This window comes from Gopherus evgoodei, chromosome 23, assembly GCF_007399415.2.
Source record: "Gopherus evgoodei ecotype Sinaloan lineage chromosome 23, rGopEvg1_v1.p, whole genome shotgun sequence".
NCBI lineage: Eukaryota > Metazoa > Chordata > Testudines > Testudinidae > Gopherus > Gopherus evgoodei.
Genome location: NC_044344.1, coordinates 13482050 through 13551624, shown reverse-complemented (window position 1 = coordinate 13551624; position 69575 = coordinate 13482050). Strand labels below are relative to the sequence as shown.

Here is a 69575-nt window from a genome sequence, read left to right as displayed (position 1 = left end):
CAGCAGCTTCAGGTTCTCAGCTCTCAACCTGTCCAGTTCCAGCTCTAGTTCTCTTACCCTAGCATCCTCCGCGGAGCCCCCCCCATATTTTTTGCTTTCCAGCCTCAGCCTGTTGTTCTCATCTTCCATCCTGGAAAGGCATTTTTCCAGCTCCAGGTACTCCTTGATCAGCTCCTGCTTGCTCATGTTCTGCAGGCTCTCCACATGGTACCTCTCGTAAGTCTCTGAGAAATCCCTCTGGAGAAACTCACTGCCGTCGCCTCCCATCCCGTCGCTGCCCCCGTCCTCGTCTGCTGCCTCCTCCAGGAAATCTTCCTCGCTGGTATCATCTGACTTGGCTGCCGCCTTCTTGGGGTAAAGGCCGGTCTTAAGATCCGGCTCCTCCTGGTCATGATCCTCCATCAGGAACTGGGTGGTGTTGTAAGGCGCCACCGGCTGCCCCTTGGCGAACATCTCCGCCCTGAGCCTGGAAGCCCGCTGGCTTTGCCTCTCGTCGAACAACTTCTTCTCCTCCCAGGTGAGCTTGTAATAGGGCTTCCAGTGCCGCTTCTTCTTGGAGGGGCGCCGCCGGTGCTTCTTCTTGCCCAGCTGCCGCCATTCCTCCTCGCCGCCCCCGGGGGGCCGCTCCCTGTGGCCCCCCGGCCCGGCGTAGCCCTGGCTCTGCGCGGCCGGCTGGGGCCCGGCTCTTTGTCCGTCGGCGGGAGGCGGCCCCTCCCCGGCGGCCCGTTCTCCGCCCCCCTCCGGGCGGCCCTCGCCCTGGCATGCCCCGGCGGGCGGGGACGCCTGACACGCGCTCTGCTCCGCCTGCTGCTGGGCTGCGCTCGCTGGCCACCTCCCGGCCGGCTCCCGGCGCGCCGGGGCGGGCTCCGCGGCCGAGGTTTGGCCGGGCGGCGGCGGGCGCTCGGCGAGGAGGGGGTCAGCCATGGCCGGGCCGCTCCTGCTGCTCCTCGCTCGCCGGGGCTCGGGGCTCAGGGCCGAGCGCTCTCCCCGCGGCGCGCCCGAGCCTGGCGCATCCGGAGCGGGCGGCGCGGGGAGGGAGTCCGCGCCAGGCCCCAAGGGGTTAAAGCGTCCGCGGCCAGCAAGGGGTTAACGCGTCTGGTCCCGCCCCGGAGCGGGCCGCTGCCTGGCTGCTGCGCCGAGACCCGACACACTCATCGCAGGTCCAGCCTCCTCCGCCGCCCAGCCCCGCCTTGCCCCAAGGCTCCGCCTGCCAACACCAGCGCTCCTAGCTCCTAACTGCGGCTCGCAGCCCGCTGCCTCGCCTTATATAGCGGCACCAGACCCCGCCCCACTCCGCGCAAGCGCGCTGCCCATCCCGCGCCCCGGCGTATGCTGGGATTTGTGGTTTCCGGTCCCGATCGATTCCCTGGCCCGCGCCTGCTGGAGCGACTACGGTTCCCAGAGGCGCGGCGGGGCCTCTGCTGCGCCCAATCAGCTAGAGCAGTGGGCGTGGCTAGGCCCACAGTACCACCCATTGGCCTCCGAGGCTTCTTCGGGAAAACCATTGGTCCTTCATCTGCGGCTAGACCAATGAGAGAGTAGGGGTAGCACTTGGTCCCTACCATTGTTTTTCCAGGGGTCTTAAACGTGAACGGTTCCAAGCGACCTTCAAGGGGCTCGCTAAGGACAAAAGTCAGTAGCCGTACGGTCCCCTTTCTCTCAGTGTGTGTGTCGCGGAATGTCCTATCTTCCCTCCCCATGACGAGGAATGGTACGATCCAAAATAGTCCTGGATGGCTTCGTGGGTTGAGCGGATGAGACTGCGGATTGCACCACTTCTCCCCCTCAGTCGCAGCGTGGGGGTAGGAGTTGGGAGGTGAACTCCGACTGGAAACGAGAGGGGCCTAAAAGCGACACACGCGTGGGAGGCGGAAGGACCCCAGGGATTGGGAACTGCGTAAAATGTTCGGTGACTGTGATGAGACCTTGATCGAGCGGAGGAAGATGTAAACAAACCAGAGAGAGAGAAACAAGTCCCATCTTAAAGGGACAGTGTCTCCTCCTCGCAGCCTACCCCTCCCCCACGACTGGCCAAGCTGCTGCAGCAGACACAGAGCTGTGCTAGGAGAGGAGCCCGGACTCCTGGGGTCTCTCTTGGAGGGGCAAGTCCAGTGTTCAGAGCTGGGTTCTGAACCCAGGCTGCTGAGTTCCAGTCCTGGTTCACGTCCCTGCCCTCGCTGGGCCTCAGTTTCCCCATCTGTAAAATGGGGCTAGGGGTTAATGTGTGTAAATCCCACCCCTCACGCACACTGCATGGGGTTAGCCTGTGCCAACTCGTCCCCTAGCACTGTCACGAGCTTCAGCACTGCAGGAGGATAGCTTGTGTTCCCCACTCTCTACCCACACACCGTCCCTGGATGAACAGCAAACCTGCTTTCCCCCATCTCCACTGGAAGCTCTGGCTCCGGGCTCTGAAATGAGTCACGGAGGAAAGATCCGAGTGTGTGTCATCTCAGCACACCGCAGGGATAGAAACGGACCTCTGGAGCTAAACACAGAAGCAGCTTTAACAAACACATCTTTTGTGGATCAGGTGGGGAGCACCTAATATACGCTGACTGGTGGACTACCCATGCACCTAACATGGCTGATCAGACAAATGTGGCCTACACAGACCTGGTCACAAGCATGTGAAATCAAGGTCTCCTAAATCCCATGCAAGCTCAGAACCTCACAACTCTGTGCTGTCTTATTCTGTACTGGGAACTGAGAAAGAGGGAACATCTCAAGATGCAGCAGTACTACGGGGGAGGGAGGGTGGCAGGTCTGCTACTGCTTGGTGTCCTGCAAATCATATGGGGCACAGACCATTGTCTCTTGGAAAGTTTCCAGGGCAGTTGTCAATGTTGCAGAGGCTAAGGTCCAGATCCTCAAAGGTATTTAGGCTCCTAACTTCCATTGCAATCAGAGATCTCGGCCTACATGCCCATTGGATGCTAGCATGTGTAGCGTTAGAATTAAAATGCCAGGCTTATTAATCTGACCTTCCATTAGAAGTACCAGGACTCTTTCCTTCACTCAATCCCCCCTCCATACCCCCCAGAATTAGAGGAACCAGGGATCTTTCACTGATAATGAAAGGGGATTGGGCCTGGGCTTGTCACTTCATTCTGCAAACTGCATGAAGGCATTGGAAGTGTTTCCCCCTCTCTTTCATATATTGCATTTGGGTCTGTTTTGCATCCTGCAAATTTTGGAGGTCAGAGCAGCTGGCTAAATCTCTACATCTTTCTTGGATACCCAGTGGGTTACTCCTGGTATAGTTCCAGGCTGCGAGTACACAAAAATCCCCCTGCCTTTAACAAGCCAGCAATTCTGTTAAAGAAATCCTGAGGAAGAAGTCATGTGCATGGAAGTGCATCTGTGGTGTGTTAAGGAGGCAGTGTTGTCTAGTGGTCAGAGCATGGAATTTGGAGTTCTGGGGTCTAATCTTGACTGCCATTTTCTTACTGTGTAAGCTTACCCTATCTGTACCTCAGTTTCCCCACTGTAAAATGGGGATTGTAATATTTACTTGCCACACAGGGTGAGTTGGGAGGCTCCATAAAGCTCTTTGAGATTCTTGGCTGGAAAGTGCTCGAGAACGGCAAATATTTTTACTATAACACCTTTCAAAACACTTTAACAAAGCTTAATTAACAAGAGGACCACTCTCAGATTAACAATAGGTATTTTAAAAAATTCTTACCCAGGCTATCAATTACATGTTCAATTAATGAATTTGAAAAAAAATGTAATTTTTTTTATTTTTAATCTTTATACAGTTTTTGATGTTTGTTTTGTTTTTCATTTCATTCAAGTCCTGCAGACCTTTATGTATGTGGGACAGCTTTAAAGAAATTATTTCCTTTTCATTTCTCTTACTTGGCAGTTTTATAAAGGCTTGTTTCTACAAAAATCAAACTTTGAGACCTAATTTCAGCTGCCTGTGTTATTTTTGAGCCTCAAAACACCCCTATGAAGGAGGTAAATCTTATTATCCCCCATCTTATCTATTGGGGAAACCGAGGAACAGAGAAGTTACACGATTTTCCCAAGGTTATATAGTGAATCAGTGTCAGAGGTCAGAGCAGAATCATGTCTCCCCGTTTGTCTGCTATGTGTGTACTTACTGGGCTGGTTTAGCAAGCCTTTTGCAAAACACCTTAAAGAAATTGCTTAAAGAAGGTGTAACAAGGTCACTGCTTGTAAAATATCTCTCTGCCTCAAGCCTAAAGCTGCACCTTCAAGTGATAAGCTGAAGAGGGAATATATTCCTTCTCACTTTACAATTGATCTGAAGGGAAAACTCCAGTGCAGCACAAAAGAGACTCTAGTGATTTCATCTCATGACAATGAAGACTCAGCTACTCAGACATTTTCTTCCAGTGTCTTAAAGACAGTAAGAAAAGACTGGACTAGTTCACAATCAGACAAGAAGCTGCCAACTTGTCGATCTGAAGATGAAGTTTACAGCACCGGAAATGCAGCTCAGTATCTGGCTGCAGGAGGAAACAGGAGCCGCTCTCATTCTTTGCAAGGTCCGTCCTAGGGGTTTTAAGAGTGGTTATAACCACAGCAACAGCTCACCAAAGAGGAACCTCCGCTGGGAAGGAAAATGGCAGCTCCCGCGGCAATGGCCCAAGGTCTCGAGTCTGAAAACGGCCAGGCGGCCTCTGACAGTTTCTGCTCACATGATCTCATTTGGTGACTAGTTCGGGTAGGGGGACCGGCTTTGCTGGATGGAAATAAGGGAAAGAACATGAAAAATAAGCGACAACCCTTATTTTAAAGGTCAGTTAGGGAACCGCCATTCCCCTGAGCCTGTCATGTATTTTTCTGTCAAGTGGACGTTTCTGCTGCCCTCATGTACAACGCAACTATCATAAGCATCAACTTAATGTTTAAAATGGTCAAGGGATGTGCCTTAAAATAAGGGACGGTTGCTTGCCCAAAGTTTGGGCCCAGGCCTCTTGGCTGGATCAGATGCAGCTGAGGATCAGATACTTTAGCCCCAAAGAGCCAGGAGACCTGTGTAGCCAGGCCGCGCCTGCTCTGTTTAGCTTGCTTAGCCATGTTCCTAGCCTCAATTCCCATAGGCTCTGAGTCCCCCACAGGCTTCATGCATTTATCCTCACAACTCCGTGGGAGGCAGGGCAGGGCTGTTACCCCATTGTACAGGTGGGGTGGACGAGGCACAGAGAAATGAAGATCAGATCTGCCTCTTTAGGCCCCACCGACATTCTCAAAACTGCCTCTCAGCTGCCACGTAACCCCATGGTGCCTATTTTTCCACTGGTTAATATTAAGCCACTGAACTGACACCACCCCACAGCTAATGGGCAGCTTGGTGCCCTCGCTCGAGCCCTCACTCCAGAAGCCCCAAAGCAGGATTCTTCAGTTAAAACGGGGGAGGCAGGTATTGCCAGCAGGGCCCGATCCTGTTAGCAGCACTTGAATTGTGGGAAGAAATAGGGGGACCCTGAATGTCAAGTAGCTTTAATTTAAACCCCAGTGAGAAGGAAGGGGGCCATCAGGCAGAAGGGAGCTAGCCCCAAACAGTAGTAACCCGCCCCCCATGTTCCCATCGTTCAAGCACTGCTTGTGGGTGTGCTCTGAGCACCCTAACCGCTGAGACCTGTCAGACCCTATAGCAGGCGGGCTGGATCTAGCCCACCCCTAAGTGTGGGGACAGCCCAGCTCCCCACAAGAGACAGCCAGGGCACAGGGAAACACTGAGTGGGAGCAGGAGCGAGAGAAGGTTTGGGCTGCTAGGGCACGGCTAGGACAGGGTTTGTGGCTCAGGATCCAGGGCAGGGGGAGTCCCATTGGCAAGTGCACCAGGTCAGCCGCCTGAGCTCCTCTCCTTGGCATTGTACACCAGGCTAACAGGCAGCTCCCTGCTCAGCTTGCCAGCATCTGAAAAACCCTTCCCAAGGTGCCTGGCTCCCTCCCGGCCTCGTTTGGGGAGCCAGGGCCCTAGCATGGGGCTGGGAGGTACATTTGGCATCACAGCACACACATACTTTGCCATGAGTGGGGGGGCCTGGACTAGATGGCCTCTCAAGGTCTCTTTCAATTCTATGATACGAGCCTAAGGCAGAGGTTCTCAGATTGTAGTCCGTGGACCACCTGTGGTCTGTGAGCTCCATTCAGGTGATCTGCAGATAGTTCCCTCTAAGGTGCATGCCTGGGGGGCTTCACATAAGAGAATGAAGGGCCCCCTACCTAATTAGTGGAGCTGTGCAGGCGTGGCTCCATGAAGTAGGTGCCTGGACCCTGGAGAAGATGCACATGTAAGGTGAGGTGGTGGCTGTGGGGAGAAGAGGGGCAGTGGGGTGAGAAGAGAGGGTAGAGGGAATTTGGGACGTGCAGCTCTGCGTTGGCCAGAGAAGGAGGTGACTTTCTCCAGCTCCAGGGCAGCCAGTCTTGTGTTGAAGACATCAAGAGACAGAGAATCCCCCACTTCCCTTAGTGGTTTGGTCCCTCACTAATCAAAGTGTGTGCCGTATTTCTGACTTCCACTTCTCTGGCTTCAGCGTCCAGCCTTTCTCTGCTAGATTAAAGCCCTGTAGTACCTGGCACTCTCTCCCCAGGAAGGTTCTTATGCTCTCTAGTCAGATCACGTCTCAATCTTCTTCTTGGGGCGCCCCCAGACAGAGCGCTGTGCATCTCTTCTCCAGCTCTCAGATAATGTTTGTGGCTCTTTTCTGCTCTATCCAATTTTAATATCCTTTAAAAAAACAGACACCCAAACTGCATGCAGGATTCCAGGGCCCATCTCAGCGATGTCGTATACGGAGGCAAAATCACCTCCCTTATCTCATCCACGACTCCCCTTTCTACAGCCACGGATCCCATTAACCCGGGTGGCCACAGCATTGCACATGGTCAGTTGTTTGTCCACTACGACCCTCCATCTTTTTCAGAGTCCCTGCACTCCCGGGTAGAGTCCCCCATTCTGCATTCCTTGTACCTAGATGTGTAGTTTTGCATTTGGCCGCATTAAAATGTGTTTTCTGTGAATGAGCCCGGCTTAGCAGGTAGTCCAGATCGCCATGGATAACTGCCCTGTCCTCAGCATTATTTACCACTTCTAATACCCTGCTGGGCAGGGAGCATAGGCTATGCCACACAGCAACGGGATCCCTAGGCTTGCATTGTACCATGGTGCAGAGTGACAGCGCGTGATCATTCAGGAAAGCAGCCTCGCCACAGGGACAGTGATGGCTCTGGGTATTTTTCCCCTCTCTACATGCCCAGAGGAGACACCAGGAGCTTGGGAAGATCCAGTGGAGCCGAAGCCCCTCTCTGCCACGTGATCCTTCTGGCTACGCTGCGGCACGGCTAAGTTCAGCACTTCCAAGCACTGGAGCTGGCATTCATGCCCGTCAGAGCCACGGAGCTCCTGAGAAACACACTTTCCAGTGCAACTTGCCGAGCCTAAGCTGCCTCCCCATTCCCAACCCCCTACTGCTAAGCAAGTGGGGCACCAGGGCTGCAGCCGTCCATGCAGATTGACTTTTCCAGGGCCCCTTTCCCTACAGACCTTTGGGAAAGAATGGATTGGGAATCTGTGTACAGAAGTGGCACTGAAATCCTGGCCTGTCTCCAGCAGGGCCAGGTTCTGCACAGGCGTCCCCAGGCCACTGCAATTCCCTACCCCTCCTGCATTCCCACGCGGGTCCATCCTGCCTCACAGGGCACAGGCTGGGACATTCAGCGCCCGGCTCCCTCCTGGGCCTGAGCAAGATGGCCTGGCACCACGGCCCTGGGGCACAAAGGAGAGGAGGAGCTACCTAAAATGCACACACAGAGACAGAGCAGGAAGCTCATGTGCAAATACACGCACACCGAGCGAGAGGTTCGCATGCAAACGCACACAGATAATATCTCAGACACATGCAGCAGGAGGTTCATGAGCACACACACGCACACTGAGTGACGGGCTCATGTACTGAACGTATTTATGTCAACCCACATGAATCATTACATCCACAAGCCCTAGGTTAAAGGAATGTTGGGGTTGCAAAGTTAAGCACTCACACGGGAGGAAATGCCAGAATTCAGGCTGCCTGTGGAACCTCAATTTGGCCTCCTCCTGCAGGTGCATTATGGGACAGGCTTTACTTACATGATAACATGGGCCAGTGGCAGGGCCACCACAGAGACCTTGGCCACTAGAGTAACGGGGCTGGAGACAGTTTCCATCGAGCGCCATGTGGGGCGGGGAGGCGACGGGGGCAGGGGTGGCTGTATGGAAATAGTGTCTTTGTCAGGAAGGTGCAATTGTCTGTATTTCAGCAGCACCTCTGGCCACGACCTGGGCTCATTGCATTGGGCGCTGCACAGTCCCACAACCAGCGAGGCAGAACCACCCGAATCGCCACAGTGCGCCACCGTCCAGCTGACTTGCCGGGCGGGATTTGCAGCAGTGCTGTGTGGTGGGAGCCGAGCTCTTTTGAAAGCCAGGCCCACGAGTGCCGAGCCCAGGCCTGCCCTTACACGTGCGCCAGAGAGCCAGCCAGGCTGTGCTGCCAACTCTCCTGGTTTTAGTGCAGGTGTCATGACAGTTAGTCTTTTACTTAAAGCCTCAGAGCCTGGAGCCCTGTGGTGCTGCGAGAGGAAAAGGATGTTTTTAGCTCTCACTGTTGTGGAGACCCCGCTGTGACCCCAAAGGCTCCAAGCTGGAAGGCGAAGGAACAGGGCCCACCTGACTATTGGAACCCCATGACGCAGCATGGTGGGAGTGGGGCTGGCACCTGATTGTTGAATGTTTGGGGTTGGCCTGGGGTACAACACACTGAATCGGGGAGTTTTGCCTCTGGGCAGGAGTTCACCCCAAGACGGAGGGAACAAACCCCTGTGGTGAGCAACCAGCAGCAGTCCCTATGGCAGAGCTGCCTCTGTGCCCAACCTCCACACGTGTCACTGGGAAGGGCCCTGTTCTGCCACCCGGGATACAAGCAATGCCCGTGGTGAGGGCAAGCAAGGCACCTTTGGGGAATGCCCAAGGCAAGTCCCCATTTCCTCCTCAGCTCTCCCCACCCCAAGCAGCCAGCGGATTCCCAGCCACAGACATGGGCAGAGCTCTCATCTCGTCCCTGGTGCCAATGCTGGCAGGCCAGGATATGGTCACCGGTGGGGTTCATGGGAGGTCACCTAGGGTGGGGCTGGGAGGAATTGGACACAGACCCAGTGCCCATGGTTACATGGTGCCACGGGGTTCACCTGCCAACTGTCCTCAGGTACCTTCCTCTGCATGACAGGGCAGGGCCCCGCAGGACACGTCAGACTCTGTCAAGCAACACCCAAGACAAAAACAGCAGGAAAGATCTGAGGTGCCTCAGCAGAGCCGGGGGCCCAGGCCTGGGCAAGTAAGGCCTGCTGTGGGTCAGGCCGATCTGGGTAGTGACTGGGGGGCTGTGGGTCAGGATTGAGGAGCACCAGCAGAGCTATGTGTGAAGGGAGCCCTGGGCTGGAAGAGCAGGGGGTTGTGGGTCAGGATTGAGGGGCTTGGCACAGCTATTGGGGGAATCCCAGTGGCAGAATAGCAGAGCTGATGGTCGGGGGGGAGCCCAGGGCTTGGATAGCTCAGAGGCTGCGGGTCAGAGGGGGAGATTGTCCACACTGTACCTGTTGCTGGCCAGCACTGTTGTACCCTCCCTGAATTAAGAGCTGTTCCCTGTTCATAGCTCCTGTTACCCAGAGCAGCCCCCCAGCTCGGGGGCCCTGGCCGGGGAGCGGAAGAGGTCAATCCTTGCATCCAGGCTTTGCCTGGGGCTGTACAAAGTGCCTGTGTGTTCAATAGGTCACCTTGTTTGCACTCCAGGAGAGCAGCCCATGGCTGCGGCGGAGCCAAGGCGCTGCTGGCAGGGCTGTGTGCATGTGATGTCACGCTGGTGCCTCGAACGAGAGCAGTAATCGTGACTGGGCCGAGGCAGAGCTGTGGGCACAGAGGCCCCGTGTTCTCTCCGGGAACAAAGGAGCTGGCAGCTCGCTACAGTCTGGCAGCCTTGACGGGAGATACGGGGACAAGTCACAGCAGAGTTTGAATGGGAAGGAGAAATCAGGGCAGGCTTCACAGGCGGCCTCCCTGCAGCACAGAGGGAGGCAAACCTGGTGCACAGGCCAAGGCGCTGCTGTGGCAGGGGGCTCTGTACCCACCCCAGTCCCAGCTTTGGAGTACGGGCACGAGAAGCATGAGTCCATGGGTGCTGCGGGTGCTCAGTGCTTCTGAAAAGCAGCCACAGAGTCTCAGGCTGGTCTCAAAACACAGTGGCCACTTTTGAAAGTTTGCCTGTAAGTGATTTTACCCAGGGGGGCTCCAGCAGTGCTGGGCAGAGAACCCAGGAGTCCTGACACCCAGGTCCCTGCTCGAATTGCTAGAGCCCCATTCCCCACCTAGATGCTTTCACTAACTCTTGGGGCTCCCAGTGTTTTGTGTAGCTCCATGTGTAATTTGTGATGCAAATTACTTAATGAGCTAATCTGCATATTTGTAAAGACTATATATAACCATAAGCCTCAGCAGTGATTGTGTTGCTGATAAAAGGTCTTGGTCTACATGGTCCCTGGGGAAGGGCTCCCCTGCCAGGAATGGCCGTGGCTTCCCCCTCAGAGCCAGGTGGGGGTCACAAGGAACCCCAGGTCACAGTAGTGGGGAGACATGACCATGTGCAGGGCTGGAGAGTGGTGCTAGGGAGCCAGCTGTGGGCACCAAGCAGTGGACCTCAGACCATCTCTCCAAGGTGGTTATTGACCCAGCCTGTGCTGAGCCCCTCTGAGCTGGCCTCTGTGCCATGACCCCATCTGTGATTACCTGACCATACAGCAGGCATCAAAGAGCACCTGAGGCAGGCAGGGACACCCCGCGCGGGGTCTTGGAGTCAGGAGGATAAAGGCATCTGTGAATCCAGGGCAGGTAGGAAGCAAAGTACAAGTGCAGGGGTGGGAAAAGATCAGAGGAAAGTTCTGTGAAATCAGCAGGGGAAGGAGGCACAAACAAGCCCAGGCCCCTTGGCAGAAAGAAGAACTATAAATGTCTAGATATAACTGCAAGACGCATTTCCCAGGGAAACTCCCCTTCTCAAAGTCCCCTCGCCTTGGTTGAGCCTGTGCCCAGGGACCATTTCGCTCCAGGGCTGTTTGCTACAATGCCAAAGTGGGAAGTCCATTTGTCTCTAACTGGTTTCCCTGTCACCCAGCCAAGCAGATCACAGGCAACCTCAGGGGTGCAAGGTGGGTGAGAAATTTTAGCATGAACATTTTTCAATCTAAAAATGCTGTTTTGCTATAGAAACATTTCTTGGGAACATGTTAAAACCAATGTTTTTCAATGGGAAAAATGGTGTTTTGAGTAATTTCAGTTTTCCTTTTCTATTGCATTGGAAGACTAATTAATATTCTATTTAATAGTATGTACATGTTTGATTATAGCAATAGTTCAAGTTCAAAGTCAAAATACAATGACGCTATTGAAATGAACTGAATCCATGGGCCCTGTAGAGGAGAAGACTCACCCCTGCAGCGCCTCCTGCTGGTGACTCCTGGGAATTAGCTTGTTCCAGCTTTGGAGCACCCTCTGCAGGCTGGTGATCCAGCTGTCCTCTACCCCGCCCCCCATGTCCCTCCCTGGACCTGGTGCCCCTTTTACATGGGGTGCTGCCCCCTGGTCATAACCCCTTTCTCTCAGGGTCTCCCCCTCCCAGGGAAACCCCCACCCACTATGCCCACCTCACCTCAGTAAATGGCTACTGCCAGTCATTGCCTAGCCCCACACCCTGGGGCAGACTGCAGTATCAGCCACTCAGCACTGGCAAGGTTGGGTTTGGACCTGCTGCCTTGGCCTACCCCTGGGCTGCCCTCTGCACCCCCCAGTACCTGTTGGCCTTGTGCTAGGCCACAGCCTGGGCTTTCCAGGCTGGAGCTCCCCAGCTTCTCAGCCTGTCCCCAGCCCTGCTCCACTCAGGTACTTTGTCTCTAGCTCCCTACAGCCAGGCCCTCTACACCAGAGAGAGACTGTTTGGGCTTCTGGCTCACAGCCTCTTATAGTGGCCACCTGGGCCTGACTGGGACCTGGCCACAGCTAGGCCTGCTTTCTCTCAATCAGCCCAGGCTTCTTGCCCCAGCCACAGAGCCCTCCTGGGCTGTTTTCACCCTTCAGGGCAGGAGCAGGGGACCACCCTGCTACAGACCCCAATAGACACTGGTTGGAATGTTTGTTTCACGGGAAGTTCCATTTTCTGTTCCAGATTGAAACAAACAAACCAAAATTCCAGCTGTCGCCTTCCCCGCACAATGGACATGCTGGTTCTTTGGCAGCTGGACCCATCCAGCAATCCTGGACCGTGGGGTCACGTGCTGAGCTTGTCTCGCACCCTGACAGGCCAACGGTCACCTCAGAACTGCTCTGCAACCCTCATTCACCACCAGCCCCCCACGTCTGTCACGGTAAGGGAGCAATGAGGCAGCAACCCCCAACAACGTGAAATCGGGCAACTTCAGCAACCCCCGGATAAACCACTCAAAATAGCACAATGGGACAAGGGTCAGAGACGCCGGTTCTTGACACTCCGCTCAGTTGCTTCCTAGTGCAGCTAGTTCCAGCGAACACAAGAGGGAAACTTATCCCAACTTCCTCCTACCTAACACCGGGGAGTGAATTCAAGAAGGAAGAGGAGCTGAGCCCCTCAGGGTATGTTTACACTGCAATTCAGGCTCAGGCTGGAGCAGGGAGAGTCCCAGAGCTTGGGCTCCAGCCTGAATCCAGATGGCTACACCACAATTCAGTGGACCTGTAGCCCCGAGTCAGCCGGCACAGGCCAGCCGCGGGTGTCTAATCGCAGAGTGGACGTGGCCTCTGTAACGGTGACCACGGTATAATTACATTCCACGTTCTAGCACAGGGGTGGGCAAACTTTTTGGGCCGAGGGCCACATCAGGGTGGGGAAATTGTATGCAGGGCCAGGGCAGGGGGTTGGGGTACAGGAGGGCGTGTGGGGTGTGGAAGGGGGTGCGGTGTGCAGGAAGGGGCTGAGGGCAAGGGATTGGGGCAGAGGAGGGATACAGGCTGTTTGAGAGGGCTGAGGGCAGGGGGTTGGGGTGCAGGAGGGGTGCAGAGTGTATGAGGGGGATCAGGGCAGGGAGTTGGGGTGCACGGGGTGAAGAGTGCAGCAGGGGGCTATGGGAAGGGAGTTGGGGTGCAGGAGGGGACTCAGGGCATGGGGTTGGGGTGCAGACTGCAGGAGGGGACTCAGGGCAGGGGGTTGGGGTGAAGGAGGGGTGCAGAGTGCAGGAGGGGACTCAGGGCAGGGGGTTGGGGTGCAGGAAGGATGTGGAGTGTATGAGAGGGCTCAGGGCAGGGAGTTGGGGTGCAGGAGGGGTGCGGAGTGCAGGAGGGGGCTCAGGGCAGGGGGTTGGGGTGCAGAAGGGGTGTAGGATATATGAGGGGCCTCAGGGAAGGGGGTTGGGATGCAGGAGAGTTGTGAGGTGCAGGCAGGGGGCTTAGGGCAGGGAGTTGGGGTGCAGGAGGGGTTTGGGCTCACTGGGGCCAGGGCAGGCTCCCTGCATGCCTGCCCTGTCCCTGGCCCCATGCCGCTCCAGGAAGCGATGTGGCCGTGGTGGGGCAGCGTGGGGCGGAGGCAGGGCTGGTGCAGGGATATTTTGTGCCCTAGGTGAATCTTCCACCTTGTGGCCCTTCCTTCTCCCGTGCCCAGGGGCTTCTCCCCAAACCAGATTCCCCCTCTCCCCATCTGCTGAACTCCCCTGGAGGGTGCACAGCCCCCCCGTGAACCCTCCCCTCCCCACCCCACCCTGGCTGCCCTCGCCCCGAATCCACTCACTGGCTTTGCCGGGCTTGGGCTGCTGCAGCAGCTTGGCAGGGAGGAGCTGCCTTCTGGGGGCTCCCGCAGCAGATGCATGTGGGCAGAGGCCCCTGTGGGCCCCACCCCCAGCTCTGCAGCTCCCGGGAGTGTGAGCCGGAGCAGGCTCAGGGCCCTGCGCCCCGGCAGTGGCTCATATGCCCAGGAGTCGCAGAGCCTGAGTGTGGTGAGGGGGGAGCTGGGGGGCGCATGGGACCTTCTGGCCGCATGCATCTGCTGCAGCCTGCAGGAGCCCCCCAGGAGGGTGCAAGGCTGCAGCCTGGGCAGGAGGGGTGGGGGGCACAGCTGCTTCCCACTAGTGGCGCTGCCGCCTTTGCAGGGCTCCTGTCCCCCTGCGCCACACTGGCTCCTCCATGGCTGGGGCTCACTGCCCCCACAAACCGATGCTCTGGGTCTCCAGTGCCTCCGGAAGGCTGCTCCGCCCTGCTGAGCCAGGGCACTGCTTTTTGGTGCCCCCAGGGCCATCCTTAGGATTTATGGGGCCCTAGGCAGTATTATTAAACTGGTGCCTCTATGCCTGACGGCAGCCTAAGCTTGCAGCCTGGCGTGGGCGGGGGTGGAGGGACAAGGCAGAAAGAATAACAAGGCACCCGGCCCGCCTCACGGGGGCAGAGAGTCACAGTTCCCCGCAGAGACCCCTGTACCCTCTCCCTCACGCAGAATGGACGTGCAGAAGGTATCTAAGTGAAAGCACTAGACTTGGGAATAAAAAAGGTCAGTCACAGGTTTTTTGATATGCCCTGAAGTTTGTCAGACATTGATTTGCAAAAACTTTGTAGGAAGGGTGAGTCAGCCGTCCTGCCGAATACAACATTCAATATTATGGAATACATGATGCAGCTCTTCTCTGGTTTACATTTTCTTAATCAGTATTTCTAAGCTGATTTTATATTTTAAATGTACTCTTACACCTTCATAAAGTAATCGGTCCAGCTTACTACATATTTAACTCACCGAAACAGACATTATTTTAAATTAATCAGTCACAGAAGTTTAGTGTGTTCATAACAATGGTCGTTGCTTTTAGAAAAGGGGATGCTAATTTACTGTGTGTGATCTCCATAACAATGCACGTTTATGAAATTTCACCAACTTTAAAAATATGTTTCTAAAGATTTTAGGCATAACAAAGGATTGTATATCTTACTAAGGTACGGATTTTGCTTAAGACTAGTTCACCAAATAGTCAGAAGTAAAGAAAGGCAAACTCTTTGTCCAGGTATCTGGAAGCAAAGGGCTGTTGCTTCCTTCAATGGGGAGGTGGGGGGTGATGGTGGGGGGGGATGTATGTGAAGGGAGAAATGGATGGACGGAAAGGACAGGAAGACTTTGGAAGTAAGTTTTTTACTATAGTAATTAAAATGTGTATTTTAGATAAGGTCTTTTGAAGAATTTATTTAAAAAAACATCTGTCTGACAATCCAAGCAGTTAAGGCTAAAGATGGTTGTTCATCTAAAAATCTGTGCAAGGATTTTTTAGAGATGTGATTTTATAATCACCAGCTCACTAATGAAACATTTTTAATGCAAATTTTAAACTAAAGTCCTGTAGACGGACATGTCCGGAGTAAATCTTACAGTCAGTCAGGACTGCTTTTGTCAGGACATTCAAAAACTGACAGGAGATACCTGGGAGTTGGCAAATGCCTGTAAAATGGCTTCATTACCCCTTGACCGGCCCTTTAACAGTTTCACTGTTGAGCTAATAGGGCTGGCAGACTGGGGGCTTTTTCCCTTTTACCTACTAGATCCCCTTCCTTCCTGCAGGCCCTGAGTCTTCCTGGCGTCAGAAGAGGAATGGAAAACCAGGGGGGTGGACACTAAGACCCAGTGGTGCCCCAAATTTTCAGGTGCCCCACGCAGCTGCCTACGCCTGAGGACAGCCCTGGGCGCCCCCACCCATTGCCACCCTAGGCCACTGGCTAGTTTGCCTAGTGGTTGCACTGGCGTGTGCTGCCCTTGCCGCGCCTCCAGGTACCTCCCCCGAAGCTCCCATTGGCCGCGGTTCCCTATTTCCAGCCAATGGGAGCTGCAGAGGCAGTGCCTGGAGGCAAGGGCCTGGGGCCGCAGGGACGTTGGGCCAGACGCTGCTGAGAGCTGCGCCACGGGGGGGCAATCCCATGGGCTGGATCCAAATCCTGAGGGGCCGGATCCAGGCCACAGGGGGAGGGGGGCAATCCCAAGGGCTGGATACAAAGCCCTGAGGGGCCGGATCCAGGCCGCAGGGGGAGGGGGGCAATCCCATGGGCTGGACCCAAAGCCCTGAGGGCCAGATCCGGGCCGCAGGGACATTGGGCTGGGTGCTGGCACCATGGGGGGGTGCAATCCCATGGGCTGGATACAAAGCCCTGAGGGGCCGGATCCAGCCCAGGGGCTGCAGGGACGTTGGGCCGGACGCTGCTGAGAGCTGTGCCACGGGGGGGCAATCCCATGGGCTGGATCCAAATCCTGAGGGGCCTGGATCCGGGCTGCAGGGGGAGGGGGGCAATCTCATGGGCTGGACCCAAAGCCCTGAGGGCCAGATCCGGGCCGCAGGGACATTGGGCTGGATGCTGGCACCATGGGGGGGGGCAATCCCATGGGCTGGATACAAAGCCCTGAGGGGCCGGATCCAGCCCAGGGGCCGCAGGGACGTTGGGCTGGACGCTGCTGAGAGCTGCGCCATGGGGGGCAATCCCACGGGCTGGACCCAAAGCCCTGTGGGGCCAAATCTGGGCTGCAGGGGGAGGGGGGCAATCCCATGGGCTGGATCCAAAACCCTGAGGGGCTGGATCTGAGCTGCAGGGGGAGGGGGGCAATCCCAAGGGCTGGATCCAAAGCCCTGAGGGGCCGGATCCAGCCCAGGGGCCGCAGGAACGTTGGGCCGGATGCTGCTGAGAGCTGCGCCATGGGGGGCAATCCCATGGGCTGGACCCAAAGCCCTGTGGGGCCGAATCCAGACTGCAGGGGGTGGGGGGCAATCCCAAGGGCTGGATACAAAGCCCTGAGGGGCCGGATCCAGGCCGCAGGGGGAGGGGGGCAATCCAAAGGGCTGGATACAAAGCCCTGAGGGGCCGGATCTAGGTCGCAGGGGGAGGGGGGCAATCCCAAGGGCTGGATCCAAAGCCCTGAGGGGCCGGATCCAGCCCAGGGGCCGCAGGGACGTTGGGCCGGACGCTGCTGAGATCAGTGCCACGGGGGGCAATCCCACGGGCTGGACACAAAGCCCTGAGGGGCCGGATCCGGGCCGCAGGGGGAGGGGGGCAATCCCACGGGCTGGACCCAAAGCCCTGAGGGGCTGGATCCGGGCCGCAGGGGCAGGGGGGAAATCCCACGGGCTGGATCCTAAGCCCTGACGGCCGGATCCGGGCCGCAGGGACACTGGGCTGGATGCTGGCACCATGGGGGGGGGGCAGTCCCACGGGCTGGATACAAAGCCCTGAGGGGCCAGATCCGGCCCAGGGGCCGCAGGGACGTTGGGCCGGACACTGCTGAGAGTGGCGCAACCGGGGGGGTGGGTTGCGCAATCCCACGGGCTGAACTCAAAGCCCTGAGGGGCCGGATGCAGCCCGCAGGCTGTAGTTTGCCCACCCCTGTTCTAGCGGGAGGTAAAGTACCAAAAAGGGCGATTCCAGTACAGGAGGGAGCTAGTCAAAAAGGGCCCAAAGCAAAAGGAAAGGAAATAAATACCTTAGACGTGGCATGGGTGGTGCCTAAGAAACCAAAGCAGAGTCCCAGGAGGCTGCAAACCTAGGGGCACAAAGGGAACTGGGGAGGCCAGGAGGGAGCCGTCTGGCTCGCTAGCACGGTGGGGAGGTTCGTCAAGCCTTCACCATGTGGAAATGTAACCAGGGGCGGAGACACACGAGCAGAAGTGGTGGCAGGTGACATGCAAGGGGGATATTGGGAGAGCCAAGGTGGATTTCAGCGAGCAGATAGCTTAAGTGTATCCGAAACAGGAAGCCTGCAAAAGAAGCCCTGGGCCTGCTAGATCATCGGGGTAATGGGAGCAACCAAGGAAGATAAGGACATTGCTGAAAAGCTAAAGGATCCTTTACATTTAGTGTTCACCACAGGGAACGTTCCAGCCCTGCTCCTGCTCTTTGCTGGTGTAACACTAATGCCCCAGCTGGGTTTAAACCTGGGACACTGGAGCTTAATACATGAGGCTCTGCTGCCTGAGCTACAAGGTCTTAGCATGTGCAGCCACCTCCCTAGGATCCAGCCTCTACCAGCTACTGTGTCCCCTGGCCAGGGAAGTGCAGCATGAGCTGCACTAGGTCCCTAGTTCAAGTCCCAGGATTGGCTTTCACTTGTAAGACAGATACCCTGAGCTGGGCTGCCAGCAGCAGGGCTCAAACCCACCTTGCTGGAGCTTAATGCAAATCCGTCACTGCTCGAGCCAAGGCTGCAGTGGCCTCCTGACTCTCTGCATGGCCCAGCCATCTGCTGAGGGGGACGGAGAGCCACATGGTGTGGGTGGGGCTCACACTGGTAATCAAGGGTCGCCGAACGCGCTCCCCGTCAACTCCAGAACTCCACCAGACGAGAGGTGGAAACGGAATTGACGGGGGAGCTGCAGCCATCGAATCCGCACCGTGAGGGCAGGAGGTAAGTCGATCTAAGATACGTCGACTTCAGCTACACTATTCCTGTAGCTGAAGTTGCATATCCTAGATCGATCTCCTCCCTAGTGTAGACCAGGCCCAAGACAGGGAGCTATCAGGACCAGAAGCGTCAGAAGAGGTGCTGAAGGAACTGACAATTTAAAAAGCAGCCAGCGTGCCTAGGCTCAGATGGTCCAGCCAGGCGTTCTGCAAGAGCCTGGGTTTGTCCAGTAAGGTCTACCCAGCACCGCTTCTGCCCAGGGAAAGCGTGTTTTGCTAAACTGCTTTGAACAGGCCAATAAAGCTGTGCAGATAGGAGAACTGGATAGTAAGGTCTACCCAGCACCGCTTCTGCCCAGGGAAAGCGTGTTTTGCTAAACTGCTTTGAACAGGCCAATAAAGCTGTGCAGATAGGAGAACTGGATGACCTTGCAAAAGACCAGTTCTCCTTTACACACTGCTTTATTGACATGTTTGGAGGATTCCCACAAAAGGCTACTGAAAAAAATGTTACTCCTAAGAGCATTCTGTGCCCCAAAATTAAAAATTATGCACCCCAAAATTAAAAGTTCTGCGCACAATATTTTAATATTCTGCAAGATTTATTTGTCAATAAATAAATGCAGAGGGTCTAGCATGGCAGGGGGGAGCACAAGCCACTGGCAGTATGAAGATGGGAGATCACCCTACAGCCTCCCCGCTCCCCACCCTGGGAACATGGACTCAGCGGTGAGGCTGCACCTGACCCTGACACAGCACAAGGTCTGGGCCTGCCTGAGAAATACCCTGAGATCCTGCCCCTCTGCAACAGACACACCAGTTTGGGGCAGGCAGGCTCAACCAGGCAGGATCCAAGTGTGCAGGGGCTCAGTGTGGAGGGATCCAGGTTTGGAGTGAGAGGATTCTGTGTGGGACAATCGGTGCAGGCAGCTCAGTGGGGGTCTAGGTGTGGGGGGATCTGGATGCACAGAGACTCATTGGGGGATGCGTGCACAGCTAGGGAGTGATGCATGACTGATCTTGCAGCTTCCCTGTCAGAAAGTCATTTTTCTGCAGGGAAGCAAATAAATCTGCAGGGGACCTGAATTTTGCGTATGTGTGGTGGTGCAGAATTCCCCCAAGAGTAAACTGTTATGTGGGGTTAGAAGTTTAGGGACACCTGGAGAATAGGGTTGTGTCCCTGACCATGAATTTATCTAATTATTTTTTAAACCCAGTTATACCTTTGGCCTTCACAACATCCCCTGGCAATGAATTCCACACTGACTGTGTGTTGTGTGAAGAAATATTTCCTTATGTTTGTTTTAAACCCGCTGCCTACTAATTTCATTGGGTGACCCCTGGTTCTTGTTTTATGAGAAGGAGTAAATAACACTTACTTTCTCCACACTCGTCATGATTTTATAGACCTCTATCATACCCCCCCTTAGTCGTCTCTTTTCTAAGCTGAACAGTCCCAGTCTTTTAAAATCTCTCCTCATACGGAATTTGTTCCATAACCTTAATCATTTTTGTTGCTCTTCTTTGTACTTTTCCCAATTCTAATGGATCTTTTTTTGTGATGCGGTGACCAGAACTGCACCCAGTATTCCAGGTGTGGGTGGACCGTGGATTTATTTGCTGTTTTATTATCCAATCCTTTCCTAATGATTCCTAACATTCTGTTCTCTTTTTTTGACCGCCGCTGCCCTGTGAGCAGATGTTTTCAGAGAACTCTCCACAATCTCTTTCTTGAGAGACAGCTGCTAATTTAGATGCCATCATTTTGCATGTACGGTTGGGATTATGTTTTCCAGTGTCCATTACTTTGCAGTTATCAGCATTGAATTTCATCTGCCATTTTGCCCTCCCCCGTCTAGTGAGATCCCTTTGTAACTCTTCAAACTCAGTTTTGGACGTGAACTATCTTGAGTAACTTTGAGTCATTTAAAACTTTGCCACCTCACTGTTTACCCCTTTCCCAGATCATTTATAAATATGTTGAAAGGCACTGGTCCCAGTACAGACACCTGGGGAACCCTACTATAAACCTCCACTGTGAAACCTGAATATTTATTCCTACCCTTTGTTTCCTATCCACGAGAGGAGCTGTCCTCTTAGCCCAGGAATTCTTGCTTTGCTTCGGAGCCTTTGGTGTGTCCCCTTGTCAATGGCTTTCTGAAAGTCCAAGTACACCCTCTGTACCACCCTTGTTCACTTGCTTGTTGACAGCCTCAAAGAATTCTCATAGATTGGTGAGGCATGATTTCCTTTGACAAAAGCCATGTTGGCTTCCCCAACATATCACGTTCATCTACATGTCTGATAATTCTATTTTTCATTATAGTTTCAGCCAGTTAACTTGGTCCTGAAGTCAGGCTCACCGGCCTGTGATTGCCAGGATCACCTCTGGAGCGTTTTTCAAGAACTAGGGTTAACTAGCTCTCTCCAGTCATCTGGTACAGAGGCTGATTTAAGTGAAAAGTTATGTACCACAGTTAGTAGTTGTGCAATTTCATATTTAAGTTCCTTTAGGACTCTTGGGTGAATGGCAGCTGGTCATGGTGACTTATTGCTGTTTAGTTTATCAGTTTGTTCCAAAACCTGCTCTAATGACACCTCGGTCTGGGGCAGTTCCTCAGATTGGTCACCTACAAAGAATGACTCAGGTCTGGGAATCTCCCTCACATCCTCTGCAGTGAAAACCAAAGCAAAGAATTCATTTAACTTCTCCGCAATGGCCTTGTCTTCCTTGTGTGCTCCTTTAGCATCTGGATTGTCCAGTGGCCCCACTGATTGTTTGACCAGCTTCCTGCTTCTGGTGGACTTACAGTTTGTTTGGCTGTTAATTTTTGTGGCTTTTGTTAGTCACGCGCCACGTTCTTTTTTGGCCTGTTTATCCTCTTACACTTGACTTCCCAAACTTTTAGCTCCTTTCTGTTTTCCTCAGGTGGGTTTGACTTCCAGGTTTTAAGGGACCCCATTTCACCGCTAACTGCCTCATTTACTCTGTTGTTTAGCTATGGTGGCATTTTTTGGTCCTCCTCCTTTTTTTGGGGGGGGGGGAGGGATATACATTTAGTTTGAGCCTCTATTATGGTGCTTTTAAATAGTTTCCATGCAGCTTTCAGGCATTTCATTCTTGTGACTGTTCCTTTACATTTCCATGTAACTGGCTTCCTTTGGCATTTCCCCTCATATAAGGATGTTACATTTAATTTCATTATGATCACTATTACCAAACAGCCCTGCCTCTAGGTGCTCACCCCCAGGGTGTGTCTGAACCCGGCCAGCTCTGTCTGCAGAACATCTCTGAGATCCGGCCTTTCCCATCCACCCCCAGAGCCAGAGCACTCGCCCAGGCTCCCAGCATCCCACGTCCTTCTCTCTGGCCTCTCTTCCTGGCCCATCCCCCCCCAGCGATTATGTCTCAGTCGCTAACAAGCTGTTGACGCCCACCTGTGACTAGCCGCCCAACGCCTGTCGTCACCACCCACCGGTTACATTTTCTAACAAGCCCCTTTGTGCTTTCTCCCACCCAGCCCCCGTGCTTGGGAGGAGCCCCCTGCAGTCATCTGCAAACAGGGGTGCTGGGACAATGTGTATAGTGGGGAGCTGAGAGCCACTGAACCAAACAGCAAACCTGCATGTGATGGCACCATGTCATGGCAGGGGGTGCAGCCACACAGTTCCAGCATCTCTGGCTGCAAAGCCACCGCACCGTCCAGCTTCCATTTCCACCTTCCGAGCTCTCCTCTGCCGTCGGATCTGCACGCGGCCGGACTCCGGCTAGGCTGCTGGTGTACTAAGTCCACGGCAGGATGCCTCAGAGTTTCCTAGTGCACCTGTCTGTCATCTTCATCTCGTCTCACAGTGAGATTAAAGCCTCCTTGGGGCAGACACCAGCTTTTTGTTCTGTGTCTGTGCAGGCGGGCCTTGGTCCAGGACTGGGGCTTCTAGGCACAGCTGCAATACCAATGAGCATTAATAGAAAAGAGTTTGTACTGAAACACGATGTCCATCTGTCAGTTATGGCGACATTTGACAGGACACCTTCAGCTTGTGTAACCCACTGGCCAGCGTGTGCGGTCCCCTTCCGTGCCCAGAGCCCCTGCGAGTCTGGCTCTTTGGCACAAGCCGTAATGACTCGTGCTTTTAGCTCTGGGTCAGCAGTTGGCTGAGCAGGAGTGTCCCAAGCTGGCCCACATGAAGGTTGAGGGGTTTGCTCCCTGGCAGGGTCGGGGAGCCCAGGGAACGGGGCAGCGCCCACCCTGCTGGTGCACCCAGCGTCCACGTGTGGCTGATGGAGTCTTGGAGGACGTGAGCAATGACACAGCCTCCTGACCAAGGACTCCATCACCGCTGAAGGTAGCAGGTGGCCTTTGGCTGTACGTGGACCAGCTCCCCATCTCGTTTAGTTTGGGCTTTGGGGTGTGAGCAGGCTGAGCCGCGTGGCACTGGGTGAGGTGGCCAGGCTGCACTGGAACCGCTACGGCTGTGGATCTCCCACTTCTCGGTGTGGGGGCCGGTCTGGAGAAGAGGGAAGCTGGGCATGTGTTCATGAGTCACTGCACCAGCTGTGAGCCCACATGGCAGTAACGATACACTTGGGTGGCAACATGCCAGGGGGAGGGCAGGTCATGTGCCCCAGGCCACTGATCATTTTCATTGCCCTCTGCTGGGCTCGCTCCAATTTGTCCACATCCTTTCTGTAGTGGGAGGCCCAAAACTGGATGCAATACTCTAGATGTGTAGTGCCAACTAGAGGGGAATAATCACATCCCTCAGTCTGCTGGCAATGCTCCTACTAATGCAGCCCAATATGCTGTTAGCCCTCTTGGCAACAAGGCACACTGCTGACTCATACCCAGCTTCTCGCCCACTCTAATCCCCAGGTCCTTTTCTGCAGAACTGCTGCCTAGCCAGTCTGTCCCCAGTCTGTAGCAGTGCATGGGATTCTTCCGTCCTAAGTGCAGGGCTCTGCACTTGTCCTTGTTGAACCTCATCAGGTTTCTTTTGGCCCAATCCTCTAATTTGTCTAGGTCACTCTGGACCCTATCCCAACTCTCCAAAGTATCTACCTCTCCCCCCAGCTTAGTGTCATCCACGAACTTGCTGAGGGTGCAGTCCATCCCATCTTTCAGATCATTAATGAAGATATTGATCAAAACTGGCCCCAGGACCAACCCCTGGGACACTCCGCTTGATACTGGCTGCCAACTAGACATCAGGCTGTTGATCACTACCCATTGAGCCCAATGATCTAGCCAGCCTTCTATCCACCTTATAGTCCATTCATCCAGCCCATACTTCTTTAACTTGCTGGCAAGAATACTGTGGGAGACCATATCAAAAGCTTTGCTAAAGTCAAGATATATCACATCCACTGCTTTCCCCTCATCCACAGAGCCAGTTATCATCATAGAAGGCAATCAGGTTGGTCAGGCATGACTTGCCCTTGGTGAATCCATGCTGACTGTTCCTGATCACCTTCCTCTCCTCCAAGTGCTTCAGAATGGATTCTTTGAGGACCTGCTCCAGGATTTTTTCGGGGACAGAGGTGAGGCTGATTGGCCTGTAGTTCCCTGGATCCTCCTTCTTCCCTTTTTTAAAGATGGGCACTGTATTTGCCTTTTTCCAGTTGTCCGGGACCTCCCCCAATCACCACGAGTTTTCAAAGATAATGGCCAATGGCTCTGCAATCACATCAGCCAACTCCCTCAGCACCCTCGGACGCAGTGCATCCAGCCTCATGGACTTGTGCATGTCCAGATTTTCTGAATAGTCCTTCACCTGTTCTTTCACCACTGAGGGCTACTCACCTCCTCCCCATGCTGTGCTGCCCATTGCAGCAGTTTGGGAGCTGACCTTGTCTGTGAAGACCAAGACAAAAAAAGCATTGAGTACATTAGCTTTTTCCACATGATCTGTCACTAGGTTGCTTCCCCCATTCAGTAAGGGGCCCACACTTTCCCTGACCACCTTCTTGTTGCTAACATACCTGTAGAAACCCTTCTTGTTACCCATCACATCCCTTGCTAGCTGCAACTCCAGTTGTGCTTGTGCCTTCCTGATTACACCCCTGCATGCTCTAGCAATATTTTATACTCCTCCCTAGTCATGTGTCCAAGTTTCCACTTCTTGTAAGCTTCCTTTTTGTGTTTAAGCTCACTGAAGATTTCACTGTTAAGCCAAGCTGGTTGCCTGCCATATTTACTATTCTTTCTACACATCAGGATGGTTTGTTCCTGCAACCTCAGTAAGGATTCTTTAAAATACAGCCAGCTCTCCTGGACTCCTTTCCCCCTCAAGTTATTCTCTCAGGGGATCCTGCCCATCAGTTCCCTGAGGGAGTCAAAGTCTGCTTTTCTGAAGTCCAGGGTCCGTATTATGCTGCTCTCCTTTCTTCCTTGTGTCAGGATCCTGAACTCGACCATCTCATGGTCACTACTGCCCAGGTTGCCACCCACTTCTGCTTCCCCACATCCCACGCCCACATCCTCCCCACTGCACACACTGACACCACTGCACACCTTCATAGCTCTATCTGCATAAACACCCCACGGCACCCACCGCACACACACACACACACACACACACACACACACACACACACACACACCATTGCATCTATCTCACTGCACACACCCATGCTGCATGCCCCCCCCACTGCATCCACCCCACTGCACATCCCCACCCACACACCTGCATACACTTATCCACACTGCCCCGACACATTCCACTGCACATACCTACATACACCTCATGGCACCTACTCCATTGCACCTACCCCACTGCACACAAATGCATACACCTAGCCACCCCCCCGCCCACTGCACACACAACTGCTGTGCGCATGCACACACACACACACATTACACACCCCAAAGTTCACCACACACACTGTACATGTAGGTGCACCCTCCACCCTCCACACAAGCCACTCACACCTCACTATACGTGTGCACACAGGCCAAGGAGAGACTGCACACAGACTGCACACAGACATGCACAGACTGCACAGATACACACACGTCACACTGCACAGATACACGTCACTCCTTGCCATACACACTGAGGTTCCTGTACACACCCAGAGACATACAAACACTAACACACACTGTTCACCCCACCCCCCCATGCATAATCAAACCTGCTGGACAAGATTTTTCAGAGGGAACCGTTTGCCATTGAAAAATGCTGATTTGGCAGAACTGAAACTTTCTGTGGGAACCTGTCGATTCCGTCGGAATTTTTGAGGGGAGGCAGACAAGCAGGCGGGCTGAACCTGCCCCCCGCAGCCTCATCAGCCCGCCAGGCAGGGCTGTTAGGAGCCAGGACTCACAATGTCTCGGCTCCTTGGCTGTGGTCTGGCGAGCTGCCAAGGAGCCGGGGGAGGGGGGACGGGAAATGTTCCAAAAATTCCGTTTTGGTTCTTCTGAAACAGAATTTATTTTGGCAATTGCCCCCCTGCCTCCAATAGAAGAGGTTTTTTTCAGAAATGCAACATTTTCTCTGGGCCGGAAATGCTGGTTCCTGTGCATCTCCACCTCTCTCTCTCTCTTTCTCTCTCTCTCACACACACACCCACACACACGTGCCCCAAATGGACACACACAGCCAGCTCCTGGTCCCATTCCTGCTGGCAAATTCTTTTAATAGAAACATCTGGGTGGCAAATCTCAGCCCTCACTGCAGGCCTACAAAGACTCACCGCTAGCAGGTCCAGCGTGTTTTGCAGCCAAACGGGCAAAGAAGTCTGAGGCCCCAGTGAGCCCTGCCCCATAGCCCCTTTGCATGGCTCCATTGTCACCAAGGGGCCGTGATGCTGGCTCAGCTTGGCAGATCCGATTCCCCACTTGCCACCCTCAGCTTAGGGGACATGGCTGGAGCACCTCTGTACTCAGGTTCTTCCTGTGGAGCTCCCTATGAGGCCATAAGCAGCCAGGTGTAGGTTAGAGCTTCCCTGAGGTTGCTCTAATTCATGCCAGTGATGGAATTGGCTCCCAGAAACCCCCAGAATCAGAGACCCACAAAGACAGCAGAAAGCCACTTTTGTTCCTCCCCCTCCCCTTTGGGTCCTGCGCCAATTGTAACCCAGACCTGAGGCAGATGCAATCACGTCTTCGGCTGCCTGCAACCGTCAGTCTCCCCAGCAGGACTGCATCCCACAGCCAGGAGTCATCCCACTGCAGCTGCATTGCAGCCAGGGCTGGCCTGCTGGTCCCTCTGCTCTCTCCTGCCACACCCTGCTTCCCCCAAAGTGTCCCTAAGACACGAGGCCTCCACTGGGTGCACAGGAATCTAGGCCAGCCCTGCCCGGAGCTGCTGCAGTGACCAGCTTTCCTAGTTCCCACTGCCGTTTGCTGGCCAGGGCTTGCACTGAGGGTCCCCCCTCGCTGCGTGGAGGGTTACCACCTGGCCGGGGTTTGACCAGCTGGGCTGGTGGTTTTATGGCTTTGCCAGCTGTCAGAAAAATAACTTTATCTGCTTTTTTTTGTACACGGCTTTAAAGACTTGCATTATTGTCACACTGCACTGGGCTAGCTAATGGTAAACGTGTCTGTGGCCAGCTAAAGATGCTTCAGTGTTCCTGCTGCCGCCGTTTAAGTAAGAAAATGATGGTATCTGCGTGTGGGCTCTCTAGAGATACTAGAAGTGGCTGTTGAAGGGGGAGGTGCAGCATTGCCTCGTGGTTGGGGAGTTGGCTTTGCAGCAGGATTGCATTCTCGGGGGTGGGGGGTTTGCGTTTCAAAGGTGGTAACCCTAAGTGCTGGGGTTTACAATGCCAGCAATGATCAGGCTGCAGGGGGAGGCGCGTGCTGAACTTAGGAGCCTGTGAGCTGGCTGGGGCAGCAGCTTCTCAAAGAGCTCCCTGCAGCGCAGCCCCGCTCCAGTCACCTGCCAGGGCCGCCACACCTCTCTTGGCCCAGGGCTTCTCTCAGAGCCTCCCATGTCTCTCCCGCACAAAGCAAGGGCTTGTGGGGACAGCCATTGCCAAAGGCTAGTGGCCTCCTCGCTGGGCGAATCAGCCAATGCCAGCTTCCTCGGCAGCCTTTATGATGATACCCTGGTGGGCGGAGCCTCCGTGGAACCAATCAGAACTGCGGCTCTCCCACTTGCCACCTTTGGTGGGCGGAGCCTCCATGGAACCAATCAAAACTGCGGCTCTCCGACCTCCCGCCAGCTTTGCTCCCGCAGTGTTAATTACTGGTGCGGTGTTGTCTTCTCCCCCCCCCCCACCCCCGTTTCCATGTGGACTTTCAAGGCCCATCCCTGTGCTCCCTCAGGCCACGGCTACACTGACACGTTTGCTGGTCCAGTCAAGTCACTTAGGGCTGTGATAATTTTATATTGGCAAAAGCCTTAGTGTAGACACAATTTTCACTGCAGCAAACGAGTGCTTTTGCTGGCACAATAACTACTCCTACTACCACTCCTAGGATCCAGTTTAAGCTCACCTGAGAAATAAGCTACACCAGCAAAAGCACTCTACCCCAGGGGTCGACAACCTTTCAGAAGTGGTGTGCAGAGTCTTCATTTAGTCACTCTGATTTAAGGTTTCGCGGGCCGGTAATACATTTTAACATTTTTAGGTCTCTTTCTATCAGTCTATAATATATAACTAAACTATTGTTGTATGTAAAGTAAATAAGGATTTTAAAAAGTTTAAGCAGCTTCATTTAAAATTAAATTAAAATGCAGAGCCCCCCGGCCTGGTGGCCAGGACCCGGGCACTGTGAGTGCCACTGAAAAAAAGCTCCCGTGCTGCCTTCGGCACGCCTGCCATAGGTTGCTTACCCCTGCTCTGCACTACGAGGGTTTGCGTGTGGCGCTCTGCTGGCAAACTCTGTCCAGTGTAGCCTAGGCTGCAGCACACAGAGCTCCACTGACGCCCATGACAGCCCCAGTGCACCCAGCAGGCTGAGCTCTCCTGAAAATCTGGCCCTCAAGGACTCCTAGACACAGAGGAGCCCAAGCCCTGGGAACAAGCCTCTTTCTGCCACCTGGCTACATTGTGTCTGGGCCCTGTTATGGTCTGGATTCGGGGGATTCAGGAAGTGTTGCTGGGTTTTCCGCAACCAACTTTAATGGGTGTCACTCAGCCAAGGGCCTGGCATGCTGCCTGGAAGGATTGGGGGGATGGGGTGGGAGTTACTGTTTTTCACTGTACCAGGCAGCCTGTGTCGCCAGCATGTTTGCCGTGTGAATGTGGAAGTCTGCTGCTCCAACCGCACCAACATCTGCTAGCATGGCCTGGACACTGGCACTATGTGGGAGTTGTGCCTGCCAGCCTCCTCGCTCTCTACCATCAGCTGGTGGATAAACCCAGGCCCTGAAATCAGGGCATTTTGTACAATCTACCTCCACCCCTCTTGTCCTCCAGAATCTCAGCTTTCGTCACAAAACCAATATTGTGTTTCCAGCTCTTCCTGGTGTAAATCCAATGCAGCGCTGGCTGGCTGAGCCTGTGGCAAGACATGCTGAAATAACAGCTCTGAGAAACGTCCTTGCAACAGGATGTTCACTCTGAAACATAAGGATTATGCCATGTAATGGGCAGCATTATTTCATGGTTACCAAGTTAGCAAAAAGATTCCAAAAATGTCCTTTCTGTTCTTGGAGTCTATTTGATACCTCACTCATCACCCTCGTATCTGCCATCCAGCGGTGCACTAAGCAATGTGAGGAACAATCGGTCACCTGTTTGGTCTCTGCTCTTGCCAAGGAGAGACATCCTGGACAGCATCGTGTTTGGGATTTTTTTTTATACTACAGACATCACACCCACATGCTGCTCTGTTAGAGAAGGCAGGTCCCAGACACATGGCTTGCACGAGGAGCAGAAGGTGGAGTGATTTGGTATGGGCCTTGGTTTGGGGGGGCAGGATGCCAATCCACCATCCTAGGCCACTTTACAAACATGAGTGAACCTAGCTGGCACCCTGGAAGATGGGCATTGTCCCACTTTACAGCTGGGGCTGGACAGACCAAGGACTCTGGAGAAAACCTTTTCTTAGAGGCTGTGGGGCTGAATCCAACTTTCCGTCAGTTTGACTCCTGATGCACCAGCGTCTCACCACAGCCACCAGCTAGGGCTGCCAACTTTCTGATTGCAGAAAACCGAACACCCTTCCCCTGCCCCTTCCCTGAGGCCCCGGCCGGCCAGTGCTCCCCCTCCTTCCCTTGCTCGCTCTCCCCCACCCTCGCTCACTTACTCCTTTTTACTGGGCTGGGGCAGGGGGTTGGGGTGTATGAGCTGGTGGGGGGTTAGGAGAGTGGGCTCTGGGGTAGGGCCAGGGATGAGAGGTTTGGGGTGCAGAAGGGGGCTCTGGGTGGGGCTGAGGGGTTCAGAGTGTGGGAAGGGTTGCAGGGTCTGGGAGGGAGTTTGGGTGTAGGAGGGGGTACCGGCTTCAGGAGGCGCTCACCTCATACAGCTCCCAGAAGTGGCTGGCATGTATATCCCTGTGGCCCCTAGGTGCTGGTATGGCCAGGGAGGCTCCACACGCTTCCCTTGTGCACAGGCGCTGTCTCCACAGCCAACAGATCCCACGTTGGCCACGGTTTCTGGCCAATGGGATCTGTGGAGCCGGCACTCAGGGCAAGGGCAGCATAGGGAGCCTTCCTGGCCACCCCTGTACCTGGGAGCCACAGGGACATACCAGCTGCTTCTGGAAGCCATCCAGAGCCAGGGCAGGCAGGGAGCCTGCCTTAGCCCTGCTGGGCCGCTGACTGGACTTTCAACGGCTCAGTGAGCGGTGCCGACTGGAGCTGGCAGGGTCCGTTTGATCAGGCGTTCCGGTCCAAAACTGGACACCTGGCAACCCTAGCCACCAGCACCCTGTGCAGTGACTGGCCCTGGAATAGAGAGGAGACCAGGGCACAATCTGTCTTGTGCTGTGATCCCACGCCAGAGGGCAGAGCAGGCTGTGAGCTGCCGCCCATACTAGCCCCAGCGGCCCTGGCCCAGACTTCACGTGACCAGAAGCCACCGCGGGCTGCAGGGCAGTGTCTGGCCTGCACTGGGCTGGGGAATGGTACCAATGGGGCCGCAGGCTCACTTCACTGCCCCACTGCCTGCCCCCCAGCCTGGGCTCGCGCAGGGAGTTGGCAATGCAAATGCAAGTGGCTCTCCCAGGGAGATCCTGCCCACTGGGCTGGCAGGGGGCAAGCGATTCTGCTGAGGTTTCGGAACAAGATGAGGACTAGCTCCCAATCCTGGGTCTCACCACCTCCTGCAAACTTAGCAGCGGGGGCAGGGAGCAGCCCTGAACCCGTGGCCGGCTGGGGTCACTGAGCCCCTGGCACTCCTGGGCCCATCCCCATCACCCAGTGTGGAGGGCAGGCGCCAGCAGGGACCGGCCCAGAGGAAGCACTTTGCTGCTGGCTGCGCAGAGCTTGCCGCTCCCTGGCCTCACGGAGTCATGCAGGGGCTTGTAGGCCGAGAGCAGGGACTCAGCAACAGGGAGGCTTTGCCAGGGAGGGAGGGAGACGGCCCCATGACTGACAGGGCCCAGGCACCCGCCCCAGCCAGCAGCTGTGGGAGGCTGGCCAAGGCTGAGCCAGGGCCTGTGCCCTGCACAGGGAGCAGCACTAGGCAACCCCCACAGCTGTTTGTCGCCTCCACCCACCCCAGCCCGCTGCCTTGCTCAAGCCGCAGGGGGGGAAGCAGCTGCTGCCAGGTTCCGTTGCTAATGGACACAGGCCAGACCCGAGTGGGGCTGGGAAATCCTCCTCCCCTGCCAGGAGTGGGGTGGAAAGAGGAAGCTGGTTTGCTTTTTGGAGCTGGCCAGCAGACGTGGGGCTGCCTGCCCCACAGATCCAAACCGTGCAGGGTCCGGCACATTTTCCAGCTGGGGAAACTGAGGCGGGGGACTGACTCGCTTGTGGCCTTATAAGGATTCGACGTCAGAGCTGGGATTTGACACCAGGGGCTGCTTGGAGCACTGGAGTCCCCACAGCAGGTGCTTCCCCACCGTCCCACCCAGTGACTGCCTCCCTCCCCCCCAGTCCTCTGCAGCACTTCCACAGTGAGGGGCGGGATGGATGACACCCTGCCAGGGCAAGCAGAGCCAAGGGGGCGGGGGGCTCCCCATTGTCCAGGCAGTGGGGCTCTCATGCTAGAGCGGTCCAGCCTGGTATTGGATGAGGCGAGAAGACGGGTGGGTGTGGGCAGAGACAGCTCTAACCTAAGGGAGCTGAGGACATGGCTCTTCCCCACAGGCCCCCATGCAGATGCTGGGCTCCCCCATCTCTACGGGGCACTGGAAGCAGCGGGGCTCAAAGGCCCAAGCACCAGGCACAGGTGGCAGCTTGCAGGGAACCTGCCTGCCAGGCTGGCACTGCCCCTGCACTGTGGGGCCGAGGAGGGCACAGCAAGGGCATTGCCATTTCAGCCACCCACTCCCCAGACGGTGCCGCTCGGGTGCCAGGTGCCAGGCCGCAGCGCTGCCGGCCATGACAGCCATTTCCCTCCTCTGCCTGCCACCCTGCCTCTGCTGCGGCTGCCAGCCCTGGGCAGCTGTCGAACAGTTCGCCCAACGACCTGGGACCGAGCCCCCCTGCACACCCAACAGTGCTGGACCTTCCCAAGCTGGGCCAGCAGCTCAGACCCCGCTCTGGCCAGCCCCCGGCAGGGCAAGGCACCTAGGTGTGGGCGTCAGGCTCCAGGCCGAGCTGCCCTGCTGGCTGGCTCCCAGGAAGATACTGACGGAGGGCAGGGAGCTGGGCAGGGCGCAGGGTAAATGGCTGCCCTGGGGGAACAGAGACCGACCTGCACTGTATCTGCTGGGTGTGTGTGGGGGGTGTTACCTGTTCTATGGCACAGCTCTTACAATTCCACACTTGCCCCCCGCCCCTCGCCCCTCCATGGCCAGTGTGACAGTGGGCAGGGGCTGTAGGCCAGCATCCAGCACCCCTCGCAGACCCTAGCATCAAGGGCACATCCTGACAGGACACCCCAGAGTCTACGTCCAGCCACTCCTGTGGGACAGCACCCCCAGCCATCAGCTAGGGCAGCACAGCCATGAGCGAGGGGGGGCCCCCTACCGAGGTACCCCCCCACCCCTGCATGCCACAGCTGATGGGTTCTCCTCAGAGGTCCCTGGGGCATTTCCGAAGGGCTGAGGATCTGGCTCTGCAGCCTTCACGGCCTTTTCACGGGGCCTGTGCACAAAACAAACATTTCATTCTCTGGAAACACAGCAACACCCCCCCCCCAACCTAGCCATCAGCAGGGCCAGGATCTCGCATGCCACAGCACAGCCCTCTGCTGCTCACGTGAACACAGTAACTGGCAGCTGTAGAAGGCTGTTATCTTCACATGGGCCAGCCCCCAAAGGGGCTGGAGAGACGCTGCCAGTGAGTTCCACAGCCAGCGGCTGGTTTGCCGGCGTGAGTCCTGTTCCCGGCTCCAGAGGGGAGTGTGTTCTAGGACCTGCAGCCCTCCTGCCCCTGTCCCCTCCCCTGCTGTTATCCCCACCAGCTCCTGCCTATCCCTTCCCCAGCCTACTCCTGGCTTGTCCAACTGCTGTCCTTCCTGCCAGCTCCTGCCCAGGTCTCCCCAGGCCCCTGGCAACCCACCCTGGCTCCTGCCCCCCACCCTCTTATCCCCATCCCCTCTCCTCACCCCTCTCCCTTTGAGTCAAGCTGCTTCGGCCTTCTCCCCCATGTTGCCTGGGCCCAGCAGGGGAGCTCTAAGCACACAGGAGGGACAAGCTCCCTGCTCTCAGTCCGGGCTCAGTGCCACAGTGATCCCCAGCAGCAGGGACCAGCAATTCCCAGGAAAGTCCAGCTCAGCCCCTGCAGCCTCGGACTGGAGCATGCTCAGCGCAGACAGAACCTGCAGACTTTAGCTGCCAAACTAACACGTCTCTACTGCGCATGTGCGAAGTGCAACTTTTCAGAGGCTTCTAACTTGGCCAAACTGGGATAAATTTTCGTGGGAGAAGCCAAGGTGCACGTCTGGCACCAGACGACTCCTGCCAAGTTCCAAGTCCCTGCCTAAAGCACCAGGGCGCGAGAGCTTCTCAACCACAGCTATAAGAATTTGGTTTTTTAACATGGGCAAAACATATTGTCCCCTAATCTCGTCCTCCCAAATGGCTGAACCACTTCAACAGAAACAGAGGCAGCCACAGCCAGGAAGGGAAACGTCGATCACAGCCTGGCAAAGTGAAAAGCAGCTGAGAACGGAGGCTTCTGCAAGAACACATGAGGCAGCCGATACTGCAAGGGGTGCTTCCCACACCACAGCCCTTAGCTGGCTCCTACCACCCTTGACATGTCTTTATCCTCACAACACGGCCAGAGGAGGGGGCTGGGGGAGGGCAGTGCCATTACCCCACTGTACAGGGGAGGGAGGGACAGAGAGACCAAGGCCCAGCTGCTCACGGGTGCTGAGTGACTGTGCTCCCCCTGAACTCAATGGGAGTTAGGCACCTAAACAGCTGTGAGGATCTGGGCCTAGGTGATGTCCCAGGTCACATGGGGGGTCCGTGGAAGTGCTGTGACTGGAACCCAGGTCTCATAGGCTAACCCCCGAAGCACTGCCCCACCCGCTCTCTCCATGGTGCACGGCCTCTCAGCTGGGGACCAGTTTCCCTTGCAGGCTGGCTGTTGTGCTTCGCACTTGCTGCACCAGCCGCCCTACGGCGAACACAGACAGCGGAAAAGCTGTTTTTCTTTAATGGAGCGTTTCATCTGCTGCCACTGGCGTGGTGCAGGTCACCTGAGGTGCGAGTGGGGAGAGAGAGGGGAGCCTGCTGGCAGGTCTCACGAGTGTCCCCGTCCTCCCGCAAGTGAAAAGGCATCTCAGAGGAGAACACGCTTGGGCCAGACCCCAGAACAGGCCAGGGTCCCTCCGACCGAGCTGACGGCGCCGAGCTTGCTGAGTTAGTGCTGAATCCGATCGCTCTTTGCCACACTTCTGGAGTGGTTTGTCCTTCAGAGGAGCTGTCCCTGGCACCGGGGAGACAGCCCGTGGCTCCCCCAGCGAGCGCCACCTGGATTGCTCTCCTTTCCCAGCTCCTGGGAGGAGAACCATTCGTGACCCATTGCGGGTCTGCTGGGTGCTGAGTCCCGATGGCTGAGCTGCAAGTTCCAGCCAGGCAGTGCGTTCCTGGGGTTTCTGCTCAATGCGGCACGGTCAGACAGGGAACAATCCCCTTTTCCTGCGCTGGAAACGCCGCAGTAGCCACTGGACGACGAAGGGCCAGGCGAGGAGGAACAGCAGGGTGCGAGCAGAGACCTCCAGCGGCCAGCGGGACGGCTTCTGCAGAGACGAACAAGCACAGGGAGGTGCGGAGGGGTTAGCAACCCTGAGGGCTCCTGGGTGCTGGGCCTAGGGGCTTGGAGAGGGGCCCCTGCTGCTGCTGCACTTTGGTTCTCGGCTCTATTAGTGTCTCTAGCTCAGTAACCCCGGACCCCCTCCCCAAGAGACAGCGTCACCATCTCCCTTTGGGAGAGCCTGAGACACAGCGTTAGGGCCCAGTTTTTTGTGCATAGTCACCATAGTTACTAGCGAGCGTCTCACACGACTCCCTCCGGAGGGGGGGCATATGGGGAGGCATCACCCCATCTCACAGAGGCAAAACACAGCAGACACCAAGGGCAGGTCTGAAGGCCCCTTGCTCACCCAGGGCCGTCACTCACTAGGAGGAAGGGGCCCAGCCAGGGCTCGGACCCCAACAGAGACCCCAGACCCCATGTGGAGCCTGTGGCCAAGCTGCGAAGAGACGCCTGGTTTCCCGAGTCCCAGGCCACTGCTTCTGCTGCCCAGCTGAGGACCTGCCTTTAGACATCCGGGGCAGGTTTGCTGAAGTGGCCAGTGCCCCAGGCAGCAGCTGCATGCAGAACCCCACTGGCCCGTGTCTGGGATCAGCGCAGAGCATGGCTGAGCTGAACCCACGGTGGCTTTGGGTGGACGAGGGTCTGGCTCCTAGACTCTGCTCTGCCAGCTGCTGGGGCTAGTCGACTCATCACTCCAGGCTGCACAAGCCCAGTAGGCAGCTGCAGCTGGAGGCTAAGCCTAGGTGTCTCTCCCCACTTCTTCCTTCTGGAGTCCTTGTCCTTCTCCGTGCCCAGGGACAGCACCTCCCAGGCCCTCTGCCCCCGCCAGGCCCTTCCTCCCCTGCTGCACCACTCCCCAGGATCCGGCTGTAATCCATCCGTGGCGAGGGTGGCCCAGCCGCACTGCACGTGTGACTGGGAGATGAAGGAACTGCCGGGAAACCGGGGCAGCAGCTCGCAGCTGGGCCTGCAGAGCAATGCGTCTTGGAGCACAGCCGTACCTGCGTACCGAGCGCGGCCAGTGGGGGGCGAGGGCCGGACCCAGACTCGTGCCTCTGAAAGACAGAAAGAGGCTCAGCTCAGCATAATGGGATCCGCCCCCCAAGCCTAGGGCAATGTCTCCTTGCTCTGCACCCTGGGGCTCACACACCAGCACAACACCCTTCCGCTGTCCCTTTCCCGACGCCCCGCCCCATGGGAAGGGACTTGCTGGGGTCATCCCGTGAGTCAGCGTCAGAGCGGAGTCTCAGCTAAACCCCCACCGGCAGCGCCACGCACATCCCAGGCTCCAGCTGGCGCAGCAGCCTAGGCCCGAGCCTCCCAGCTACTGGCCAGAGCAGAGCCCGTCTACACCAGGGGCCTGACACCAGGAGCTCACCTTGCTGTTGTGAGGCCCTGCGGCCTGATAGCGACCATTACCCCTTCTCCCCCTCCTCCTGATTTTAACCAAGGATGTGTGCGTGCACGGGGGTGTCCGGCCTGGAAAGTGCCCTCTTGTGGCCTCGGCATGGTGAGGGGCACGTACCTGCGCAGTGCTCAGCGTTTCCAGGTGGCTCAGCCTCTTCAAGACGCTCTGCATGTTGTCCTGCAGGGCGCGGATGGTGCCAAGCAGCTGCACATCCAGCTCCGGCCGGAGCCCTGCGCTTGCTGTGTCCCCCTGGTCAGCATCAGGACAGCCCCTGGCTCCCCGGGCAGCCTGCAGCTCTGTGGGGCAGGAAGGACAAGGATGCCAGAGGGACAGATCAGGAGGACGAGATGTCATCCTAGACGGCTGCCCCAGAGTTTGCAATCTAGGGATACTGCAGGCCCAGGCCAGTTACAGCCCAGGAGGGTGCAGCTCGGTGCTATGAGGCTGGGGCTAACCCTGTCAGGTACAAGCCACTTCTCCCAGGGGATTCTGGGGCGGCCGGGCAGTGACCTTCAGCTGGGAGGACATGCCCTGCTGGAGCCCACTCAGATGGGGGATGGTGGCACAGCTCTGTCCAATCACTTCGCCAAAGCACTCATGGTTCTGCTACTGGGGCCAGAGTGCCCCTGCCCCCGGCAGACTGGTGAGACTCCTGGGCCGGGGAGGCAGACCTTCCCCCGGGCAGGAGAGGCGTCAGGAAGGGCTGGGTAAGCACTACCTCAGCGCTAACTCCAGCAGGGGGAAGCACACAGCAGGGTCCATCCGACGCCAGCTATGAGCAAAGTACGCCAGGGACCCAGGTGCCTTGACTCAGCACCTTGCTAGCTCCCGGCATCCGGGCTATTGGTGCTGCATGGCCTGCTGCCCGCTCGATCGGAGAACTGCCCTGCAGAGCTCACCCTGGCAGCACACGCCGGGCGTCAGCCCGTCTACAGAGAGGCATCCTGGTGGCCCGTGTGACTCAGACGGGTGGGTCTCCGGGCTGTGAAGTCAGCTGGGTAGTGGGGGGGGGTCTCAGTCCATGGGGCCAGGTGTCTGTACCACAAGCACTAAACGGCCCCTTGTGGCAGTCTGGTTGGGGAACAAGCTCACCCCAGGGCTGTTCCCTGTGGGTGGCAGGCAGCTGATGGCCCTGCCTCTGTGGGGAACCACAGGAGATCAGGCCCCTGGGCTGTCAGGCCACTGGACAGCTGGAAGGCTGGGCCTGTGGTCAGCCCATGAACTCAGGGCCCGTCTACACGGCAAAGGCTGAGAACAGGCCACCCTTCCCAAGCGGAGACAGCTCAGCAATGCAGGCTCAGCACAGGCTGGCAAGCCAAGTGTGGACCCAGAGCCCCATGGCTAATGAGGCAATAGAGCATCCCCCACCCGCCACCCCGGAGAGCAATGGGAGTGGGTCGGTGCTTTGCTGTGTGTGAACACCTTGGCAATGCTCATCCGGAGTCAGCGTCACTTCTCTTGCAGCGCGGACCCCAAGCTAAACTGCCGGCGGTGCAGGCCCCTCACCCTGCTCCCAGGCCCAGCTTGTCAGCGCTAGGGGAGAAGAGCAGATATCTGGCTTGGCAGCCTGGCCAATGCCTGAACCCACCGCCCTGCAATCCGCGAGAGGCAGCTGCACTGAGCCAGCCGCCCCCGTCTGACCGAGCGTCAGCACGGAGCCCCCAGCGCCATGACCTAGTGTCGCTTTCTGGGCCCCAGCGTGTGCTGTGGGTGCAGGTGGGGAGAAGAGAGTGATGGCGAGTGCGTCCGATGGACACTGCTAGCTCGAGTCAAGCGTGGCTGCAACGAGGCAGAGAGAGATCACATGGCTCGCCCGAGGTCCCGGTGAGTCTGAGAACCCAGGAGTCCTGACTCCCAGTCCTGTGGTCTGTCCTGCTTCTCAGGCTGCACTGTATTCCTCCGCGCTGCAGGCCCCCCAGGCCCGGAGCACTGTCCAGGAAACATTTTTGCAGGAGCCTTGCTGCGGGGTACGTGATGCCCTCTTCACACTGGGGCGGGATGAAGAGAAGGCTTTGCAAAGAGCGCAGACCAGCACCCCTGGTTCCGGCTGGCAGCCCCGGACCCTACCAGCTAACACAGATTGGAGCCGCACCTCACAGCAGTGCCCGGGACCAGAGAGCAGCTCCTTCCATGAAGGCACTGGGCAGGGTAAGGAGCAGGCCACGCCCAGGGGTCACTCTGGACCCATTCAGCCCCAGGGTGGCCTTATCCCAAGAGCTGTTACAAATTAACCTGTCAGGGCCAAGCAGCCTGTAAGCTCCATCCCAGAATGTGAACAGAGGAGGAGATAAGCTGGATTCTGCTTCGAGAGGGCAGGATGCCAGTGCCCGCCCTTCCACGCCTGCGGCACGGCGCTGGCAGGGAGAATCGCCCCCTCTAGAGGTGAGTGGGGCAGACGCGCAAGAAAGCACAGACGGGATCGTATGTTGCCTTGCCGTGGGGCGTCGCTTTCCTCCTCAGCCCATTTCTGGGCTGCTTTACCCAGCCTTGCTGGAGGGGGCAGCTCCGAGGTGGCAATGGGGGCACATGAGCAACGAGGGTATGTAGCCATGGGAACAGCGCCCCAAGGGAGGCAGAGGATTCTCCCTGTCAGGACAGGACAGCTCTTCCTACCATACGTTCTCGCTCCACACGAGTGAGTGGGGAACCCCTGGGGAACCTCAGGCCTGTGCCATGGGGCACCGTGGAGCCTGGGGGGCTTGCTGAGAGAGGACGGATCTGTCCACATGTCCATGGCCAACCTCAGCCCTTTCCCACTGCTGAGCGCAGGCTGTCCCCTGCCGCCCCGAGGCGGGTCTTGGGGATGTGAGGGGCGCTTCATGCTGAGCAGCAAGGGGAGGGGAAGGTGGGTGCTGTGGGGGGGGGGGGCACATGGCTGGGCCTGGGCACAAGTTCGCTTCTCTGTGTCTCAGTTTCCCCAGTGTAAGAGGGATAATGACACTGACCCAGCTCACAGAGGTGCTGCCAGTCTTAACCCATTAATGTCCAAGAATGCGGGGCAGGCGCAGTAATTACAACACGGCATTGCCTGTGTGCAGATGGCTTGTGTCCACTTGTGCTGCCCCAAACCAGACACCTCCTGCGGGGCTGGGCGGCCAAAAGACAAAGGCAGCAGCTTCCCGCCCTCCATGTGCTCAGAAGAGACGTGCCAAGACACTCCTCAGGAACCGTTCCTCAGCTAGGGGAGGCACAGCCCACAGGCCCAGTCTGAGTCCTGGGAGCAGCTCACACAGCTGGCCACCTGCCCTACAGGCCTCCTGAGAGCCAGGGCTCCCGTTGCATGTGGTGCCACGCGGCCTGGGGGGTGCAAACCCCGAACAGCGTGTGCAGAGGCATGAGACCTGCCCAGCTGGCGTTTCTACAGGACCGGGCTGGTCATGTGACAGCGGCCTCCTGAAACGTGACCCAGAGCGTGGTGGGAATCACGCTCGTGAGCTGAGTCTAGTCAGGGCCAGGCTGAGGGGCAGCCACAAGCCAAATGCTTTGGGAAGAGGCGGCTGGGCACAGCCCAGGCACAGGCACCAGCCCCAGCTCTCAGGGAAGCGGGGGGGATACTCAGGGCCTCGTGGGCTCAGGCCATTCAAAAGACTGACCTGGGCCAGCACGTGCCTGAGCTCTGCCCTGATAGGACCACTCGAGGTGGGGGGGGGGGTGTCGGTCTCCGCAGCCCATTCAGGCCCTGGCGGCTCTGCCCACACGGCGTTAGTGTGAGCGACTCACCCCGTCCCTCAGACCCACCAACCCCTTCAGCAGAGGACACAGCGCAGCCAGGGCTGGGCTGGATTCGACCTGGCGACCTGGGGGGAAGGCTCCCTAGCTCCTCGCCAACTGCCTGGCGCAGCTGCTCCCAGGGGGCTGGGACAATGTGCATGGGGGTGGGGAGGGGCTGAGAGTCACTGAACCAAACTGCAAACCCTGCATATGGTGGAAACCATATCAGGCCAGGGGCTGCAGCAGCCCCCCAGTTCCAGCACCTCTGGCTGGTTCCCTCCTTGGCCCCAGCATCTGCTTCCCTGACTCAGCGTCTTTCCCTTCCCTGCTCCGTATCAGCACGGCAACAGTTCAGCCTGCAGCTGAACTACCAGCAAAACCAGAGACAGGCCCGCACGCCTGCCCCACCTCCACCCAGCACCCCACTACCAGCAAACCCAGAGAGGGCCTGCACACCTGGCCCCACCTCCACCCAGCTCCTGCCCAGCACCCCACTACCAGCAAACCCAGAGAGGGGCCTGCACACCCAGCCCCACCTCCACCCAGCACCCTACTACCAGCAAACACAGAGATAGGCCTGCACGCCCGGCCCCATCTCCACCCAGCACCCCACTACCAGCAAACCCAGAGACAAGCCTGCACGCCCACCCCACCTCCACCCAGCTCCCAGACTCCACCCAGCACCCCACTACCAGCAAACCCAGAGACAGGCCTGCACGCCCACCCCACCTCCACCCAGCTCCACCCAGCACCCCACTACCAGCAAACCCAGAGACAGGCCTGCACGCCCACCCCACCTCCACCCAGGTCTGAGGCCCCTCGCTCTGCCCCCCCACACACACCAAAAGGCTGGTGCCACACCCACCTCTCTCTGTGCCAAGGGACCTGGGGCCACCGCTGCTCCACCCAACTGGTTCTCCGCCTTCGCCCAGCTCTCCCTCCCCGCAGGTTTCCGGTGCTCGGGTCAGGGACTCACACGCGACATCGGCACGCAGGCTGGCTGTGTGAGGACTGCTTAGGGAACAGCTCTGCCCCGCCACACGCTGACCAGCCTGCATGAGGGGAAAGAGCAGCAAGAGTTGCAGTGAGACCCCCTATGCTGGAGGAATGCAACAGGGGACGAGGATACTGGGTGCAGTGAGAGGCCAGCTGGTCTAGTGCTTAGAGCAGGGGACTGGGAGTCAGGGCTCCCGGGTTCCCCACTGCATGACCTGGGGTGAGCCGCTCCCCAGCTCTGTGCCCCTTCCCCACCTCACACACAACAGCCACCTACAAATAACAAATTGCCTTTCTGCCCCCTGGCCAACAAGGGTCTCCAAGGGCTTTGATTAAACCTGGCATCATCACCCCCATTTCACAAACAAGAGATGTGACTTAGCCCCAGCTGCAGCAAAGTCAGGAACAGAACCAGGGGTCCCAGCCCAGGCTTCCACCCACCAAACACAAGACTTTCCCTATCATCTTATAGCCCCAACAGAGAACTGATCCTACACAAAGCATCTCACAGCAGCAGCTGCGAAGCGGGACATGCTGGGCTGTACCTGACAGTCTGTGAGCTCAGTGTGAGCCCCCCATCCCAGCCCTGGGATAACCCCTGAATTATCCTGCTGCCCGAAGACTGGGCTGGAAGCAACTAGCAAAAGTCTGAGCAAACCCGGCATGGAGTGCAGTGGGTCCCTTGGCCAATCCGCAGCACAGAGAACCACCCATGAACACCTGGGGTGAGAGTCACTGAGTTTTGATTTGCATGATTCCCACAGCCACACCTCCTCCTAAGACAAGTAAATGAAATCAGACCAAGCTCCAGCCCCAGAGCCATTCCCCTCCCCTCTCCCTGGAGCATCAGTGGCAGCTCTGGGGGGTCCGAGAGCCATACCAGGAAGGAGTTTCCACTGGTTGCTGGGAGTGGGAGCATATGGGCTGGGGCTCTTCTCCCACTGCCCCCAAGCACAGTGCAGGGCCCCGAGGGGCCCTTCTCTCCCTGACTCCACACACGTGACGGGAGCGGGTGGCTCGTGCTCTGCAGCGAGCGAGGCCCCCGCCTGGAGCACAGGGAGGGGAGTACAGCTGTGATCAGGGCTCTGACTGATTCGGGTTTGGGAGGTTCACATGGCGCAGGGTTCCCGGGGACGGCTGTAGAACAGGATTCCAGTGTAGGCGGCCAGACGGCAGCAAGGGATACTGGGTTCACCAGGCAGGGGTAGGGGCCCGAAGGGAAGTCAGACCCCTGCTGAGCAGAGGCAGGCTGGGACAGGGCACTGCAGATCCAGGCCTGGCACAGCAGCCGGTGGGTGTGAAATCGGGGCACCGTGCTGAGTGGAGCAGGGGAATGGCTGTGCGGAAGGGGGGAGGAGCTCTTGGCACAGGACCACGAAGGTGTCTGGACCCGGGCCCCCCGGCGGCTAGCTCCATGAGCAGCGTTACCTGACCAGGCTCTGTCTGCTCCAGGGTGTCGCTGTAGACTTCGCTTTCCGAGTCACTGGTCACTTGGCTGCTCTCAGGGGCTTCATCGGCCTGGCCCAGCCCAGTGCCTGGAACGGGAGATGCACAGCTCAGCAGGGTGGGGGAATGCCTGTGGCTCAGCTGGGGGGACATGGGCGGCTTGGTGGGGGTACACACACAGCTCGGGGGGGGACATGGGCGGCTCAGCAGGGGTAGGGGGACACATGCGGCTTGGGGGGACATGGGCGGCTTGGCGGGGGTACACACACAGCTCGGGGGGGATGCGGGCGGCTCAGCAGGGGTAGGGGGACACATGCGGCTTGGGGAGATGTGGGCGGCTCAGCAGGGGTAGGGGGACACATGCGGCTTGGGGAGATGTGGGCGGCTCAGCAGCGGTAGGGGGACACATACAGCTCGTGGGGGACACATGGGCAGCTTGGCAGGGGTACACACATGGCTCTGGGGGCAGGCGGGTGGCTCGGCAGCGGTGTGGGGACACACGTTGCTCAGCAGGGGTGGGGGGATGTGGGTGGCTCGGCAAGGGTATACATGGCCCTGGGGCGAGGCAGGTGGCTTGGCGGGGGGACACACGCAGCTCAGGGGGACGTGGGCAGCTCAGCAGGGGTGAGGGGACACAAACGGCTCGGGGGGGACGTGGGTGGCTCAGCAGGGGTGGGGGGGACACACTCTCTGGCCAGGCACCAGGAGAGCAGGGGGCTCATAGCAGCAGTACAGTCCTTTGTGACCCAGCGCCACAGGCTGGGGCAGTCACTGGAAGGCCAAAGATCCATGCGCAGGAAGCAACGCCCACCAGGTGCACCTGGGAGGTCTGATCCTTCCCCGAGTGCGGCTCATCTGGGATCTCACTGCCCCTGGCACTCACAAAGCCCTAGAGCTCACCTCATTGCACAGCACTCTCACTGTACAGATGGGGAACTGGGAGAAGGGATGTGCCCAAGGCCATGGAGTCAGTAGCAGAGCCAGGAGTCCACGCTCTCAGTCATGGCCCTGCTGTGCCAACTACATAACACTCTCCCCAGGACACAATGCAGGGCCCTGGCCACCTCAGACACTGATGAGGACAAATGACAAGTCCCCAACATGGCACTCCAGTGGGGGAGATCCCTCACGTGAAGCTTCCTGGATGGGAGAAAGCGCCACTGAATGTGACTTGCAGTCAAGAGAAGCCCCATGTCCCAGGAGTTACAAGTGCCGTACACGGTGTTTATCCAGCGCCACACACAGCCCACATGCCCCACCATGGAATAACCACACACCGGAATCCCTGAAGCCAAAAGAATCATCCCAGCCGAGAATGCAGTCAGCCACCACCTGACCCCTGCTTACCCTCACCACACCCTGGGGAACAGGTCCTGCCTCTGTGCCAGCCACCAACTGACCCTCCTGCCAACCACCACCCCACCCTGGGGTGCAGGCCCTGCCTCTGTGCCAGCCACCACCCGATCCCCGCCCATTTCCACCACACCCTGGGGTGCAGGCCCTGCCCCTGTGCCAACCACCACCCCACCCTGGGGAACAGGTCCTGCCTCTGTGCCAACCTCCACCCCACCCTGTGGTGCAGGCCCTGCCCCTGTGCCAGCCACCACCCAACCCCTGCCCACTTCCACTCTGTGCCAACCACCACCCCACCCTGGGGTGCAGGCCGTGCCTTGTGCCAACTCCCACCCCACCCTGGGGTGCAGGCCCTGCCCCTGTGCCAACCCCCACCCCACACTGGGGTGCAGGCCCTGCCCCTGTGTAAACCCCCACCCCACCCTGGGGTGCAGGCCCTGCCCCTGTGCCAACCCCCACCCTGCACTGGGGTGCAGGCCCTGCCCCTGTGCCAACCCCCACCCTGCACTGGGGTGCAGGCCCTGCCCCTGTGTCAACCCCCACCCCGCCCTGGGGTGCAGGCCCTGCCCCTGTGCCAACCCTCACCCCGCCCTGGGGTGCAGGCCCTGCCCCTGTGCCAACCCCCACCCCGCCCTGGGGACACTGGGTTTGTTCTCCTCCCAGTAAGAAAACCTGAGGAGTGATATAACCCATTCCCACGCTCTTCGCCTTGGGGAGGGGACTGCTAAAGGGGCCCCTCCCGCCTGTGGCTGAACATGCACTAGGCCACCCAGGTCCACACTGACACGGGAAGCCCTCTGAGCAGCCTCCCTCAATTTCCCTATGGGGGTGCTACTGAGAGCGCTTCCCCCATCCTGACAGCTTCACACACTACGCAGGAAGGACCAGACCCCACCCCCCCACCATGGCCCTGGGGGGGGTTGCTCCGCTGGTTCGTTACCCTCGCTGCTAAAAACGCGGTTTCTGTTCAGACATTACTTAGCTTCAGCATCTGCCCCCTGGATCTCATTAGGCCTTTATCTGACCTCAATTACCAAATATTTGTGCCCCTGTAGGTATTTACAAGCCATCGTCAAACTCCCTCTCTGTTACCCTATCTACGGAGCTCCATGAGTCCATCACTGGGAGGGCTGGAGTGTGACAGGACCACGCATGGGTGTGTGGGGAGGAGGTGAGTGTCTTTCCTCTGGGATCTCAGTCACGGGGCAAATCCCAGCCTGGAACGGGTGATTCCAGCTCTATGTGGGTGGCAGACAGGAGGCCTTGGCATGAGGGAGCCTGCGGCACTGGGCAAGGTGACCCCACAGGATGGCTGGCTGCCCTGCTGTGGCCTAGACCCCCCACTTCCAGCAAAGCCTTGGGAGCCACGAGGGGCAGCGCCAGCGAGAGCAGCTTGAGCCAGGATGGCAGCTCTCCCGCCAGGAGCAGTGTGCAGCAGGCCCGGCACAGCAGACACCCTGTCTAGGCTGCCCACAGCCCTGGAGGAGCCTGGCTGCTTGGCCAGGAAGGCCTTGGTCCCGGCTTCGACCAGCGTTTCGATCCTTCCTTGGTTAACGGCCGTGGTGGGATGCAGCATGCATGGGGTTAACACTAGGGCCCCGGGGTCTGCAGAAGTGGCTCACAGAGGTTGCTAGTAGCACCAAGCATCCAATGAGCTCACACAAGGAGTGCGGGCCCCATTCCTCCAAGGGGTGCAGAGCCCCCAGGGCCCAGAAAGAAAGTGGCTTACAGGGGCTCCCCTGGGTCTGTCCTGCATCCCCACCAGTTACGGCAAACAGAGCGACAGACCAGGCTGCTGTGTGCAGAGCAGCGAACTCTCCCTGCACGGCTATTCTCCCCCCCAGAGGAGCCACACTCTGCTCAGGAGGTCACATCGCTGTACCAGGTGCTAGGAACCGAACACAGCAAATGCCTCCGAGACATGAGAACACAAGCAGGGTCTTGCTGCCTGGTGACGGGTGATAACCGTCCTGCCCTCACAGTGCCAGAGCAGACTGCGATGCACTCTCCCCTTGCTGTGCCCGCTCCTGCAGGGCTCACCAGAGGGAAACCTGTCTGTGCCTCCCATCTGCTGGCACAGGGGTGGGGGCACTGATGCAGGGGGAGGGGCTGGTATCACATAGCTGCTTCCCTGACCAGACGCTGTACTCTGCTGTCCATAGGGACGTCCATTCACAAAGTGCCTCTCCCACTCCTTAACGGGCGGATGCTGTCGGCTGAAGAGTCCCATGGTCAGACACCCGTTGCTCTGCAGCTCCGGTGATTGACAGGGAGCGAATCTACAAAGCCAGCTCACCTCACACTGCATGGCCGAGGGTTTCAAACGTGGTTAGTGATGGGGGTGGGGGAGGAAAGCCAGTTTGAGACACCAAGGAGAGGCCTGAGTTCAGCCGGCAGGTTCTCGGCACTGTCTGGAATCAGGCCTGTTTAAGATGCCTTGAGCAGAGCACCCCACACTGAAACATCCTTGAGTCAGCAGCTGCTTGACAACCCTGGAACCAGGCTCTTCGTTCGACTCCTTGCGTGGCTCCGTTGGGCCAAGGGAAATCACGGGAGGCAGTTTTGCCTTGTGTGTCGCCAGAATATGATCCTTCACTCTGAACTCCCACAGAGCACAGGCCAGAGCTCTGCCCCAGAACAAGTCCTGGAGCAGAGCTGTTGGAAAAACAGCCAACCTTGATTTAAAGAGTGCCACTGAGGGCCCGGGGTAAGTGGTATCAGTGCCTCATTGCCCTTGCTGGTAACAATTCACAACCTATTGCCAGATCTGAATTTGTCTGGCTTCTGCTTCCAGCCACGGGATCTTTCTACACCTGCCTCTGCTAAACTGCAGAGCCTATTAGTAAATCATTTGCTCCCCATGTAGGTACTAGACTGGGATCAAGTCACCCTGTAACCTTCTCTTTGTTAAGATCAAGGAGCTTAATCTAGCTGATCACTGTTACGCAGGTTTTCTAAACCTTTAATCACTCTTGTGACTCTTCTCTGAACCCTTCTCAATTTGACTATAACAGGGTTCAAAAACGAATTAGATAAATGCATGGAACATCAGAATGGTGATACTGGGTCAGACCAAAGGTCCATCTAGCCCAGTGTCCTGTCTGCCGACAGTGGCCAATGCCAGATGCCCCTGAGGGAATGAACATAACAGATAATTATCCATTCCCTGTCGCCCCTTCCCAGCTTCTGGCAAACAGAGGCTAGGGACACCATCCCTGCCCATTCTGGCTGATAACCATTGATGGACCTATCATCCAGGAATGTATCTAGTTCTTTTTTGAACCCTGTTATGGTCTTGGCCTTCACAAAATCCTCTGGCAAGGAGTTCCAAAGGTTGACTATGCTTGTGTGAAGAGACCTGAACCTTTTCAAATTCCAGTGTATCTTTTTTGAGATGGGGCAACCAGATCTGCACACTGCATTCAAGATGTGGGCGTACCATGAATTTATATAGAAGCAACATGATATTTTCTGTGTTATTATCTACCAATTTCTTAATGATTCCCAACACTCAACCTGTGGAACTCTTTTCCAGAGGATGTTGTGAAGGCCAAGACTATAACAGGGGTCAAAAAAGAACTAGATACGTTCCTGGAGGATAGGTCCATTGATGGTTATTAGCCAGGATGGGCAGGGATGGTGTCTCTAGCCTCAGTTTGCCAGAAGTTGGGAATGGGCGACAGGGGATGGATCACTTGATGATTCCCCGTTCTGTTCATTCCCTTTGGGGCACCTGGCATTGGCCACTGTTGGAAGACAGGATACTGGGCTAGATGGACCTTTGGTCTGACCCAATATGGCCGTTCTGATGTTCTTATAGCAGTTCTGTAGAATTCAAACAGGAAGCCCTATCTGTGGTGGCAACCCTACCAAACAGCAGCATTTTGAACTGAGCTCATCCATTTTAAACCTAGAGCTGCGACAGGACAAACTTTCAGACTAGTTTTTACAAATCTTCATCCTGATTTAAATCAATGACTTAAAACAAACCAAGTGATTTAAATCAGGAGCTAAGCGGCTGCCTCCTCTCACTCTGTACGAAGCCTGAGTCAACAGCCTCCCCATAGGTCTCTAATTAACAAAGCTGTCCCATTCCTAGTCAGAGGCCACATGTGCAGGTTTCCAGGAGCGCGCCACGCTGTCACGAATGGAGACCCCCTGAGGTGGGCAATGGCTGGTAGCTTAGGCTCTGCATTCACGTTCTGGGGACAACAGAGCACATTTCTATCACCCACAGGCTCCAAAGAGGATCCAGCACTTCCATGAGGACAAGACCACTGAGTTCTCCTAGATACAGGCCCTCATGCTGCAGGGCCTAAGCCAGTCACTCAGTGCCGACTCTGTGGGTGCTCCAGGGCTGTTCTTCAGAGGGAACTCCCCTGTGACGAAGTGGGACTGTTCTTAATGTTTCCTCCGAATACTGTGTGGGCGCCTCAGTTTCTGGCCGACACTTTGTCTCCTGGCAACTAATGGCCCAGGCCCTTCCCCCCTGCAAGGGGATGTTAAAGGTGTGGGAGAACAAAGAGGTCAGATGACCTCCTGGCTCGGGAAAAGAACTCAGCAGAGAAGGAGGGGCTGGAGGGGGTTTCAGTTGGGAGCTGGCTGGGGATGGAAAGTGAGGGCAGACGGGGGTGTCTGGCTCGCTAAGCCCCAGAATGGACCCGGCTGAGGGATCCCGTTCTCAATACCTACAAGTTCTGTTTTAGACCGTGTTCCTGTCATCTAATAAACCTCTGTTTCACTGGCTGGCTGAGAGTCACCTCTGACTGCAAAGTGGGGGTGCAGGACCCTGTGGCTTCCCCAGGACTCCGCTGGGGAGGGCTCGCTGTGGGAAGCGCACGGCGGGGCATATGCTGAATGCTCCAAGGTCAGACCGAGGAGGTGAAGCCATGTGAGCTTCTTGCCCTGAAGACAGTCTGCCCCAAGGGAGAGGAGGCTCCCCAAAGTCCTGACTGGCTTTGTGGGGAGCAGTTCCAGAGCATCGCCCAGGGACTCCGTGACACCCCCACTGCCACACCAAGCCTGGCTCGCAGTTCCAAGGCCAGCCCCATAGCAGGACTCTTGTTTTCAACGCTACTCTCCTGCTGCTCCATGGGGAACCTTCCCCTCACAATTTCACGGCTCAATCAGCAACGTGCTCCAAGTGCAAAAGGGACCCTGCTCCAAGTGCAAAAGGCAGATCTCTGCTCAGATACCTGCTCCGCCAGCAGCCACGGCCAGAGCCACTGTCTGCATGGCAGAGCAGGAGTTTGCCCTCAGACCAAAGCAGCTTGTGGCAGCTCGAGTGACTCTGATATGAACACTCCCAGCGAGGAAGCGCAAGCTGATGATTTAAAGGTCAGAGGGGATGTCTCCACTAACACTGGGATCCCAGATTTAACCACCCAACCCCAGCTAGGCTGAAGCTCCCCGGCTGCAGGCTGTCAGACACGCTACACAGTCAGTGTCCTGCCCTGGGGGGCGGGGCATAGGAAGGAGGCAAAGCCTAGTCAGGACACCATTGCATCCCTGCAGCCCAGCCTGGCCCTCCTTCCACTCTGTAGAGGAGGGTCTGAGGCGCTCACATACAATCACTCGTCTCAGGAACATGGAGATAAACTGGGCACAAGTTCTAGTCAGGAGCAAGCCCAGGGCCAGCCCCTCCAGGACCCTGTAATCTCATTCTCTACTCTCCCCCCTTCACAGCACTCGGTGGGGTGGCGAGGGGCTCGGCCTCTGCTGCACAAATCCACACTGGGCAATGCCAGCTTGCTGGATGCAGTTGGGCCGAGGCTGCACTGCCCTCGAGGGCACGCCATCCGAGAGTCCAGGTTGACAGGAAGAGGAAGGATGGCTCAGTGGTCAGAGGAGCAGGCTGGGACTCAGGAATCCAAGTTTAATTCCCTTCGTCACAGACTCCCTCTGTGACCCTCAGCAAGTCACTTATCCTTTCTGTGCCTCGGATTCGCACATGTGCAATGGGGATTGTGAGGCGCTCAGATACTAGTGATGAGGGCCGGATCAGTCCCTGCGATGGATGGCCAGGGAGCTGGAAGGGATGGGCCCTTCCTTATGGGCTAAGGCATGCAGGAACCAGCAGAAGGAAGTATCATTTCATGGATGGGGGAAACTGAGGCACAGAGAGGTGAAGCAGCTTGTCCAAGACCTTGCAGCAAGGCAGTTGCAGAGCCGAGACTAGAACCCAGGAGTCCTGGCTCCCAGGCTGCTGCTCTGCCCATTTCAGCCCAGCCCAGCTCAGCCGCCCTCCCAACGCCCCAGGCTTACCAGCCTTCTTCTTGAAGAAGGACTCGGGGGGCCGGGGCATGTCATGTATCACCTCATAGAGAGGCCTGAAGAACCCAAACACGTCCTCAGACATCTCGCCCGCCGGAATCGTGTCAATGACCTGCAAAGAACCCCAACAGATTGTATGTAGCCAAGTCGGAAGATGAAGGATCCCGCGCTGAGGCAATGATCATTAAAACCCGGGGTCAGAGCACAGTGTCTGGGACAGGGAGGGACTGACATTGCTGCCTATGGCAAGTTGGCTGTGGCAAGTAGGCTCTGAAAGCTTCCCCCCGACAGTTCTGCCAGGGCACTTCTGCTCTTCCCGGCCTGGGGCCCTTCCCCAGAGCTGCCAGCGCCTTTCCCTCCCCACCTTCTGACGACTCTGAATCCAGGCCCTCCTCAGCCAGAGCCCCTCAGCTGTGCCAGCGTGTGCCACATGGCCTGCACTCCACCAGGGACGATGCCGAGGGCACTGCTTCCAGGGTGTCCCAAGGCACACGGGGAGCGAGTGGAGCAGCCCCAGGAGCTGCACGCAGCAGGGAAACAAGGAACTCTGTACCTTCTGGGCTACCTTCTTCATCTCCGAGATATACGCTGCCATGGCCTCCTCTTTGGACATCTTCCCCAACCTGTTCCATGCGTCCCTGCCAACCAGAAGGTCTCATGACTGATGCCCCATGAACAAGGCTGCACTGCAGGCCACAGCACTCACGCCAAACAGTTACTGTTTCAGCCTTACCACTTATACCGGCCGATAGGATCCCAGAATCCAGGCCGGGGGATCTCACAGCTGCCCACTGTCGCCTGCTTGTAGTAGCTGTAGAACCGTAGCATCACCTCATAGGGGGGGCAGTAGGACCCTAGAACATACGCAAAGCCATCAGAGCAAGAGCAGAGGGACTGCGGCCCCTTCCCCACCACGGCCACTCACGGCCTGTTACACGCATCCTGACGCTGGGGCTCTGCCCACTAGCCCAGCACTCACCCCATCTTGCTGGAGCTCTGCCCTTTGGAGAGACATGGCGCTGAGGTGACCATTTGGTCATTGAAGGACCCATGAGTCAGGGCATTAACCACGATCCTGGCCCAATTCCCGCTCAGTTACATTCTGCTACCCGAAAATACCCCTTGCAGTTTTAGCTGGAAAGTTGAGAGGATGTGTAGTGCTGCTGTGCACTGTTAAAAAGCAGCTGCGTTCCACCCCAGAGGTAGCTGTGTTTCAGTGGCAGGCGAAACTGTGTTTGTGTTTTGGGGCGGGAAGCCCCATATACCATAAGGTGCTATTAATATAGGGAGAGAAACAAGGAGGGCAGACGTCAGGTACATAAAGCTGCACAAAGTGGCTCGGTCACGATGTCCTTTCTCCTCTTAAGCGCAAGCTGAAATTTCACATGGCCTAAAGCATCAGAGCCAAGATTTTCCAGCATGGGGGTGGGGTGGCCCGAAAAATAAATAAATACATAAATAAATGCCTGGTCTTCACAGCTGCTAAGCACGTGCAGCTCCTTACTGAAGTCTATGGGAAGTGCAAGGGCTCGGCACCTCTGGAGATCAGGCCCATAGGAACTGCCAGAACAGAACAGATTAAAGGCCCATCCACTCCAGTATCCTGCCTCCAGGAGCAGCCAATGCAGGATGCTCCAGGAAAAGGAGTCCCTCTGCTCCATGCACGCACCTAACTGTACAATACCCTACAATGGAGAGATTCCTTCCTGACAGCCCACCGGTGATGAGTGTGTGGCTTGAAGCATGAGAATTAACAACCTTTTGTTCTTATCCTCCCTGATGTAATTGTCAGTGGAATTCTGATTTGCCAGGACAGGACACCAAAGCATGGCTACAGTCAGAAACCCAACTATGAAGTGGTACCTTGTCAACATCACAGTTTAACTGATAAAAACCCACTTTTTCCACCCTTTCACTAGAGCCAGCGCTGCAGAACCAGGCTATCTGGGAATTAAGCTGTGTTCTGCCAAGCGCTAGCTAGCATCCGCCCCAGCACCGAGAGTCTGAGCACAGAAATGCTACAAGCTGAGCTTGCGTGTGTGCTTACAGCAAGTGGGAAGTGTGGCTGAGAGTCCTGGGGACTGATTCGCCCCGGGCAGCAGCAGCAGCACAGTGTCCTTCACTCAGCCTGCCTCTGCCCTGTCTGGGAGCCAGTTCTGATGGCAGAAGATGGAGAGTTCAGTGGCCTTCCAGTCCTCGGCCTTTCTACTGAGACTGCTGATGAGAGAACCAGTCCATGCCCATGGTGAGGGTGTTTTGTGACGTGACACATGGTGGAGAATGAGACAGTCCATTAGTTCCCATCTAGTCTGTCTCCTGGGGGCCGGTACAGGCCTGTCCATACTGGACACTTAGTCAGGCTTTTGGCAGTTCCAAGGGACCAAGTTTCAGCCTCGCCTACATGGAGACCCATCCCAACATCCAGCCGGAAAAGCCCGCGCTAGGCCATCTGCGGTGCATGCTGGACTCACCGTTTTTAGGCAGGCCCTGAATGACTCTAATAGCAGCCTGGAATTGCTTCTGGTAGTCTGGCTCCATGGGCTCCATCCCCATCCACTCGCAGGCCCTGAGAGAGAAGCACGACCCCACCATGTTAGCCGGGGGGGGCCTGTCAGAGGCACTCCCAGCTGTGGCAGAGCCACTGGGCTAGATTGTGGCCTTCCCCAGGGCTCTGGGGCATGTGGGGCTCAGGCACATGGCCCAGGACTTCGTACTGGTCTGCTAATTTGCCCTGGGCTCACAGCCCTGCCAGGCAGGAACCTCTCAATTCACCAGTCCCCGCCTGTCCTCAGCACCATCCAGCAGGGACCCTCCGGGGTGACAGGGCAGCTGGGTCTCCTCCGCCCGCAGGAGCTGCTCTGTACCAGCACACTGGGCTTGGGAGGCGCTGGCCCGGGGCAGGAGCTGCTGGGTGGATCCACAGCCCTGTCTCTAGCACCCAGCTCCTACTCTAAGCACTCCCACACCAGACCCGACCTGTGGCCCAACCACCTTCCCCCGCAGTGCCCTGCTCTAGGGTCCCCTCCCTAGTGCCCCCGGCATGGACTCTGCTGCCCCCTGCCCAAATTCCCCCATAGCCCATGGCCCCCAGCCGAGATTCCCTTCAGCCTAGCCCAGCTCGGACCCCCTTAGCTCACACCCTGGATCCCCCCCCAGCCCAGCCCGGATCCCCTTCGCTCACATCCTGGATCCCCCCAGCCCAGATCCCCCCCAGCCCAGCCCAGCCCAGCCCAGATCCCCTTAGCTCACATTCCAGATCCCCCCAGCCCAGATCCCCCCCAACCCAGCCCTGGACCTCCTTCCCTCGCATCCTGGATCTCCCCCAGCCCAGTTCAGATCCCCTTGGCTCGGACCCCGGATCCCCACCAGCCCAGCCCCCTTAGCTCGGACCCCGGATGCCTCCCAGCCCAGATCCCCTTAGCTCAGACCCCGGATCCCCCTCAGCCCAGATCCTCACCAGCCCAGCCCTGGACCCCCTTCGCTTGCATCCTGGATCCCCCCCAGCCCAGCCCAGATCCCCTTAGCTCGGACCCCGGATCCCCCCAGCCCAGATCCCCCTCCAGCCCAGCCTGGATCCCCTTAGCTCGGACCCCGGATCCCCCCCAGCCCAGCTCAGCCCCCCTTAGCTCGGACCCTGGATCCCCCCCAGCCCAGCCCAGATCCCCTTAGCTCAGACCCCAGATCCCCCCCCCGCCCAGATCCTCACCAGCCCAGCCCTGGATCCCCTTCCCTCGCATCCTGGATCTCCCCCAGCCCAGATCCCCTTAGCTCGGACCCTGGATCCCCCAGAGCCCAGCCCCCCTTAGCTCACACCCCGGATCCCCTTAGCTCGGATTCCAGATCCTCCCCCAGCCCAGATCCCCCCAGCCTGGATCCCCTTAGCTCGGACCCCAGATCCCCCCCAGCCCAGCCCCCCTTAGCTCACACCCCGGATCCCCCCCAGCCCAGCCCGGATCCCCTTAGCTCGGACCCTGGATCCCCCAGAGCCCAGCCCCCCTTAGCTCACACCCCGGATCCCCTTAGCTCGGATCCCAGATCCTTCCCCCAGCCCAGATCCCCCCAGCCTGGATCCCCTTAGCTCGGACCCCAGATCCCCCCCAGCCCAGCCCCCCTTAGCTCACACCCCGGATTCCCTTAGCTCGGACCCCGGATCCCCTTAGCTCGGACCCTGGATCCCCCAGAGCCCAGCCCCCCTTAGCTCACACCCCGGATCCCCTTAGCTCGGACCCCGGATCCCCTTAGCTCGGACCCGGCTGCCCCGCCGCTCCGAACAGCTGACCCACCCCGACCCCCCCTTTCCGGGCCGGGGATGTGCATGGGGAGCGGAGACTAGGGAACCCTCCCAACCAATAGCGACATGCCTTTCATTCTCTCGTCACACTTCGACCAATTAGCATCAAGCTTTAAAAATTATGCAAATAAGCGCCTCCGCGGCGCAGCGTGCTGTTACGTCCGCTACAGTATTTAAGACAGGCCGAGTCAAGCTGCCAGGCTGGTGTAACAGCGCCCCCTGCAGGGGGCGGGATGACCGGCGGACGCCGAACCTTGGGCAGTAGCGCCTCCTGGAGGAGCGTGTTAGACATCGGGTTTATTGGGTGAAGCTGGGAAGGAGGCTGATTTATTACATGGGTTGGAGAGGAGAGATGCCAGTGTGGGCGGCAGGGGCCTGTGCAGAACAGTGCCCCTATGGCTAGGAGTGTGGCATTTGTTTTCATGGCCCCCTGTTAGTACACCAGTGTTTGGTGCCTAGGCAGCAGCGCAGGGCAGAGTTAAGGACGTGCTCGCTATACAGGCAGCGTGGACAAGGCCAAAGGAGAGATTGCAGAGTGTGGGAAATGCTCCTGGCACTTCAAAGACAAAGGGCAGGTCCCTGGTATTGGAAGTTTACAATCTAGATCAGATTGAACACAGTGAAGGGCTGCGGCAGAGGGACGGAGCAAGTGGTGGGAGAACGGTTACGGAGTCACCCCAGTGAGTGATCAGGGGATGTGCTGTGCTCTGAGGGGGTTATGTTCTAAGGCTGTAATTTGAGGTCCTGGCTCTTTGACAAAGTCTCAATGGTGAAGCCCTGACTAGGGAAGGAATCTTGGGCTCATTGGTCCAGAGAAAGTGTGTGTGGGAGGGAGACATCTCCCCACCGGGCTGCTATTTACTAGCACGGACTGAACCAAAAGAGTAGCGTCTCCCTGTGTGGCATGAGTCCTGCGTTCGCTTCTGTGAGTCATAGGCAGGCTGAGCAGCTGGTCTGAAATGTCCTTAGGGAGATAATCCCTAACCCAAGGAGGCCTACTGTGGCCAAGGCCTTAGCTGCATCATAAGAGTGACAATCCAAGAATTTACACCTGGGCAGAACTGTCACTTCCTCTGCCTGCCACGCCACAGTTTGCATTTCCACAGCACCTGCTAAAACAGCATCTAGATGCATTGTCACGTCAAATGCCAGCCCATCACAATGCACCATCACCAAACAAGGCCACCTTGTCGCCCCTCCAAAAGTCCTAGAAATATCAGGATGGGTGGTGCATACTGCACAGATCTTTTGAGGTGCTGCCCAGGGCCTTCTGCTGCAGTAGGGCGCCTGGGGGTGCTGGATGCTAGCAGTGCTGGCTTTGAGATGAGATGTAACATGCAGATCCCAGGGCCTGTTGTGAAGCGGGGGCAGTGACCCAGGCTTTCGAGCCAATTGTCAGAGCATATTAAATGGTCTTGCAGTTAAAGCACAGGGCTGGGCACCAAGCCGGACGCCCCGTCACCCTGCGCCTCGCCCAGTCATTCACACCAGTGCACAGTGCAGGCAAACTGTTCCCATTCCTGACGGGGGTGGCGTTTGATACCCACTTGACACTGGCATAAATGACTGCAAAAGTGCAGGGCAGCAATGGATTGGCCCCCTGGACTCCTGGATTCCATTCCCGGCTCTGTCACAGAGTGGCTGGGTGGCTGAGAGCGAGTCCCTTCCACTCGTTGTGCCTCACTTGCCCCTTCCGTGGAATGGGGAGTGATACTGACGTGCCCCAAGGGCTAATGTGTTGGGGGAGAGTGTGGCAAGTTACCCCCACTCCGGGGTGCCACCTGATGTACTAAGCCCACCTGTTCCAACTGCCTGGGCTCCCTTACACCGTCCTGCTGAGCCCGGCCCTCAAGCCTCCTCCAGCACACACAGGTAGGGACACACCCTGCTGCAGAAAGACACAGTCACTGAAGTCAGCTCTGCATGGGAAGACTCAGCTACAGAAATCCCAGCACTCAAGTGCACGCCCCCTCTGGGTGCAACCAGGGGCCGCTAACAGGGAGTTTCGAGAGGGAGTTTGGAAGGGGATGGGAAGGGGGTGAGGTACACTTGCCATTCTTTAAAACCTTTAACCTAAACTATAATCAGATCTTCTTGATTTAAAAACAAACCCCCCTGTCATTAACCTGGGTAGCTGGAGGAGAGAATGCAGGCAGAAGCCCAGCAGCAGAGTGGGGGCTATCCTGTTTATTGCATGCAGTGCAGCATGTATGATTACCTGCCCTGTGGGTGGGTGGTGTATGTGTGCATTTGGTGCCAGGAGCTCCTGGCCCTCAGAGACTGTATGGGCTGTGGAGGCCAGGGTGGCGGAACTGGAGGAGCATAAGGGAGGCAGAGAGGTATGTTGATGAGACTTTCTGGGACACTGTAAATTTGTCCCACCTCCAGTCAGGCAGCCCCTGCGCTGTTGAGGAGGATGAAAGGCCCAGGGAAGGAGAGCAGTCAACAGGAGCAGAGGAAAACCTTCACAGAATATCAGGGTTGGAAGGGACCTCAGGAGGTATCTAGTCCAACCCCCTGCTCAAAACAGGACCAATCCCCAGACAGATTTTTACCCTAGTTCCCTAAATGGCCCCCTCAAGGATTGAGCCTGGGTTATAGTAGGCTAATAGTCAAACCACTGAGCTATCCATCTCCCACAAAGTTGGGACCCTCCTTCCAGATGGTACTGGGGTTGCCTCTCTCACTGAGGTTACCTCTCTGGGGGAGGGAACTCCAGTTGCTAGGAAAAGGCAGGTGTTAGTAATGGGAGATTCGATCATTAGAAACATAGATAGCTGGGTTTGTGATGACCGGGAGAACCGTAAGGTGACTTGCCTGCCTGGTGCGAAGGTTGCGGATCTCTCGAGGCATCTAGACAGACTTATGTGCAGTGCTGGGGAGGAGCAGGTGGTCATGGTACATGTAGGTACCAATGACATAGGGAAGGGTAGGAGAGATGTCCTGGAAGCCAAATTTAGGCTGCTAGGGAAGAGACTGAAATCCAGGACCTCTATGGTGGCATTCTCAGCAATGCTCCCAGTTCCACGAGCAGGGCCAGGTAGGCAGGCAGAGCTTCAGAGTCTCAATGCATGGATGAGACGATGGTGTAGAGAGGAGGGGTTTACATTCATTAGGAACCGGGGAAACTTTTGGGATAGGGGGAGCCTATACAGGAAGGATGGGCTCCACTTAAACCAAAGTGGAACCAGACTGCTGGCACTTAACATTAAAAAGGCTGCAGAGCAGTTTTTAAACTAGGAGATGGGGGAAAGCCGATTGCTGCAGAGGAGCATGTGGATCAGACAGAGACTTCTCTTAGAGGAGAGTCTATTGATAGAGATTCTCTAGGTTTTAGTCAGGAGCAGAGGATGGAAGAGGATAATGTAAGGGCCAGATCAGATGAGAAACATTCACATAAAGAATCTGACGCATCAGAAAAGAGCAGACAAATAAACAGTAACAAGTTTTTAAAGTGCTTGTACACAAATGCTAGAAGTCTAAATAATAAGCTGGGTGAATTAGAGTGTCTCGTGATAAAGGAGGATATTGATATAATAGGCATCACAGAAACCTGGTGGACTGAGGGCAATCAATGGGACACAATCATTCTGGGGTACAAAATATATTGGAAGGACAGCACAGGTCGTGCAGGGGCGGGAGGAGTGCGCTATATGTGAAAGAAAATGTAGAATCAAGTGAAGTTAAAATCTTAAATGAATCCACATGTTCCACAGAATCTCCATGGATAGAAATTTCATGCTCTAATAAGAATATAACATTAGGGATCTATTATTGACCACCTGACCCGGACAGTGATAGTGACGATGAAATGCTAAGGGAGATTAGAGAGGCTATAAAAATAAAGAACCCAGTAATAGTGGGGGATATCAATTATCACCATATTGACTGGGTACATGTCACCTAGGGACTAAATGCAGAGACAACATTTCTCGATACTCTAAATGACTGCTTCTTGGAGCAGCTGGTACAGGAACCCACAAGAGGAGAGGCAATTCTCAATTTAGTCCTGAGTGGAACACAGGAGCTGGTCCAAGAGGTAACTATAACAGGACCGCTTGGTAATAGTGACCATAATATAATAACATTTAACATTCCTGTGGTGGGAAGAACACCTCAACAGCCCAACACTGTGGCATTTAATTTCAGAAAGGGGAACTATGCAAAAATGTTAAACAGAAATTAAAAGGTTCAGTGACTAGAGTGAAATCCCTGCAAGATGCATGGACACTTTTCAAAGACACCATAATGGAGGCTCAACTTAAATGCATATCCCTGTCATAAACATACAGCTAAGGGTAGCATAAAATCCCTCCTTTACCTGTAAAGGGTTAAGAAGCTCAGATAATCTGGTTGGCACTTGACCAAAAGGACTAATAAGTGGAGAAGATACTTTCAAATCTGTAGGGGAAGGTTTTTGTTTTGTGTTCCTTTGTTCTCTCCGGATCAGCGATACCCTCCCAGGTACTTTCAGAGTGAAGGGAAACCATGAGTGTGGGCGAGAAGAAGGTTATCACGTGGAGGGACACTGGAGCATAAGTGTCAACTATCCACCAATCCTTAGCTGACCCAAATTCATCAACCTAGAGGCCCAGGTGACAATTGAACCCTTCATGTTGGGGGGGTAGGGGGAGATAGATCAGTGGTTTGAGCATTGGCCTGCTAAACTTAGGGTTGTGAGTCCAATCCTTGGGGCAGGGGCATTTTAAACCTAGAGTTGTGAGCCCAATACTTGGAGGGGGGGCATTTAGGGATCTGGAGCAAAAATCTGTCTGGAAATTGGTCCTGCTTTGAGCAGGGGGTTGCACTAGATGACCTGAGGTCCCTTCCAACCCTGATATTCTATGTCAAACTCTTTAAAATTGCCTATAGCCAAGTTGCTGGTCAGGAATGTGGACTTTTGCAGTCTCTGATGATTATCCATTTCCCATGCTGCTGGGGGAAGACTTGGCCAACCATGTGAAGCTAGCTCAGATGATGGGAATGGTCACCCGCAGGCAGGCTAAGCAAACTTTCACACCTAGCTCCATTCCTGAGCCTTCTACAAGGGTCCAGACTGAGGTAGTGGAACCAGACCCCATGCCAGTGTCTGTGACAGCAGTAGTGGATCCAATTGCACAGAGCCAGTCCCAGAACCAGAACTGGCAGAGCAACCAGCAGCAGAACCATTCCCGGCACTGAATCCAGCACTTGCAACCCCGTCTACAACTCCAACGCCAGAGGGCACCACGAGCCTGCACTGGCTCAGCTAGAGCTGAAACACAACATAGTGCACCAGCGGAGAGCGGTTCACAGTCAACGGAAACAGCCTCATCACCTACATCGCTTCCAGAGGGACCAAGCCCAAGTCCACAATCCAATGAAGAGCTGTTGTCTCCAGCATCAAGGGAACAGTTCCAGGCCGAGCAGGAAGCAGATGACAACCTCCATGGAGCTTGGACAGCAGCACGGAGCAAACCACCACCTCTCAGCTCTTCTAACTGATCCCAGTTTGTTGTAGAAAGAGGACTTTTATACAAGGAAACTCTTTCTGGTGGACACCACGAGGACTGGCGTCCTCAAAGGCAGTTGGTAGTTCCAACCAAGTATAGGGAAAAGCTCTTGAGTTTAGCCCATGATCATCCTTGTGGCCGTGCTGGGGTGAACAGGACCAAAGACTGTTTGGGGAAGTCATTCCACTTGGATGGAATGGGCAAGGATGTTTCTACCTATGTCCAGTCTGGTGAGGTGTGCCAAAGAGTGGGAAAACCCCAAGACCAGGTCAAAGCCCGTCTCTAGCCACTCCCCATAATTGAGGTTCCATTTGAGCAAGTAGCTGTGGATATTCTGGGTCCTTTTCCAAAGAAGACACCCAGGGGAAAGCAGTACATATTGACTTTCATGGATTTTGCCACCTGATGGCCAGAAGCAGTAGCTCTTAGCAACACCAGGGCTAAAAGTGTGTGCCAGGCATTAACACATTTTTGCCAGGGTAGGTTGGTCCTCCACATCCTTTCCGATTCGGGAACTAATTTCCTGGCAGGGACCATGAAAAGCCTGTGGGAAGCTCATGGGGTGAACCACTAGGTGGCCACTCCTTACCACCATCAAACAAATGGCCTGGTGGAGATGTTTAATGGAACTTTGGGGGTCATGATATGTACATTTGTAAATGAGCACTCCAGTGATTGGCACCTAGTGTTGCAGCAGTTGCTCTTTGCCTACAGGGTTGTACCACATCCCAGTTTAGGGTTTTCACCATTTGAACTTGTGTATGGTTGCGAGGTTAAGGGGCCATTACATTTGGTGAAGCAGCAATGGAGGGGTTTACGCCTTCTCCAGGAGCTGACATTCTGGACTTTGTAAACAACTGTGGTGGGGCAGCTGCCTCACCCCCATGTGAGAGGGGACTAGAGTAGGCCACAGTAGCTATGCAGGCCAACAGCCAATTAGAAAAGGGCTTACTGAGAGCCAATCAGGGCCGACATTAGAGCCAGCCAATCAGGGATAGACTAGGTCCTATATAAAGGCTGCCTAAGCGAGGAGCAGACAGTCTGTCTCAGAGCTTCATGAGGGAAGGTCTATCTCCAGAGCAGGAGACCAGGACCTGGGACAGCGCTGGGCAGGCTTGGGGGAGTAGAAGGGAGCTCTAGCTGCTACTTGCCAGGCTGCAGGTCCTGAGGGACGGGCCTAGCCGGTGCAAAGGGGGACAGAGGGGAAGTGGCCCAGGGAAGGTTGGACAAGGGGAGAGGAGGAGGGCAGGGAGGCTGCCACTAGAGGGTTCCTGGGTTGGGACCTAGAGTAGTGGGTGGGCCTGGGTCCCACCCCTTCCACCTTGTACTGCACTTGGCCATGCAGTGGCTGAGACAAATTGCACCCATCCCTTGAGACAAGGGGCTAGACTTTGGGGGTTGTGGTTGGCCACTGAGGCAGGTGCAAGGACTGTTGCTAAACCTCCCTCCCCCTCCTCCTGGAAGGGGATGAGGAGGGACTAAGGGGCACTGCTGGAAGGCAGTGACCTGAAGAGGATGCTGCCAAGCAGGGAGCAACCTGGGTCCACACATCAACCGAGGGTGAGGTGATGGATGGGACACCACCAGCAGAGGGTGCTCCGCCAAGGACTGAGCTAATTCCCGGAGCCCTTCCAACCCTGATATTCTATGAAAGGCAGTTGGCTGTGATGCTGGCCCTGGTGCACCACTGGCTATGAACCTGAGGTGTCTCACTGTCAGAGCAATGAGCCAGCGGCTCGGGGAGCTTTGACACTCCACTGGGGGCTGTTCTACGTGGTCCTTAATGGCTCAAAAGTGACATTCACCATTGCAGTCCCAGGCAGAGCTCACACTCATCTCTGGCTCCTTGTGCTGCCCTTACAGAGCTCTGCTCTTGCCAGCATCTCTTCTCCCCAGGGGACCACTCCGAGCCTCCTCGCTGGAGCTCCGCCTTCTGGCTCCAGCTTCCTGGAACCGGGTCATCTGGCCCCCCTACTCCTAAAGGGATACATACCCCCTTACAGTGTCCCGTTAGGGGAAGGATGGTGTAGTGTGTTGGAAGAGGGTACTATCACTTTAAATAATCTCCTCTTGCAGAAGCCACCAGATCCTAAGGAGCAGCAGAGGGTCTCTGTAGCCAGGCCTTGCGTGTCTGTATGTACTTAGCAAACCTGGCTGTGTCCCTGGGGTCTCCTCATACTCCTATGCTGGTGGAGAGCAGAGACACAGTGCTCCTACTCGGGCCTTTCAAGCTTTCCCAGCCTGGGGCTTCCATCATCTACGTTTCAGGCTAGGGATGCCGTGGCCTGGGCACACATTGCTCTACTGTAGCTAATGATGTAACCCTCCTTCCTACTCTGCAGGCTTGGATTTACAGAGCCGGAATGGAAAGCCCGGTTCAGGCCAGCTTTTCCAAAGTTCAGCAGCAGGATCTCTAGAGATCTGGCCCTTTGCCACACCCGTGTCTCCCTAAAGCCAAAAGATGGCCACTATGGGAGAATTAGCTCTTTCAAGGTCTGAGGTCCCTTCTGCTGATTTCCGCACGCCCTCCTGCTGCTCTCTCTCTCTCTCTCTCTTCGGGACTCAGCCCTCCGGCCAGGTCACTGTGCATTTCCTCCTTTGGGGTACCAAAGTCTTTCCTTACCAGCAGCCATAGGCAGTCTTCTCATTCACTGTCTCATGGTGCCACTTCACCAGTGGCTCAAGGGCACCAATTGGGGGGGCAGGGGAGGGCAGGAGCTCCCCCCCACCGTTTCATACCAGGGGTGCAAGCTCCCAGATGGAGCTCTTAACTACAGCCCAGCATTAGTGTGACATGTCAGTTCTCCAGAGGAGCGGTGCCCCTGGGGCAGGGGGCAGAGTTTTGTAAACCTAACCCGTGTTCCTTAAGTGACTTGACACAAGCTGTGATAACATGTTAGGATTAGAGTTGATTTATTAAATCCTCTTTTTTTTATATAGGAATTAGATACAGCAGCCCATGGGATCATGGTTAAAGTTGTCCCCCCATCTGAAATGGGGCCCCTGCAGTGGCTAGCAGGGGGACCCAGGCACACCCTCTACTCTGAGTTCCAGCTCAGGGAACATCTAGTCAGCAGCCAAGGTCTGTCCCCTCCTGGACATTTTCCTGAGCGTCTTCTGGACCTTCCGGCTTGCCTCACTTCTCTGGGTTTGCACAGAGCCGACTGCGTGGGTGCTCTGGGGCTTCCCGGCCCCCAGCCTGACGGAGACACTAGCAGGCTCCCAGACCGGGCTCTAAGGGAGGTACCCATCCGCAGGGGTCTGGGGGTGTGTGTGTGTAACCTGGCTGCATCTCCTGCCCAATTTCCACAGCCCCTCGCTCCAGGGACTGACCCCCCACCCCTGCTCTGCTGTACCACTATTTCCAGGTGCCTGGGGCAGCCAATAGAAAGGGGGGGCACATCCGTCTGTTGGGTGGCACGTCCAGGTCTTTGGCAGCAATTTGGTGGAGGGTCCTTCAGTCCCTCTGGTGCTCTTTGGCTGCAGCTCAATTTTTTTTTCTTCGCTGCTTGGGGTGGCAAAAAAGCTGGAGCTGGCCCTGCTCCAGGGACCCTCCCCTGCTCCATTGTGCCCCGATTTCCCCTGCCCAGCCCCTCGCTCCAGGGAGCTCCCTGCCCCGCTGTGCCCTGATTTCTCCACCCCAGCCTCTCGCTCTGGGGACTGATCCCTGCTGTGCTGCTCTGTGCCCCAACTGGGCAGGCTCCGCATCATCTTCTCCCGGCCCGGCTCTGTGAATCCTGGAAAAGGGGGAGCCAGCAATGGGGGTGGGGGGAGATGGGACGGGGGCGGGGCCTCAGAGGAAGAGGCAGAGCAGAGGCAGGGCCTCAGAGGGAGGGGTGGGGCAGGGGTGTTCGGTTTTCAGGATTACAAAGTTGGCAACCCACGTCCAATGGCAGGCGTTACTTAGCAATCGGCATTCGTAGGTCGGCTGGTACTTTCAATCTTGTGAATGGTCAGCGCCCAGGGCATCATCCAGCTCTGAGCCGTGCTGCAGCCATTGCCAGGCTGAAAGGAGAAAATGCTGGTGATATAATCACAATGTCAGTCATTAACATTAAGACCCATTCCCCCTCCCCCCCGCACGACAACCCTTGGGCATCTCCCGTGCTCTCTGCGATCAAAGTCCATGGACATGGTGCATCTTGCTGTTCCAGATGAGGAGCAGTTTTCAGACAGTCTGGCTGGCCTAGTGAGGGCAGGGCATGCTTGGGGGAGGGGGCAGGAAGAGGCGGTTGGGGTCTGGGGTGGAGCAGAGGTCAAGCACCCCTGGGCAAATCAGAAAGCCTGTGCTCCCAATTCCCTCCTCCCAGGGAGTGACGGCAGCCTATAGCTCTGCAGCCATCTTCATAGGTGGCCCCTGGTCCTGGCCCTTCGGCCGGGCGGTGCAGCCCCCAGTACTCCCAGCCCTAGAGCACCGGGCCATGGGGGAAGAGCGGGAAAGAAGGGGCCCTGGGGGTGGAGCATGGGCAGGCCCACACCTGGCTGTTTGCGGGGGCCCAGCCTCCCCTACCCGTGATCTCTGCTGTCCGCTCCCTGCCTGAAGCCCAGCCTGTTCCCACACAGGTGAGCTTCCCCTAATTAGGGCTTTCCTCTCAGCCTTCATTCTCCCAGCTCACAGCCAAATAGGTTAATTGGCCCACCTGGCCTCCTACGGGGAGAGTGTGGGGTGAACACCCTGTCACAGCAGCCTTGATGTCCCCTGAATCCTTCTTTCAAAGCAAGGAAAGCTGGACAGAGCTGTTTGTGTGCACAAATCCACCCAGGCATTGTCCTCATCCTGTCGCCAGGTGACATTTTTAGTTCTGTGTTGTGCCACAGCGTTTCCAAGGGTTCAATTTGTGCCCTGTAGAACATATCGATTGTCTCTGGTTCCCCTTCAGTCTCCACCAGCCGCATCCAATGGCAAGCGTTACTAGCAATCAGCATTCGTAGATTGGCTGGTACTTTCAATCTCATGAACGGTCAGTGCTCAGGGCATCACCCAGCTCCGAGCCATGCTACAGCCAGTGCCAGGACACCTTTCTTTGGGTTAAAAGGTGAAACTAGTGGTTGAGCTGTGAGCAGATTAAATTCTTTCCTAGACAAAGACTAGTGAAAATTGGTCTGCAGACTAAATTTCTAGCTTCTCAATCCATTTGTGCATAGTTCCATCTGCAGAGCAAGAGATGGTGAAGCAAAGGCAATAGGCCTGTCAGTGTGATCTTCCATCACCTGTGAAATTACTGCCCCTGTTCCATGGGAGGAGGTGCCCCAAGCGAATGCTGCTGGGGAAGATGCACTGTACTGCATAAAGACTCTTTCAGTTGTGAAGAGCTTCTTGGTCTCAGCATGAGCTCTGTGCACGATGGGGACTAATCCCATGTTCACTCAGGGGATGACACAGTGTTGCCACGGGAGCTGGGTGAATAACAGAGTTTTCAGCTTGTTGGCAATTCTGAAACATCAAAAACAATTAGTTTCAAGTCGAACGAAACGTTTTGTTTTGATTTTGAGCCTTTTTAATTTTTTGCAGTTAAAATAATTCTGATAGTGGATCACAAGCTAAATATGAGTCAACAGTGCAACGCTGTTGCAAAAAAAGCAGACAACATTCTGGGATGTATTAACAGGTGTGTTGTGAGCAAGACACGAGAAGTCGTTCTTCCGCTCTACTCTGTGCTGATTAGGCCTCAGCTGGAGTATTGTGTCAGTTCTGGGCACCACATTTCAGGGAGGATGTGGACAAATTGGAGAAAGTCCGTAGAAGAGCAACAAAAATGATTAAAGGTCTAGAAAACATGACCTATGAGGGAAGATTGAAAAGATTGTGTTTGTTTAGTCTGGAAAAGAGAAGACTGAGGTGGGACATAACAGTTTTCAAGTACATAAAAAGTTGTTACAAGGAGGAGGAAGAAAAATTGTTCTTCTTAACCTCTGAGGGTAGGACAAGAAGCAATGAACAAGAAGCAGCAGGGAGATTTAGGTTGGACATTAGGAAAAACTTCCTAACTGTCAGGGTGGTTAAGCACTGGAATAAATTGCCCAGTGAGGTGGTGGAATTTCTGTCATTGGAGATTTTTAAGAGCAGGTTGGACAAACAGCTGTCGGGGAGGTCTAGATCAGTGGTTCTCAAACTTTTTTTTGTGGACCACATGAAAATTGCTGAGGGTCTCGGAGTACCACTTAATAATCTTGCCAAATGTTGTTTGTACCATTAACTAACTATTGTAAAGTGCTTTGGATAAAAGCGCTATCTAGCTATCTCTCTAAAAATATTAACTTTTTTCGTTCTACAAATAAAAGCACACAACTCAGATTTTAATATCAGTAGTATTACCTTTCTAATGCGAGGACTGGTGCCCTCTCTCCCCCGCTGTGGCAGCCCTCGAGATGCGGCTGGGAAGAAGGGGGTCTTCTCCACCATGCCTGCCACCAAGCTGGGCAGAGAAGGAGGGGGGGGTCTCTCCCTTGCCACAGCAGCCACAGAGCTGAGGCTGGGAAGGAGGGGGGTCTCTCCCTCTCTGCCCCCACTGCGGCAGCCCCCGAGCTGGGCTGGGAAGGAGGGGGGTCTCTCCCCGGCAGCTGCAGCCCTGGAGCTGGGGAAAGTCATTTCTTTCTCTGGCCACCACAGCCCTGCACATCCCAAATTCCCCCCACCCCCTTTTCTCACCCAGTACCCCTCCCACCTACCCCTTATTCCCCCCATGGCCACCACTTCACCTTACATGTTTACCTTCTCCAGGGTCCAGGCACCTAATTAGTGGAGCCACATCTGCACAGTTCCGCTAATTAGGTGGGCGGCCCTTCATTCTCTCATGTGTGGCCACCCAGGCATGCACCTTAGAGGGAACTATCCGCGGACCACCTGAATGGAGCTCATGGACCACTGGTGGTCCGCGGACCACAGTCTGAGAACCTCTGGTCTAGATAATACTCCATCCTGCCACGAGTGAAGGGGACTGGACTAGATCAGTGGTTCTCAAAGCCGGGCCGCCGCTTGTTCAGGGAAAGCCCCGGTGGTTGGGGCCAGTTTGTTTACCTGTCATATCCACAGGTTTGGCTGATTGTGGCTCCCACTGGCTGCGGTTCACTGCTCCAGACCAATGGGGGCTGTGGGAAGCAGCGCGAGCCGAGGGATGTGCTGGCTGCCCTTTCCGCAGCCCCCATTGGCCTGGAGCCGTTAATTGTGGCCAGTGGGAGCCACAATCGGCTGAACCTGCGGACACGGCAGGTAAATAAACCGGCCCGGCCAGCCAGGGTCTTTCCCTGAACAAGCGGCGGACTGGCTTTGAGACGCCCTAGACTAAATGACCTCTTGAGTCCCTTCCAGTCCTATGATTCTCTGATTCTCTTTGTTAAGCTAAATAGAGTATGTGACGAATTGGGGGGTTTTCTTGGGGTTTTCTGTGTTTTCCAGTGGGTTGCATGCAGAGGGAGTGGGACTCAGTGTCTTCGGGTGTTACTGGTTGAACGAGGTGAGGGGAGAAGGAGTTTGTTGGTACAGAGGACCGGAGAGGGAACTCAGGACCCCGGCCGATGGCCTGGAGGATGGAGACCCCAGGGACTGGTGACCTGGTGACCCGGAGACCCAGCTGGTTCTGGCCAGTAGGAGGACAATCGGCTGAGAAGAGAGGACCCCGGTGACCTGAACAGCCGGTTCCAGCCAGAGAGGCCAGAGAAGGGCTGAGAGGAGAGGAGACCCAAGACATCCTGTTTTACGACCTTGTTTACCTGGAGAGAAAACAATGGACAGAGGGGGCTTGGGGCCGGGATCTCAGAGGCCCAGCTGGGTAGCAGGGGAGGCTCTGGGCTGGAGAGGGGGAGCAGGCAGAGCCCACCTGGCTGCAGGGAGATGGGGATATGCTGTGCTGAGGGAGGCCAGGCCTGAGGTCCTGAGAGTTTCCTATGCTGTGTTCAACCCTCAATAAACCCTCCTGTTTTATGCTGGCTCCGGTCTAGAGAACAGGGTGGGGGAGAGAGCATCAACTCCTTCAGGGGTGAGGAGGCCCGGGGGATCCAGAGCGGGTGGACTCCCTGAGGGGGCCCACGGCACAGACAGACGTGCTGAGGCTCAGAGAGATGCGGCTCCAGGAGGTAGAGGGGCCTGACCCCGAGAGAGAGTGGACCCCCGAGAAGGGCTGTTGCACTGAAAGGCCCCCCCCCTTCCCCCCATGGACCGCACAGGGCCATGAGTGGGCACGATCTGTGAGTCCGTGACAGAGTGAGCTTGTTAAGTCTACTGCTATAAGGCAAGTTTTCTAATCCTTTAATTATTCTCGTAACTCTTCTCTGACCCCTCTCCAATTTATCAACATCCTTCCTGAATTGTGCACGCCAGAACTAGGCACAATATTCCAGCAGTGGTAAGACCAGTGTTTGAGCCAATGCATACATGTTAGATGTAGTATACACCATATTAGTAGGTATTATGCACATGATTATATATATATATATATATATATTTTATGCACATGATTATATATATATATATATATATAAAAAGTGTTAGGAAGTTATGTTAACTGAGTGTATTGTCCCACAATTGGGGCATCCCACAGCACTTTGCAGAGCTGATGTCAGCTTTGGCACTAGAAAATAGGAAACTTGTCGAAGCAAAGATGTATGAAGACTCTGTCCCAAGCCGCTTACAGGGGTACTGCATGGCTCTTCGGCACTTGGAATGTAATATTCAAAACAAGATGTGGAAAGTACAGGGAGGTACTAAGGACAAAGCTGGCACAAACTGTGGGGTAAAACTTTAAGTGACATGTAAAGAGTTTTGCAACTTGTAAAACCATCCTATAAATTCCTCTGGCTGAAATACAGATTTCTGAAGCACAGTGGGACAGGGTTGGGGGAGCTCCCATCCAGTGTGGGGCGAGTGCACCCCATCTCTTAGGATATAGGAGTTGGGGCATACATAATCTACATCTGTGCCTCCTTAGCGCGAGTCAATATACTCACCCTTCTTAGCAGGGCAATGATGCCTAATGGCCAAAGTCAATGTACTCGCCTCTAATAGCTGGGCAGTGTGGCCCAATGGCCAGAGTCAATAGATTTTCCCCAGTCAGCAGGGCATTAACGCCTAGTGGCCACCGTCACTAAATTCGCCCTGGTGAGACAGGGCAGTGCAGCCCAATGGCCAGAGTCAATAGCTATGCCCTGTTGATAGGGCTGTAAGGCCTAGCAACCATGGTCCCTAGATTCACTCTTCTTAGCAGGGCAGTAAGGCCTAGTGGCCAAAGTCAGTAAATTCATCCCTGTTAACAGGGCAGTCAGGCCCAGTGGTGTCACTCGTGAAGGGGACTGTCATACACAAAAAAGGAGGGTGGTGGCCCGGGTAGGGGGGTCCAGGCCCTCCCTCTCCACCAGACCCCAGCCCAGGGCCTGGTAGTGGCAGGGGCATGTGCCACTGAGTCAGCAGGGAGCAGGATCCAACCAAAAGACACCGACTCAAAATTCTAGTTCACTAACCAGGCTACTCTCTGATTCCCCTGGGCTGCTTCCTAGCATAGTTCCCACTGCTGCAATCTGGGCATCTCTGCTCTCTCCAGGTTCCCCAGTCTGCACTGTCCCTAGCAGATCTGGACTCAGCAGGGTCTCTGTGGGTACCTCAGCATCTGCCTGGTTGCAGAGTCTCCAGCTCCCACAGCCTCAGGCTTTGGGCTTAGGCTGATCCTTAGCTGGAGCCAGCAACGTATGTCCTTCCTCCCCGGCGGTCAGCCACAACTGCGCTGAGTTGATCCCTTTTATACTGGTGCACTTGGAGCATGCCCAGAGGGGGCGTGGTTTCCTCAGCCCACAATGTAGGGTTAACCCTTCCCCATCCAGTGCGGGGCACGTGCGTCCCGTCACACACACCTTCTGCGTAAGTGGAACATGCTGCCAGAATTTGTTCCCCAGAAGGAT

General features: G+C 56.2%; 2 protein-coding genes and 1 long non-coding RNA gene across 7 annotated transcripts in view; all 3 read right to left on the bottom strand.

Moving 5' to 3' along the window:
- Positions 1-939, bottom strand: part of LOC115639143 (protein HEXIM1-like) — a 2133-nt gene extending 1194 nt beyond the window's left edge. The window contains exon 1 of the mRNA XM_030541557.1: positions 1-939. This exon is cut by the window's left edge and continues 1194 nt beyond it. Coding sequence (XP_030397417.1) covers positions 1-924 — 924 coding nt within the window. The 5' untranslated portion in view covers positions 925-939.
- A 13717-nt stretch (positions 940-14656) lies between these two features.
- LOC115639123 lies at positions 14657-21895 on the bottom strand. Its single transcript, XR_003997610.1, has 3 exons — positions 21881-21895; positions 20107-20109; positions 14657-14795 (listed from the first exon to the last, which is right to left on the bottom strand). It is a non-coding gene; the product is annotated as an uncharacterized LOC115639123 (long non-coding RNA).
- Positions 21896-34098: 12203 nt separating this feature from the next.
- Positions 34099-54205, bottom strand: ACBD4 (acyl-CoA binding domain containing 4). 5 transcript variants are annotated; one of them, XM_030541474.1, is made up of 10 exons: positions 54188-54205; positions 52376-52470; positions 50638-50758; positions 50458-50542; positions 49896-50016; positions 42261-42367; positions 40702-40888; positions 36243-36421; positions 35719-35772; positions 34099-34700 (listed from the first exon to the last, which is right to left on the bottom strand). In XM_030541474.1, the coding sequence occupies exons 2-10, from the start codon at positions 52455-52457 to the stop codon at positions 34575-34577; spliced, it is 1062 nt and encodes a 353-aa protein (XP_030397334.1). In that variant the 5' UTR covers positions 52458-52470; positions 54188-54205; the 3' UTR covers positions 34099-34574. The 5 variants fall into 5 exon arrangements, with proteins under 5 accessions (XP_030397334.1, XP_030397333.1, XP_030397332.1 ...); XM_030541473.1 differs by having other exon boundaries at positions 54154-54192; XM_030541472.1 differs by lacking the exon at positions 54188-54205 and adding an exon at positions 52619-53035.
- Positions 54206-69575: the final 15370 nt, after the last annotated feature.

Bases quoted from the DNA above. Each gene is read 5' to 3' on its own strand.
- ACBD4 (XM_030541471.1), bottom strand. From the start codon at position 52,496: ATGGTGGGGTCGTGCTTCTCTCTCAGGGCCTGCGAGTGGATGGGGATG. The intron at 36,422-40,701 runs GTGGGTGTGGCA...CCTGCCCCACAG, and splicing joins GTCCCTTGGCACAGAGAGAG to AGCTGCAGGCTGCCCGGGGA. The intron at 34,701-35,718 runs GTACGGCTGTGC...TCGTCTCTGCAG, and splicing joins TGGCCGCGCTCGGTACGCAG to AAGCCGTCCCGCTGGCCGCT.